The sequence below is a fragment of the Labrus bergylta genome, chromosome 3, assembly GCF_963930695.1.
Source record: "Labrus bergylta chromosome 3, fLabBer1.1, whole genome shotgun sequence".
Lineage (NCBI taxonomy): Eukaryota > Metazoa > Chordata > Actinopteri > Labriformes > Labridae > Labrus > Labrus bergylta.
The window spans coordinates 20,545,384-20,602,785 of record NC_089197.1 but is presented as its reverse complement, the minus strand read 5'-3'; the positions used below and the strand labels follow the sequence as shown (position 1 = coordinate 20,602,785).

Genomic DNA, 57,402 nt, shown 5'->3' with positions numbered 1-57,402 from the left:
TGTGCAGAGCAATGCATATAAAACTGAAATAAATGGCTACAGATGCATGAACTTGCCCTGAAAGAGGTTTGCTTACTCTGTGATCTCATTCTTAAATGAAACCAATTTGCCTAGAAATTGGTTCTAAGGCCTAATGCTGAACTCTGTACATCAGCTCCACCACACACACACACACACACACACACACACACACACACACACACACACACACACACACACACACAGCTTTTCACAAACGCACTTTCACAGTCACACTGCTTCCACCCCTTCCCTCACTGCAAATCATGTTTGACTTTGAAGTGCTAATTTTGGAAGTTTAGCCAATTTTTATTTGCTGCTTTGAAATGTATCCCCTAAGCTGCTGCACCAGCAATGAAATATACAGACCTTTACAATGAGGGATAAGTGACCAAAATGAGAAGCGCCTGGTTTTCTTACTAACATTATATAACTGTGAATAATCTCCACATAGCATTTTCTCCTGTGCCATCACTGCCTCAATTTATATTCAAAAATATTATGCAGACTTTTTACTTTTTTTTGCTTAGTCCTCAATCCCTGCCTCAAGTTGGAGCTAATTGAAGACATCTGAAATACAATGCAGCAGACAAAAACCCAATACATTTTCACATTATTACTGTTTAAGTGTTTATGAATAAAAATAATAAAATAAGAAGAGAATAACAGTATTTAAAAATATTATATTCTCTTGGCTATTTATTTGAACCTATTTGGAATTAGTCACTGTAGTTATTCACTTAAATAATGGAAAAGCCTCCCGTACATTTCAGGGCTCACATGATCTCCCTGTTGTATGAAGAACAAATAGGCAAAACATGGAAAAAAATAACTTGGTAGTTTATGAAGCAGTGTTTACCACTTTGATGGATGCAAGGATGACCTCAATCACAATCCCTTTCCAACTACTTTCGGCGGGAGCCGGGGCATTATAGTAAAATAAGTTGATCAGATTGACTGCTCACCAAGCAGCCCAGCTAATAACAAGGAAAGCAAAGAGCTTGAGGGAGAGAAGATTTGGAATGTGGACCCCTCCACTTTCCAGTGCTGCTCTGCTTTAACACAGTCCTGGACTTGGCAATAAATTGCTTTGGTAATCAGCTTTTTGAAAAGCTTATTTACTGCTTGTTTTGTGTTTATTGTAGTTCTCAGAATGAAATACAAAATTGGATTTTATTACATGTGCAATATTCTACTCTCGTGAAGAATAGAGTGAGAGAGAGAGAGAGAGTGAGAGAGAGAGAGAGAGAGAGAGAGAGAGAGAGAGAGCATTGCCTTGTTGAGTATAGATGATCCAGAGAGGATGTATACTGTATATTATTTTTGATTATCTCTCTGTTTTGCTGCAGCCTCTTTTTGCTCCAAAGGATACACTATTGGATTGGAAGGAAAATTCAAGGTCCAAAAATAAGCTGATAGATCAAAATGTATACAATATTGTGCAAGCATATCTGCATGTATGGGCTTGTAAATAAGTGACAGAGTGAGAGAGGATAAGGAAAGTATATCGGAATGTATCAGGCAAATGAACCAAGTATTTACTCGCATGTAATCATGTTATAATAGCCGTTTTATTTTATATACAAATGCAAAAAACACATTTCAAAGACTCAGAAATCATTTTTAGCACAAACATTTTGGAGACTACAGTACATTGAGACAATTTGCTCTGGTGGTCCTGAATCATACATTCTAATGAAGGTTTATACAGTATAGATCTGCCTTTACTCCAATGCTCAGTCCATGTTGTCAGCAAGCAGAATCCTTTTTGTGTTGAAGTTGTCTCAATTTATTTGGTGTAATCATTTCACTACATTCTGTGGCATATAACAGTCATCTTAAACTTAATAAACCTGTGTATTATTCACATGCCAACAAAGTTTTTCAATTCTTATAAAATTGGCATGACTTCGGCTTATAAAATACGTCTCCTGCAAAGCCTCTAGTCTAGACTCTTCATCACAGTATATAGGTAAATCTTACCTTTAAAAAAAAAAAAGCACATTTATCCACTTAGATTAGGAATCACTTTATTCCTTAACTGCAACTAAGTGAACTGTAGTTTGGGCTTTCCTTTAGCCATTATTCCCCAACATCTTTCCAACATTTACATGACTGCGCTTTGTTAGGTTACTTTAAATCTCTTTAGGGGTATCACTCTCATGCTTTCAACCAGCCTATAGAATCATGTATGTCTTGTATTGTGTCTTTTCTTATTATTAGCTGGTTTCTTGTTGATTATGTTTTTTCTTTCGCCAATCAGTGGGAAGTAATATTTTATTGATGTATTTTTCAGGTAACACAGAGGCTGGGCTTCAATTAGCAGTCAACATTGTTCATATTCACCACAGCAATGGCAATGTTGCAACTATGATGAGAGCTGCATACATGTATCCAGTAAGATAACTAGCTTATTAGCTTTATAAAAAAATAAACATCTTGCACTTATAAAAATCAAAGTAGCATCGCAGAAAAAGGAGAATTGGCTTCCTGATATTCCTGTCAATAACAATAATCTGACCTTTATCTTGCTACAATAAGGCAGAAGCACACTTTACACAAAGGCAGAGCAGTGGCTCATATTCAATATATAATTTCAGCATAACTTCTAAAGCTAGTCCTATTCAAATTCAGCAATTACTTTGGTGGCACAAAGAAACAATGAAATCCAAATGAGATCTCTGTAGCACTGACATACTTTCTGCTAGCAGGTACAGGATGCCTCATATATGATTAATTAATTGCGGCAGCCTGCCATCTGTGTTTTAACTGATTAAATAGCTCACAAAGTGGGATGCACCTTTTGATGTGAACCTTTGGGGAACTGGTTCTGTCTTTGTATTTCTACCTTGATTAAGCACAATACTCCACTACTTCCTCCAGCCCTCTATTTCAAAGTCTCTTTAATTTGGGAGGAAAGGACACAGAGGCATTTGGGGTGCTTTAAAATCTTGCCCATTTCCAGCAATCGGGGGGCCGTGTCTCTCTTTCCCTCTTTTGGTTTTTTTACAAAGTGAATGTTTTATACAGGGCTGGGCCGGTGAGCAAGCATCGAGCTTCAGATAAAAATTGATTCCAGTAAATTCTCACCTGAGATCCATCACGGTAAAAGGCTTTAAAAGGTCACACATGTAATAAGTTCCTATGGTCTCAGTCCCTCCAATAATAGGCCTTTAGTCTGCCATGGAAGCTGGTATATAGAAATAATTGAGTAATCTGTGGACCATTCAATTCAATCGTGGGACTCAGTGACAGTGCAAGGCCTGCTGGGCTGTGAAGAGGTTGTTCTGAAGAGTCTTTCTCCCGGCAGGGAAATGGTTTGTCCCCAAAAGCCATGCACCTCCATCTTTGCAACGGCACAGTGGATCACTGACATTTCAGAGGCTCTTCCAGGCCTATATTGTATAGGATCGTGTCAGCATTTCATGGTGCAATGAGAAAAGATTATGACATGATATAAATGTATTGCTCAAAGCACTCATTAAATTAGAAGAATTAGAATATCCTTCTTCAATCCACATATAGCCTATCATATACTAATGTCCAACTGATGTTAACGAACACTATTGAAACTGCTGGAGGTTTTATGTACGGACTGTAAATAATAGTAGACAAAGCCTGAGTGATGTCACCCATTGGTTTCTAAAAGGCTGTTTTGGAAGCCAAACTATGGCGGTCGCCATATTGTAAATCCTTACTCTATCAAATCTATGGTCAACCGAACAACAAGCAAAGAGTTGGAGCTGATGCGGGCCTTAAGCCTCCTGACAAACCGCTAAGACACAGCCCCTAGCAGTCAAATCTGTCACACCCCTTAATCATGCGTTACTGATATCATTCATAAAATCAAACTTTGTACCAGGCTGTAAAAATGTGTATTTCTGCTGGTGTGTATGTGACTTCAGGGTCTTTTGGAGCCAGCCTCAAGTGGACGCTTGAGAAACTGCATCGTTGTGCACTTCTGCATTAGGCTTCATTTTTCAACACCGCTTGGTATTTTGTTCATGGCTAAAGGCTCATATTGGCCTTTAAGAAAATTAAAGAAAATACAATAAAATACTTTACAATAAAATTTTTAAAAGGCCTATTGTGCAGTTTCAGGCAGTCTTGCATTATTGAAACACTTGGTTTGACAGCCTTTGCTAATGCTAGAGTGCGATAGATATGGGGACGTTTTGGGAACTGGGATTATGCATTAGCAAATGTTTGCAGTATGACAACAACTGGGTGGTTTAAGGGTCCAGCTATATAATATACCTGCTTTCTCTTTCGCTATTACACAACATCAAAAAATATGTTCTTTAAATGTTCTTCAAGTGGTCTAGTGGTCAGTTTACAGAAAAAGGCAGATACCGGGATTAGTGTTGAAAAAGAACAGAGACGATTCTGAAATTGTAGACGCTCCAGCAGTTTTTTAAATCTGATATGTGAAAGCATTTGAGAAATGAGAAAGGAGAAGATGACGGACAAACAAAAAACAATGTGCAGACAGTGCTAGATGGTGGTGGCCTACACGTCGGGGAAAACGAGTAATATGAGAAGCCACTTGACAAATCGTTACCCAGAAAAGAATTGAGAAGATGCACAGAAAAAAATCCAGGAAGCATTTGCCTTTGATTGACACCTACAGCTGCCTCCACAGTAGAATCAATAAATAAGAGCAACAAATATCAATTCACAAGAACAGGAAGCGCATACCAATGAAAACCACAAATTTAAATCCCACTGTATCCATATTGCACAGGATTAGCACAAACATACATTACAAAACAAGAGAATATGAAAATATAAGAATTACCATAATGCTACTGAACCACCAATACAGCCTTAAGAAACATTATTCAAAATTTGGATGAGGTTAGAACAAAAAAGTCAGTTCAGTTTTGGCAGATTGTATTGTGTGCCAAATGGTATTATAAGTTCATACTCTCCAACACAGTCTCGTTATGTGACTCCTAACCTCTAATAGGCAAATGCAATATGTTTTGTTAAACCTTGGAAGTAAGCGTTGGTCAGCATACTCCAGTTTTTATGCTATTAGCTGTTCAATCAATTCCCCCACTAGCTGTATACTGGCATTTAGAAAGACTAACAATAGTCACCACATTTTGTCACTTGTTCAATAATGAGTATTGTCTTTATTACGACCTTACGTTAATCCATTATATATATGCAAAGCTTAAAGAAGTTATATTATGCCCTTTTTGGGGTTCATATATTTAATCTATGTACCTACTAAAGTATGTTCACAATAGCTAAAGTTCGAAAAAAGTGTCTGTTTTCATGTACTGCCGCTCCATGCACCAGCTCGCTTCTGACCCACTCTCTAACGCTATGAAGTGCCCACGTTCCAGGGTCCCCATGTGTGCCAAGTCTGATCTGACCGGTCGGCAGGTCGGCTCTGCCGTAATTGGTCAGTCACTCAGCACGGTTCTCGGAAAATGTCACGCCCCTTTTACTATATTGGGAATGCAGCTACTTTGGCTCCGAGGGGAGCAAAAACACAAACAGCAATGGCCGGTTTTCAACTTCACCTACCTGACAACGGAGAGGAGGAACAAACACAACAACCTTTGCCACGAAGGCATGAGCACAACGTTTCAGTGTTGTAGGTATTTATTTTGCAGCCTTTTCAGATGTAATATGTGTGTAATATATGCTCATTGGTTAGCTTTATTGCATTATTTAGGTGTAGGCTAAGTGTGGAAACTGCAGCTAAATGCTGACCGAAGCAGACACCTTGTGCTACAGAATACCATGATAACTTACAATAAGAACATAACAACAGTAACACACACCTTGTGTTTGTATCAAGTCTTTTTATCAGAATAACACTCACTGTTACTGTGTTGAAAAATATGTTAGCCTCTTCCAATTTCACTGACTGGAGCCACCAGCATATTTCCCTAATCCAAAAATATATATCTTACTCGTGGCTTCACAAAGTTTGGCTTGATTACAATATGATTATTGGCCACAAATGTGTTCTCTACATTTTTTATTACATTAGTACTGTACATTGTTTATTGCAGCAACTCACCTTGTTCTGCATTGTATATCACCTCCTTAATGTGATTAATGATTAAACGAGCAATTGTAAGAATCAATGACATCACAGACTGTTATAGTTACTTTGACTACAAAAGCCCAGGTAATAATCATGTGTCTTTTTGAATCAATATCTCATGCAATAATATTTCCTCCTCTGTCATTATTTTCCTTTTATTGAACACTATTTCATTTTAATCAGTATCTTCTTCTTTCATCAGGAGAATTAATCCGCTGCCTGTTCCTTGTACCCAAAACATCCAGGACTGTTTAAACCCATATACACTTCAAAACATTCACAACATCTTCAGAGGAGAACATCACGGAGAACTGCAGAAGAGAATGTTCATTATAAATAATGATTTACATCTTCAATCAAATTCCTTCTAATCAAACAGTTTCATTATTTCAGAGGAATAAAAGTAAACAAGTGAGAAAATAATTTGTTGAAAGTTGAAGGGTTGGTCTGGTGTAAACCTCCTTGTGACATGATATGTTGTCAATGTTCCACATTTTAAAGAGGGATTGTTTTACCTGTATACATTTTTAGTTAGAGAATACGGTATTTTATAAATTCCTGCCTGTTTATATATGTTTCTAAATAAATACATATACACATACATGCACTTACTCACAAACATATACCCACCCTCACACATACATGAATACACATACTCAAAGTGCACACATACACATGTGCCGACCATATGTACATACATTATTATTATCATATTCCCCACTTTTCTATTTTTCTTTTTATTTATTTTTTTATTTTTCCCATTTATGACTCAAGAACAGTTGTTCAATCGCAGATCAGAGTCAGTAACGAGTCATATAAAAGAGAGAAAAGGGCCCCAGATTATGTCATATTTGTACAGAGCTTCTATGTTGCTGTATATGACTTTTTCCAGTTTTGCTATTTTTCCAAGTGCATTATACCAGTCTAGGGTGGTGGGAGCTGTTGTGTTGCATTGTGTGCTACCAAAAAAGCTAACAGTTGTCTAGTTAAGATGTTCAAAGGCCTCTAACATAACAGTTAAACATCATCACTGAAATCTCTGTTTGATCTGATTCTGTCAGTTGAATAATCTTTTCATATTGCAATTCAATGAACTGCTTAACACTATGGCCTATGAGTGAACTACATCACACATTAGTGCCTCTCTTTCTTTGTCTGCATACTTACAAAGTAACCTTACTCATCTAAATGCTTCTGAATCTGAAAGAAAAGATAGATGTCCATTTGTTCTTGCAAATTCCAATAAATGGAATGGCTAACTTACTACGTATGGGTATATTTTGGAGTACACGTAGTTGTCAATAAAACCAAATGATAATGCATTTGACGCCAGGCAGTGTAGGATCTTCTGTCTTGAAATGTCTGCAAACTACAACAGCATTTCCAGTCACAATAGTCTTTAAACATAATTTTATTTTCAGCAAGAAAAAATGTTCCAACCCATCAAAGAAGCGTTCTCCACACATACACAGAACATGACAGATTTGGAAATATGACTTAAACCAGAACAGATGGCCCTTAAAAGTAAAACACAGTAATTCAATCTGGCTAATGGGAGGAAAGCCACAAACTGCCTCCATTCTCATTTCTTTGACTAAGAAACTCGGCTGAATTGCTTCTCCAGCTTTGATGCTCAACCCCTCTCTCATAGTGTGTTTCTGTGTTCCCCATGCATATTATAAGACATTTAAAAGGAAAACAGTGTATATTTACAAGACATGCCTCACCATGTGCACAGACAGGAGCTATTAGTGCCTCGACAGAGAGGGAAATGCATTGTAATTGATTGTTACAAAAGATTACCCTCTTCAAGAAGCATCAAGCTATTTCAGAACTGCATTTGAAGCATTCAGGGCCGTGCAAAGAAAGCTCTGACAGTAACACATTCACGCTGATATGCAGGTTTTGCAGTTTGTATAACAATCACTATGTACTGTTGTTTGATCTTTGTCCCCACTTTGGTTCTTTGTAAGTGTGAGTTCAAACTCAGTTGCCAGACACAAGGGCAATCATGGCTTCATTCAACAGATGTCCATCGTAGGCAAATGAAATGCATTTTTCCATTACCATAAACTACAATAATCAGTTACATCACCGACTAAACTTAAGTACTGTAGTTGCCATGATAAAAAATTTGTGGCTGCGTATGTTCTTGGAGCTATTATTTAAATCCCATCATGACTTTTCACTAAGTATGTGAATAACTGTGCATTAAATGCTGAAGGGATTCCAAAACAGAAAGGAGGTTTAGTGTGGAAATAAACACAAAAAATGGAAATACAGAATCCAACTGCAGAAAATAAGTTGCTAACGTCTTAGCCTGATGAAGGGCAAAGAATGATGTGATTTAATTGTACTCACTCTCAGTATGTTTATGAAAACATCTCCAGGCAGTTACTGAGCAGCTGTATTCCCTCATGGGCTTTAACTGACCAGTGAATGTGACTGTACAATTCGTACAAAGTCGACTGGGGTGCCGGTGTCCTAGTGGTTTGGCATGTATCCCATGACCAGAGTTGGCAAGGGTTCAAGTCTGACCTGTGGCTCCTTTCTAAGATGTCATAACCCACTCTCTCCTTCCCCGATTTCCGACTATCCACTGTCCGGTGTATCTGTACAATTAAACTTATAAAACACATCAGCAGGGGCTCTGGTAGCCTAATGGTTTCACATGTAACCCATGTACAGAGGTGGCAAGCATGAGACATTGCACATAAAAAGCCCCAAATTAAATCTAAAAAAAAAACATCAACTCTTTCGTCTGTTGAGAAGCGATGACTAAATAGCAAACTTTAAAGAGACACGCCTACTTAGATTTAGAACAAAGAGTCTGTCCAAATGAGGGAATGGATATTGAATCTGGAATTCCCAACTAGCAGAAAACATGGTCTCTGAATATAAACAATATAGCCTGGAAACTTGGAGTCAGTATTTGGAGGAAATATATTAACCTACTGGGCCATGGGCACAAACTTTCCAACCTTATTGTTGACAGGTTTTATGAGCCTAATGCACTTTGTGATGTATAGCATAATAACACAGTCCATGACTGTAGGGCCTTTCTCTTAATATTGGCTGCCGAGCAGATCAGGCAAAATTATTGTAATGAGACAAAATTTCCATACAACAGCAAAATGAGTTCATTACTCTAAGTTATATTGGTGGAGTCACCAAAAGAAATTGATGGTTTTATTAAGCTGGAATTCAATTTCAGCCATAAACAGGATTACACAAACAAGAAGACAGCAAAATGTAATAATAATCACATTAGTGTTATCAAAAAGGTTATCACAAAGGCTCCACTGCTTCTTATTTACAGCTTTCAGAGATAGTTTTCACCTCTAGGATAGCTCATGGGCTTAGTAGACTGATTTTTGAACAGTTGCCTGTCAAAACTGATCATTATTCTGTACACATTAGTAGAAATGTAACACTAGCAGCTGGTCAAATACAGTCTTTTGTCTACATGAGACCAAACAGTATGTGGATCAAGGTAGCAAGAACTTGAGTTTCTTTTTGTTCACAGCCTGCTCCCAGTGTACCTTGGGAATTTATGAAGCAACTCATGGATTGCTGGGAGATGTAGTCCCTCCAACACATCCTACATCTGTTCTGTTTTCCCTCCTAACTTTATAATTTCCTAACACAGCCAAAAACAAATCTAACAGGCATTTACTCCTGTCAGGTTTGGGCTTATTTTATATTCAAAACGAGTGTGGAAATGGTGTTTAGAAAATTAAACAAAACTGACCTTGGATGGGATGCCTTTTAAATTTAACATGTTAACAAAATTTTAATTACAAACCCACGTTTTCTCCAGGTGGATTCTGGAAATGAAGTCAGCACCTAAAGTATCCATTAAACAAAGTATCAGTAGTCATTTCACCCAAGGTTAGCATCTCTGTCAGTACCTGGAGGTACTCTCCAGCTGTCCACTGAGGACTGCTTCAGTGCATCCCTTACATCAGCTGATTATGCTATCTATCAAGCCCAGCTGTCACTGCCCATTTAAACCTTTGTCAAGCCCTCGATGTCATGCAGCCCGCAGTAAAGCAAATAATTGCACTTTTGTAATCCAACACCTGAACATCAATTGCCCGGTATATTTCAAAAACAGATCCTCAAGATGGTGCGTTTAAGGAGAAATATTTTGGGACTTGTTTTGCATTGACGGAGGCACTGGAAGTAGTCTTAATGACAAAAACACTGGTATGGAAACTAACAGTTTTTCTTGTTTTTGTTGTTTTAGCAGCAAGCTAATAGAAGGAAAAACAGATGCGGGATCCTTTTTTCTTGTTGCCAAGGCACAAACAGGATGCTGGCAGCTACAAAGATTCAATTATAAAAAGTACAGAAAATAATTAGAAAAAATAATAGCACTTGAAAAAAAATGCCCCTCCAGAAATTGCGCATAACAATAAATCCGTTAATTAGCTCATTAATATTCAATTGGGGTCAGTGGACTTAATGGAACCTTTTTCATGGGCCAAGGAAATGTTTAACACTCACTTTTCCTCTGCCTGTTCTCATTATCAACTATGCACAGGCGGGCCTTATCAGCGCTCCAGATGGCGAGGAACAATGCAGCACCATTATCGTCTTACAGCAGCGTGTGTGCCTTGTAACCGGTGTGTGCCTGGGACAGTGAAGTATAGATACTGAGGCATTTAGTGTAATTGATATGTGGTATATATCGTATTGTTTAGGCCTGTTTGTTTGCTCTGCTGGTATTCAAGGCGAGAGGAGAGGCAAAGATTGATTTTCACCGAAGCCATTCCCGCTCTCACCGCAGGTCACAGATAACTTGTCAATGCAGGTTTTTTGGGCTGGTGTAAAATGCATCAAGGCTAAATTCTCTCGGGCATAGTGGAGGATAGAGAGTTTCATCTCTGCAAACACAAGCCCCCTCATTGCCGTTACCTTGTGCATGAGACAGATGTTTTATTCAACAAGTACATGGGATGGAGAGATGTCACAGCAAAAGCCTTTCTGTATCTCTGCCCTGTACGGTTTCCATTCTGAATCATTTTTCTGCTCAGCAATTACAAACAAATGTCTACTGAAGTATCAGCTGATAAACATTATATTTTCAACTGTAAAAATGTGAACATATTACAGCTGTTTCAAAACAAAACCAAGGTATAGTTATCTCAAATGTCTGAACTACTGTCTGATACAATTTAAGATGATTTTCACTTGAATGCATTACTGATGGTGTCATTAACCTCATGAAGACAGTCTAAAAGTTCACATCATGCAAAAAAAAAAAAGTCAATGCTTTGTCGCCTCGTTTCAAAAATACATAAAAGCCTTTCCTCATTTAAAGCAGTCTCTGTCAGTTATTTTGTCATTGCATCTTTTAGCATGTCAATCTGATATTTCTAACATCATTAAAACACCCTGTCCGGTGGCACCGAGGCTCTGTAAACTTCCTGCTCGGCGCTCTCTCTTTTTATAAGCTTCTCAAAGATTCAGATTACTTCAAGCTATTTTCCCCCCAACATACAGCATCAGCCTATCATCGGAAAGCAGACCAAGACAGAAGCGCTCATGCATACACAATTTGCCAGGCAATGACTGTGTCAAAGTCTAACGTAAAGCCAAGTTTAATTAATGTAGGTATGATGAAAGCTAAGTTGTCACTATGGGGCATTTTACACCAGTGACATTTACAATGCCTTTGTTGGGGGATCACTTCCCCAAATCAAGAACACCAAGTAATATGCTAGCAAGGATTTTACACTTGTGTGATTTTCTGAGCAGAGTAAATAATGCAATCTGCCAAGAAATCTTCATTCACTGACAGTCAAAAGGGAAATTGATGCCACTTGTTACAAATTTTCACTGCATTTATTTTTTTTATCAGTATTTTCCATAACACAGAGGATTAATGTGCCTCAGTTCGGAAGATGAACCGTGACATTGTCATTTTCCATTAACGTGCTCCATCTCTTGTATCCATCATTATATCTACAATAGTTAAATGTCATCCATTTTCAGTTTCATCCAAGGTTATCCACCTTTAAAAAGTATGGAAAAACATTAAAGCAAGGGGTTTGTTGTCATCTGTTAACAGCAAAGGCTGGATTTTATAGCGATAAAGGCTGCTGCTCTTGTTCTTAACATGTCAGTTTATCGACACCATTCTCACAGCATAGGGAGATTTTTAGAAATGATGGATAATCGCTTGATAAAACAACACTTTTTGTATCAATTCAGTGGTGCAGAAAAATATAGGGTTTCACCGAATGACTTAAAGGAGATTTTCCAACATCTTCTTGTCAACTTGGTGAAACTGAAGACTAAAGATGCTACAAAGTCAAATTGAATTCACCTAGCTGAAACAATGTAGGTGGGAGGATTTAACAAAGAAAGCATTTCTAAACAAATAGATGTCTTTGAGCTGTGAGAGCAAACAGCGCAGAATGGCTTGGATTGAATGTGCTGAATGTGCTGAATGTGCTGAATCTGCGACGGCCATCGCACAAAAAGAGATGATCCTAAATCATGTGCTTAAAGGTTGCAGCTTGAGAGCCCAGGTGTCATGGATAATTCTTACTCAGATATCTATAGCCCCTCACTATCTCACCCCTTTCTCTCTCTCTTAGCTTAACTCCACCTTTGTCATTCTGTCAAACAGGCAAGCTGCCATCCTATTGATCCCCCCTCACAACCTCTAGTCACCCACCCCCAATCCTCAGGCACAGGCGTAAGGCCAGTCACTAAACCTGTGGGAAAAGAGAGAGGACACTCCCCACTGAGTGCAATTGGGATTTGAGAAACTTAAACACTTCTCAAGCACAAAATTTCAGCCTGGGCAGCAGAGAGAGGATTCTGTCCTCAGGCCCCCTCACGCTCACCTGATCAGAAGGTCAGTCCCATCACCATCGTCCTTCTTGCCCATCTTGCACTCTCGACGCCTCTTAGTAGCTCTAGAAGGGGCTCAGCTTTCTCATTTACTTCAAACACTGCTGTCAACAGTTTTTCCCACTGTCCTTGACTCGAAAATGATACCGGATTCATATTTTTGAGGATGACACACCGCAGGGATGAAGGCCGAAAGTTCAAGAGGGATGAAGTGGGATAGCAGGTGGGGTTTTAAAGTTAAACAAGGGACTGTGATGGAAATGGCAGAATCAAACAATTCACAAAGACCATGAAGCACTGAAAAGGAGGACAAAGATGGCACAAACAGCCCATTAAACGTTAAATGTTAAGTTAGACTCAAATTCCAGTGTTTTGTTTTTTGACTGTGCTGTATGTCAGTTGTGTTCTTGTAAATGGTCAGGCAAAGATCAATAACAGTCCACATTAAGTTTGTACATTAATTCCCAGCTTGTAAATCTAATCAAATGTACAGGACCAGCCAAAATATAGATGTGCAGAGGCTGTAGTCCTCCAAGTGGGCGGCCCCGGTTCAAATCCGACCTGTGGCTACTTCCCACATATCATTTCTCTCTCTCTCTCTCTCTCTCTCTCTCTCTCTCTCTCTCTCTCCACTCTTCCTGACTCTGTCAAACGTCTTACTGTATCACTAAAGTAAAGGCATAACACGCTCAAAAAGTAACCTTTAAAAAATAAATACTGTAATACCACAAAAGAAAAAAATCTAGTGACATGAAACTCAGGCCATATCGCCTAGCGCTGCTTACAGGTTACACCATACTGTAGACTGTACTCATGGATGAAGCCTGAGTGATGTCACCCATCTGTTAATGCAGGTGGCTTCTAAGTCCCATCAACAGCAGTCGCCTAGCTGGGAATGCTTTCTCAACCTAACTTTCAGTCAGCCTAATGACAAGCTAAGAGCTGGAGCAAAGGAGGGTTTCAAGCCTCTTGACAAACCGATAGATCGTGCTCAGATAACAATCAGGTCAGCTACGAGCCTAATTGCGAATAACGCTTATCCTTCTTAAATGTCAAAACGGATCAGTGATAAAAAAAAATGAATGCACTGTATGTATGGTGTGTGTGCTGATCGAGACATTTTATTATTTTTTTATTTTTTTTATTTAACCTTTACCAGTTTGGTCCCATTGAGATTAAGAAACACTTTTCCAAGGGAGACCTGACCAGGACAGGCAGCAGCAAAAACACGAAGTTATAGACAAGGACACAAAGGGAGACAAAGTACAATTTATAAAACACTTAATTTTGCATAGAAAGAGAACCATCGACAGTATGAGTCACATCTGGGAGTCAGTAGTTCAAGTAGTCAAGCTAAATGCATTGACATCCTTTAGAATCTGCTTCCAAGTCTTTCATTTTTGATTTAAAAAAGATTTAAGGACACTAGCTCCTTGAGTTTTAAGTATTTCTGCAACGCACGCTTGGGACAGAGAGCATAAAGAGGTCCTGAGAATACAAAGAATACTGTCTGGTACTTTTCTGCATAATAAAAAAAAGTAGATAGGGTGGAAGTGCAGACCAAGAATTGCCTTGGGTGTACCTGTGAATGAGCCTACAAGTCGCCGGTGCAGGTCATCCAACCCGAGAGTACAACTCACAATGGTAAGTCAGAGCTTTACAGTTTGTTATGAACCTCAAGGATGCATGGTGGGCTGTATCAACCATATGCAGAGACTGGCCAAAAAAAAAACACGAGTTAATGAGACCAATTACATTTTTTGAACCAGGCTGTAAACATGTTAATTTCTGCTGTAAAAACAGTCTTTTTTTGAATGGGTGTGTATGTGACTTCTGATGCTTCTGCAGTCAGCCTCAAGCCAACACTCAACAAACTGCAGGATTTTGCACTTCTTTTTTCACCATTGGAGGTTGCCACTTGGGTTACACAAACCAGTACATATAACAAGGCAGAGAATAGAGCAGGACTGGAAACACTGGCCAGTGCAAATAATAAGACTTCCATTCTACTGGATGAGACACTAAGTACCCAGGACAAAGTAGAAGACAGGAAACAAATTGGTCTAACTATCTACTGGATAAGCTACTGAAAATGTATCCAAACGTTCCTTTCTCCTTTTCTTGGACCAAGTAGTTGTTGGAAACACATTTGATGAGACCAGAAAGGTAGTGTAACATATTGACAATCTTTGATATTGATATTCTTCAAATAAGTAGCTTTATTTTTAAAGTTAAATACATGAGTGCAAACTTGCCAGAAAGCTTTAAAGCATTTTTCATTTTAATTCTCAAGTGAACTATTACAACTAGACAAATCAATAACCTATACCTACCAATGTGTCATACATCTAGAGGACAGTACTCAATAAGATACCGTGGAGTCAAATTGTGGAACACGCATCTTTATTTACTTAATAATTATTTGTCTTTTTCTAGATACAGATTGAGACTCAGAAATGCGTTGATGTCAGAAAGATTTGTCGTGAATAGTGAATTGTCCTGATTTTGATATATTGTCTACATACTGTATGTCCTGTTTTGCTCTATTTTTACGTTTTCTATGTTTGTATGTAATTTTCAATTGGGTAAATTTTATTTGTGATCGTAAATATTCTTACTTTGTTATTTTTACTGTATTTTAATTTAACTTTGTTTAATCTCTTAAAGTGAGGATTTGAGATAAGCCCTCATGGGTTTCTACCTCACCTGCACGTGTTTTATTTTTCTGTTTGACTCTTCTTTCAAAAAGTAAACTAAACAAAAAATAAATAAATACATGAGACTACAAGAGCTTTATCTGTCCCCACAAATGCCCTCGAACCTACAGCTGAAGGGTTTCCACTAGACTTTGTCCTATTTTTTGTGACCGTTGCACATGTTTTGCACCCGATGCCCTTTATCTATTCAGACCTGTTGGTGTCCTGTAACACAACCTGCAAGTGTGAGCGAGGGATATTTAAGGCTGTACCGCCAATACAAAAAAGAGCCGCATGTTAACAAGAACAAGACAAGCACATTACGTTCAAACAATGCGACACTGCCTCCAATCCTGTGCTCTTTTTCACTCACTACATCCCACCCCCTCGGGGTTAGCAGACCTTCCTTCATGTTCAAAGATTATCTGTTAATCCAAAATGTGCAGGAGCATGAGAAGGCAGGAAAAGGGACCAATACTCTGGGGGGGAGGGAGGGAGGGATGCATGGCTTTATTTGTTTGTTGGCTTTCATATTAATCCATCGGAACAGGGTGCGTTTTCACCCTCTTTTCTGGGCATGTGTAAATGTTTTAGAGCCATTAAATGGAAGATGGAATTTTCAATGGATAGCATGTAAAAGTATTAATTGTAAAGACCATTATTTGGTGTCCATGAGGCTGAATCAGCTTAGCCACTCCATTCCCCCATTTGCATACAAAATGCTTTATTTTGGCAATCAATGAAAGTGCTCCACTGTATGTGTGGCTTATCACATGCTTGCAGGAAATGGATTCCTTAGCCATCTCGTTAAATTCTGTTGATGCAGAACAATTTGAAACATGGCACAGGCAGCAATGACATTTAAAGATGCCTCGGCTTAATTATATTTTGCAAACATTTGGGCTGTTTGTCCTAGGGGATAAAGTACCTCCACTACAAAGTTTACTTGTTAATAATTCAAAATGAATATCTCTTTTTTGTTGAGCACCAATCATTATCTTCTATTAGTGCTGGTTAAGGGCATTCAAGGTGCCTCTAACACAGGGGAGACATGCAGCTATTTAATACTTAAAACAAAGCATGCATGTGAAGCACTACAAACTTTAATCAAATTCTGCAGAAAAATCCACTGAACACATTAAAGTTCACCAGAAATGTTCAAGCTTTAAGAGGGGGATTCTAAAGGGCACCAACACTTGACAAAGAATATGAGTAAATGATTTAAATGTGTACATAAAGTGGTGTATCATACAAAACAAAAAAAAAGGAAACAGAACAATAGATGCTAAAACAGCTTGTCACTATAAGAACTGGGATGTGTTTCAATGAAATATTTGATACAATTTGTCACTGATCTAAATAGTTTATAGCTGTTTCAAATGGCAAAAGCTCAAAGCGATTATCGGAGAGAGGGACAGTAAAAAGGAAGGCATTGTTCCTGTGTTCATAACAATCCATTGTTTCTGTTGATTGAAAGCATTCACATCATGTAAATATAGTTGAAACAGTTATTTGATTAACTCAATAGTAAATGGAGATCAAAAAGAAACTATTTCATAAGTCTTTTCCCTTCACTTTCAATAAATAATAAGCTTTGATAATGTGTTGAAGACATGTTTAATATGGCACATTAGACGTTAGGATATTAGGATACTAATAAATTACGTTTTGAAGACATAATCTTCTTCCATTACTCAAGATGATTGGAGGATGAATCAACATTAAAATGTGTTGTTTCTTAACCTCCTTATTGTGCAGTAATTCTATTGAAAAAAACTTTATAAAGAATAAAAAAAGGTTGACAGCTGGTAATGCTTAACCTTAGACAACTCAAAGATACCAAAAGCCATTTTAACATGTGCTTTTTGCACGATTGATTAGTAGTTAGTTGTTCACACATGCGCCTCACAGCGGGACACTATCACTGACAGACAGAAGGGGGATAGTCCCAGGAGGCAGGGCATGATGTAAAAAGGACGACACCGATATGGTGGACGAAGCAACAGAGTCTTGCGCTATGAAAAATGTCAGCATACTCAAACAGAGGAGAGGAGAAGAACATACGGGCGAACAGAAAACATTATGAAGCAGTTTCATTACTTGCGTGAATATTGTACTGGTTGCGCGTTGTTACATGATAAAAACATCATCAGCCCCGCCAAATCAGTGGTAATTAATTTGTCCGAATATTGCTTGCTGCGTTCTTAAAGGGATACTTCACCCATTTGCATTAAGCTTTGTATCATTAGAAACCTGGTAGTATTTTTGAATGGTCGTGCATCCCGCCCTCATTTTCCCCTGAGATGGGAAATCTTTGTATTTCTGTATTAAGTCTGAAAAGGAGCTTCTGATGACGCAAAAATCGTCAAAAATCATCGAGCTGGCTGCTGCCGACAGGCCGGTCTTGTGTTTGGCTACTGCGGCCGCTGGGGCCACCGCTAGCCGGCGGGGCCATCACGAAACAAAGCCGGCAGCAACCGTCTCGCGGATATATTGCTATATTGCTGGCTGCTGCCGGCCACTGCCAGCTCAGCAGTCGAGACATAAGGCCTGCCTTTCGGCGGCAGTGAGGACAAGGAGCCCGGGCCAGCTGGGGCGGACTGGTAGTGTCGATGCTCTCACTGTTTGCCTATGGACACAGACATAGAGTCTGTTTTCTGCCAGGAATTTACAAGATCAATTCTGGAAGAAATCTCGGAATCAGTTGAGGAAATGGCCTCGTGTTGAAGTAAATATGTCTGTAAATGTTTTTATTACTATATTTCTACTGCTATATTGTATATTTTGGAGAAACTGTAACAATTGAATTTCCCTCTGGGATTAATAAAGTATTTCTAATTCTGATTCTGAAATAGAGGACCTTAGTGGGAGTGGACTGCGGTGCTGTGCATTATGGGATTTGGTGTCTTTTATCTACATGAGCCAAAAAGACACTTTCTGACTTTTCTCGGCCAAGAAGGCACCAACTTCAAAATGTATTTCACATTTCTTCTACATATATGACCCAATGTCAATACAGATTCATGTTTCAACGGGTGAAGCATCCCTTTAAATTTACCTCCCTTTTTCCTAGATAATTTACTAAGGGTCTGGCAGGTAAAATTCCAGGTAAAGTCTGGGTTAAAATTTAGCTTATTGCGTTCACTCATGCAGTTCACCTTGAACATTTTGAGCATATTTGAGGAGTTTGTTTATTTGTGAAAGCACAATAAAAGAATTGTTTGCTGAGCATCAATGTCTTGAAGTTAGATTTCTCAGCTCTGCCTTACAAATACAGAAAAACGTGTTGTTTGCATTCTTGAGTATAGCCGTTTTCACATATGCACTCCGGATAATATCTAGATATTTACAGGAGGACTTCTCCGGAGATTCTCCCGAACTAGCCGTTCACAAATAATCCTCACAGCGGGGGACTTTCCCTGTCAGAGGGGAGGTGCCGCAGGGGATTTCCCAACGTAAGACGTGACATAAATAAACAGCGCAGAAGTAGCGGTCGTAGCAACAGAGTCCGCTACACGACGTTATAATGAAAATATTTGCCTTTATATCAATGATATGTGTAATCCGATGGAATGACAACATCCACAAAAGAGCAGAGAACAACATACTGACAAACAGAAAACATAATGCAGCCGTTTAATTATGTGCACGAATATCGTAGTGGTCGCGGGCAGACACTTTAGCCGGTCACTGTATATAAACGTCATTCTCTTTTCATTGGCTGAAACTAAAATCTCCGGAGTATATTCGGCCACGTTCAGACATCAGCTCACTCGGATATTCTGCAGATAAAATACTAGGGGTCTGACCGGATAAACTCCGGGTAAAGTCCACGCGAAAAATGCGGCTGTCTGCGTTCACACATAGCCTAAAAACCTCCGGGTAGCCAAATCTCCAGAGTTTTTCAGGAGATTTCTGTATATGTGAAAAGGGTTTATGAATAGAGAGTAAAGAAGAGCTCACACTCAAGATATCCACATCAAGAGAAGTGCATGTTATGTTCATGATAGTGCTAGGGATGTGTACGAGTACTCCAGTACTTGCCGTTGACCCCATTATTCGAGTAACATTTCGTTACCTGTGCAAGTGCTGCTTTTGGTTACAAAAGTTGAACTCATACAGCGTTACATGTGTGACCTAGCTTTTTGTATTCGTCTAACTGAATATGCTAGGTAGGAAAATAATTAACGGGATACAAACGTATGACTTCTCCGGCCACGACTTCAGCTTTAGTACACACAGGGCCAAATTTCAGCAAAAACAACTGTTTTACGGCAGCTACGGCAAGTCTCTAGGAACATATTATTACACCAAAAGCAAAAGCACAACAAAAACAGAACCGTCTGCTACACCTGCAACATGTCAGTCAAGAAAAGTGATGTCTGGAAGTACTTGTGCATGAAGTTAATGTGCAGAGCAAGATATGTGGCGTTAAACTTGCATACCATAGGAATACTAGTTTGATGCTTAACCACATCCGCTTAAAGCACAAGGAGAAAACAGCGGAGACAGAAAACAGGCAGTCTCGCGTCACGTCATTTGCTAGCCCTGTTAGCACACGTCGTTGTTAGCGACGTCGTTGAAATTGAAATCGCTTTCTGTTGTTGATTATTTATTTATATTTAAGTTTAAATATTGGATGTTTATGTCATTTTACAGGCATAAAGTGTACAATTCCGGTCCGGACCCTTTCTTTGTTTACGGTTAAAAAAATAATAATAATAATCTGCGGGTACTCGAGTACTCGTTCATCAGGTAATTCGAGTAATCGAGGACAGGGATTACTGTAAATTCCCATCCCTAGATGTGTGCATAAAAGCAATACATATCTGAACTACATCCCCTGGAGACTGTGTCTGTCCTTCTAATAAATTAAAGTGTGCAGACTGGCAACCATACGATCAAAAAGACAGCCAAGGTCTGGCCTGTATTGTAAAGCATGTTTCGACTCCATTAATCCACCTCATTCCCTTTTCACAACTGTCTTTTCTTCTATGAATACACAAGATTCAAATGTGCGACAGTGTGTCCTTCATGACACTCAGAGCCAGGTGCATCCCCATCAATATCAGCAAAAAGAGGAAAAGAATTAAACCTTCTCAAACATACACTGTGTTGTGCATTGATTTAATATACTGCCATAAGCCTTGCTCCTGCACTCGACATGCAATTTGGAAATAAATTGACTGATTTAGATAGAGGCACGAGTCAGGAGTGGGGAAAAAAACCCTGATGTAAACTGGCCCGCTACTATTGAGTAAGGTGACATTGCGCAACAAATCACTTGCATGAATAGAGAAAGAAAACGATTTCTATTTCTAAAAAGTAATTTTGTTTGGGAAAGGTGCGTTGATTGCCATGTATGTGAATCTATTCCTCACTCGACTCGAGGAGCATGAACATTTTATAAAAGTCAATGTTATATTTTGCTGTTAGCATAATAATCAGAGAGGCCAGACTTTCATCCAAAGAATAACAGAATCTCATTTATTCCAAGTACATAATAGAAGGCCAACTGCAACAGCCTAACTCTCCTGTGCTTTGTGTAATTCTGTTCAGGAGCAGAAATAGTTGACTTTCGCAGCAGCAGAGTCCATTGTGTTTTAATTGAGCCCAATGAAGAATAATTAAGTAATTAAAGGCTTGATAAGAGAGGCACAGTAAATAGATAAAAGACAAGCGCTAGCATTAACAATATGAGACAATGCAAAGTGAATAAGACATACCTCCAGTAAGGCATCAATAAGAGAGAGACAAAGCATCAAAGGCAACTCCCCAAATGGGCTAACAGCCTCTATGCCATTTCTTAAAAGAGCTTTTGCCTGAATATACATGTGGTCAGATTCAAAATGTAATACTTACCAGCTGGATTTTAGGAATGGGAGTGCACTGTGATATTTTCAACACTCTGACATTAGCAGGTTTTATTTTATTTTTTTGGAGTAATTGCACAGCTTGATGTGTACTCAGGGGTTTCCATGAGAATGATGAAAGTCTTATTTCAACAATGCTGCAATTATGGGGAAATATGGGAATACATTTTGAGCCAGTTCACAGCTGAGTTGTCTGGAATAATAGGAATAGAAAACAGAAACAGAGAGCAAGGATGGAAATGGCAATTCAAAAGTCAACTGTCTTTAAAATACTAGCCTGTAATGAAAATGATCCATACAAGTAAATTCTCTAACTCCTTCTTTGTGCCAAATGCTGCAGAACTACCACATTACTTTAAAGTATAGTTCATGGTGCCAAAATGTTAACAACAGTGGTATCTGCTTTATTCAACATACAGCAGCCATAATCTCTTTTGGCATCATATGCTGGTTGGCAGTGATAATCTATAATCCATTCATCCAGAGAGGGTACACAAATGCATATTTGTTTCCTAGGATTAAAAGCTTATAGATTGTGTATGGCATGGCCAATATTGTTCACCCATGCCAGCTATGGCAGAATTTCCAGCTATATTGTGGATACAAGGTTTGTTTTTAAGTCACAAGGCAGTTTCCCAAATATTTTAACACAAAGTACAAACACACATGTTATGGGTGTTAAAAGGATGGGGAAATCAAAAGTATGTTTTCTGCCATGACTTTATCTCTTTTAATGATACCTCAATTACTCAGCAGGATTACAGAAGTGTTAAGCGTTTAAAGAGTTTGTTCCAGATTGCCTTTAGGTCAGCAAATGAAGCGGCTTCGTGACGCTACATCTTTTGTAGCAGAAGACAAAAAAGGTCCAAAACTAAGAGTCAGAAAACTGAGAAAAAAAAACTTCTTAATACAAAACATCAAACATATTGTAAGAAAAGAAGAATGCTTCAGCAATTGTACTTGTTGTTTTAACTTTTATCTAAGACATCATTGACGCCTCACAGTTGTGTATCTTAACAAACCAGTCAAGTTTGTGATAACCACTGCCGCTTTTCCTCTATCTCTCTCTTTCTGGGGGAAGAGAAGTCCTGATGAAAATTTCTGATTACAGGGGATATATACGCACACATAAAACAATGTATTCAACTTGACTCTGTTAAACTTTTGGTCTTATTGTTCAGTATGCCTTCAGTATGTCTATTAGTATATGAGTTAATTGAGAGAAACAAAAACAGAGGCACATTCTTTATCTATGTTCACATTGTTGACCAAAAAGCTGATTTGGATTTAACACAAAGCTATAGTCATGAAAGCAGTAATGCTTCAAATGGGGATGTTGCTTCAAAGAAGCTTAAAATGAAAAAAAGTGTGCAATTACCACAATCACCAGTTATCAAGGTGGGCACCAAAGATTAGTATCCAACCAAATTAGAAATATACCGGTACTTACAATCCATCCTTCTTAGTTGACCTTTGACATGTAAAAATAGAAAAAAGATGGAACTTCATAACTTTATCCTAATAGGATTTTTTTGTCCTACTGTACTTAGGATATGAAATCTTGAGTTATCGCCAAATGTTTTTTTTTAGTAAAATAGAAGAAACCTCTGCCCTTTCACCACCAAATTGGAGTGAGTTCATCATTTTGAGTCCAATGAAAAATGGAAACTCTCTTTTAGCAAGTTGTAAAATGTCCTTTACACTGCTCAGTGAGCAAAAGTAACCCCTGCTGTGTAGTATTAGTAGTAAATACACCTGAGTCTTTGAGTACTGTTTAATTTAAGTTTCATTAGTTTGTTCCCTTAGGTTGTGTTTTTTGCCTCACATTTCTAACCAGGTCTGACCATGGCTGATATACTGATGCATGTTGATTAAAAAAAACCTACAAGTAGTCACCCTTCACATCATGTTGAAAAATAATAGGTTGTCCATTCTGGGGTTCTGGGTTTATAACATCCCTATATGTGCATAGTTGGATTTCTTTCTTTCAGGTCCTTGGAGTTGATTAACTTTCAGACATTATTAGAATCAAAGCGGAGCAGATACAGTTGAAGTACAGTTGACTAGGTCAGGCATTCCTGTGAAGGGCTGACAAGAATACATGTGAATTGTGTTGCCTGTTTTAATAATCAAGTTTGACTCTTACCACTCTGTACAAAAAAGTCGGTTTGTAATAGTTTAATAGCACTTGAAGGCTCCATTTCAGGAAATAAAATGGTATGTTGCACCCATCACCCAATCAAATGGTAACTTGTCCAATAAAAAAAGCTTTACTGAACATGTGAACATGTATTTGAAGAGTAGGAGGCCAGTTGTATGCCATCAGAGGGCTAAATCTTTACTCACAGTTACAGCACAGCTACAAGTATTTTATATGGAGAAAGATCTCGTTCCTTATTTTCCATTGGGGTTAAACAATGGCCAAAGGCTGTTAGGAAAGTATACTCAAAACAGAGCCTGAAAATGCAACCATTATTCTAGCCTCACTTTTATTAAGCCAATTAGCCAATTATTTGTGTAGCACTAATGAACAGGGCCTATAACAACAAACAACATACAGTATTTAAGATGAATTAGACACAAGTAACCGTCCTTCCTTCCTTCCTAACCTTCTCTTTTCATGTCATAAATTGTCATCATTGCGACCTCACAACTCTCTACCTTATATCTAGTAAAAAAACATACCTGGAGGTCATAATTGTTAGTGATGATTGCACAAAAAGGGAGGGATATTCAAACAGGTTATCCAAAGGTGCAAATTCCGCAGACGTACCAAGTAATAGCCAGTAGGCCTAAAGTACCACTTGATAACCATTTAATTAGCAGATGGGTCTTCAATGTGAAGCATTTTTAGCCTTTGTGGCCGGCTGCATTTTGCTGCCAAAAACAAATCTAACATGTGGAAACCAAATCTTTCTAAAGCACTTCCTCAGGAGGTGTGCTTTTCATGTGGACTCTATAGTGCACTAAGAGCTTAAAATCAATTTGGCTAATGAAGGGATGCATCTTAGTGTTCATTTTTTACCATATAATTCCAAGCTAACACGTCAAAATAAGAATTAAGCAATGATTTGTTTTGCAAATGTCAGAATATTTAGCTAAGAAGAATGTAAATACATAGTTAGATAGTTAGCAAAGCTCTTTGAGTTTAAATCAATCTGCATCTCTTTAACATGCTTTTCTATAACTTCTAACATTAAGACAGACATGAACTCTATGGAGTACACAGAAATGTAAGGTGTGAGTGTTCTTCCATTTTCACTATAAATAACTATTAGTTTGGTTTTATTTGAGTCTTGCTAAAATATTGAGCCATTAACTATGAATGTCTCAGAGATAATGATATGATGACTCTATTATGATCACAGTGAATTCCCTGTGGGTTTTGATGCATGGCATCTGCATTATAGAGAACACTGATTGTGTGTCATTGTTTGCCTAAAGACATATGCATGACATAGGTCCACATATGCATACGGTGTAGTAATGGGCCTAGATATGACCCCTGAGGAACTCCAAAAATTATCCTATTTTCAACATGAAATTAGACATGGAAATTAAAAAACTATAATGCACAGGGGAAGCTGCATGGATGATCTCATAACTGAAATTAAATTTATGAAGCACATTGCAACAGAATTTCTGCACACATGACAAGAAAACGTAGATTGGTCTATGGGCACTTCAAGAGGCTTTTTCAAGTGATATTCATTATTGGCATGTTATCTTCCTTCTCCATTTTGTATGTAATACTTATCTTTACAATGCACCTTAATCTCTGTACAAGTAAATGGAAGGGCACAAACTATTTTAAATAAGCCTGCTGACATTAATCAGCCATACAATAAATAATAATGGTCAGAGTAGTAAAGTAGTAAGTCTGACTGAACAACAAATACACGCACAAATTTAAATTTCACTATATTATGACTCAGTCATTACAGAGGAGGACCCAGACTATGGTTGCCAGTGGAGGTGAGAAAAGTACTACAAAGAAAACAAGTATTCAAACATCCAAAGCAAAAAATTGTTCATCATTGACAACAATTCAAACTGAGAAAGTCAGCAATTTGTTAATGTTAAAGTTTACGTAAAACACCCAAAGGAGGTATCAACAAAGCATTTAAATATGTCAAGATTTTTGAATTTTAAACAGGATCTATCAGCCTTATCTAATTACTCGGACATCAAAGGATATTCTGACAGGACAGTGAAAATATTCTGGCAGATTGTAGGTGATTGGTTAACTGCCCGGCTCTAAGAATCCATCTACTGTAAGTTGCTCCACTTCTCTTCAGCCTTCAACACTCTCTAAAATGTCCGATGTACAACAGCACTTCAACATTTTTTGGGTGCCTGAATGCACCATAGCACCCCTTGACTTTATGCTTATTTCTGAAGGTTTCACACGTTGTTAAAAGAGTCAAAGAACCAAGAGACACTTGAAAGATACAGAAAGTAATTATCATCTCTGCCATGGTATATGTCCCTCTGGTCTCACCTACTTGAACACTGAATGTTGGTTTGAGCTTAGTCCTAAAACTTTGTTCTAAAAAGGTCATAGAATAACAGAGAAGAAAAGAAAACAGATTAAACGTAGTATTAAAAAGGTGATATAAGAATTTCATTGAAATAGAAAAATAATCATTACTATGCTCCTTATATTGAGGCCAAGTGTATTCAGCAAGTGATTCCTCATCATGAAAGCTTTCATTCAAGAGCATATTGTATTGGGGAAACACATAAGCTGTGCCTACTCCTTACCCATCTGCCTATCTTGAGAAGAAGAAAATCAAAGATCGTGCTTAAACTCTTGACAATAAAACTGTAAGAAAAATGTATAAAACACCACACTTCACACAATAATTTATTTACTTCTGGAGTAGCTAATCTTTGTCTTTCATAGGCCATAACTCTGTATCTGAGCCTGCACTGCCATCTGCTGCTGTTTAATATGAAACACACATCAGAGGGTCTACAGAGTGGGTGGGTTGATAGGTCATGTGTTGCATTCAAGTGCACACTGTAAATACCTAGATTGTGAATGAAAATGTATTTGAGTCCTTTACTTGTGAATATTTGAGGAATTTATTTAATAACTTATCTGTTTTAGGAATCAAATAGCACAGTCATGGTTAAAGAAAGACACAGAAGGGTTGTAGTGTCTTATTATCTTTTTGTTTCACTAAAACTAGATTTTTTAAAAGATGAGTTCCCTCAAAATGTTTGAAGGGGCTGCTACAGTAGAAAACATTAGATTGGCATAGCCATGGGAAAAGAAACACATACATAAGAGTCAATACAGTGTATGATGGCTCATATTTGGTATTCTCAACAATCTTGTTTTCTTTCCCTTAGAAAAACAAGGAGATTGCTCATCACTTTTACGCAACTCCTTTACAGCAAAGCACAACATGACAACAAACCAGTCCCCTCAGTAGCAAGGAATATTAATTCACACCCAGAGAATTTACCAGTTTCAAATTAGACCGACACACCTGTGAATCACTTCCAACCTCCCGTCTGCTTGTTATTTCTTCTTTGACAAATCATCCATCCAAAGCCATCAGTCTGCCCCTTTCATCAAACCAGAATTACAACTACGGCTGGCCAGGAGCTGCCATGAAGTCTCACAGTGGAATCAAACACTGAATCACATGTCAGTCAGCAAAGCATTGACCTGCCTGACAAACAGGTCTCATTAAACCATCCATAACACACAGTAACAATGAGCAGCCTTACCTTAGACCCAGGTATTTCCTCCTCAACAGTATCTCATTATTCAGTGTAGTCTTGTTGCTGCAGTTTCCCTAGAAATATGGCAAACATATTTTTTTTTAAAATGCAGTAAATGTACATAAAACCTTAAGGTTCTTCAGGGCAAGGTTGTACATTGGTAAACTGCTGGTTTCTCCAGCTCTGTATAATTAAACATGTACACCAAAATTGACAACAATAACGTTGTTGTTGTTTTGTTTTTTTGGTTTTTTTTTGGGGGGGAGGGGGGTTTGTTGAGGCAAGCCAACCATATCTATCTGCTACTGTGTCCATAGTTGTTTTACTTTCAGGAATCCAGATAATTCAAAGGCATATTTACAACAATGCCTGCACTACGTTGATTCACTCTTTTGCTCTCTGGGGATTTGTAGTCATAATTTCCAACAGCCCTTGAAGGCAGCTGGTATAATCTGGTATAATCTGTGCAGCAACGTCACCAGATGAGAGATGACATCTGTCGATACTAGCTTTGCCTTTTCAAGTATAATAAACAAACGGCTCTCACTTTCTGAGACAAAATGTCTATAACAACTTGCCAGAAGGTGACTCTGATATCATGCTCTGTTCTCTGTGTTTCTCTCTTCCTGCCCAGAATGCTTTTACCCAAAGGGAGAAAGGAGACGGGGCAGCCTGAGGGTAAGACGGCTTATCAGATCATCATCCATCCATCCATCTCCATCCTGCTATGATGTCTTTTTTGTTGCTGCTGGTGTTGTTGTTGTTGCTGCCAGCTGTTACACTGAGTATCTAGAGTACGTGAGGCCTAGGCCCCATTGTGGCGACCACATGTTCATCATAATGTTACAGATACGAATAATATACAATTCAGGTATACTAGAAGTTTTTTGTATGGTAAATTTTATTCAATTTAAATATTAATTGTATACAAAATTGTGTATACAAAAATTTTGAAATATTTTTAACCCAAATATGTATTAAAATACCTCAATATATTTCTCCATTTAATTCAAGTAGCCACTATACAAAACGGAAATGTAAAACAACTTTTTATTATTCATTTGTATTTTACGCCTCAGGTAAAACAAAGCTGCATTTGTTGATAGGTGAATTCTAAAGATTAAGATGGACAATTTGTTATACAGAATTTACAGGGCTTTGACTGGGGTTTAAAAATTATAGTTCTTAGTTCAACATGTTTCTCACATGGTGAGGGTTCAATTCAGAACTCATTTGGAAATGAATAACCATAATCCTTGTCCAATAGGCCAACCAACAAAAAAAAGTAGATTATCAACACTAAACAACCAAAACAGACCAAGAATTACTGAACATGAGAAATAATCAGCAACCACACATTGTATTTTGATAAATAGCCTTAATAATAAAGCCAAACAAAATGTCAATGCCAAACACTGACATAAATAACAGGCTTGGTGATCGATGTTCTCTGACTGTGTTGTATTCTGTGCTTTGTCTCTGTTAGGCTCTGTTGTTTGTTTTTATTAATAACAAAACAGATAAGCCAGAGGGGAAAACAATAACAATGTATTCGTGGACTTGTGTTACCTTTTACCTTTCCTCTTCAGTCCACATCTTGCTGGTTCCTTAACCAATCCAACACTGCAGGGGTTAACTTTCATCCATTATTGTTGTTATGGGCAACATGCCAACATCCTCAACATGTTATGGCAGCTGACAGACGGCGCGCTTAGACCTTCGAATTTGTATTGAAGTTATGATTCTTTGGGTTATAACTATTTTTACTCTTTGTTTATGGACAATGTTAAACTTTTAACGACCATGTTTAACTTTTTATACGGCGGGAAACTAGCCAAACAAACAACTAAACGCGACAGGAAACGCTGGGTTGTCAGCCTACTTCATTTGTCTGCTCGTTTAGAGGCTCGCGGTTAATGAGAGCTCAATTGTAATTGGTGGAACAGACTGTCTATCAAATCCAACAGAAAATGACCAATGACAAAGAGGTAGAAAAGGGATAATATGGGCGGGGGAAAGGCACTTAAATGACCTATGATTATACCTGATCCAACCTACTTGGAAAATACTCTCAAAGATAGTTGTTGTGTTTGTTCTCATAGAGTTGTTTTTCAAAGCGAAAAAAATAAAAATAATAATTAATTGCAATTACTTTTACAAATGACATCCCAACAAGTTATCAAACACTATTCCCTAGTATCCTGATTTCCCTCACTCACTTTATTGGATCATGTTGAAAAGAAATAATTTCATGGAACTAGCAGTGCTGGCAACAGTGATTATTTTATGTCTAATCAATTTAGGATCTAAATGATAGCCTACTTCTGCTATCTGTATAACACATTACTGAAAGTTGTAATAATTATTTAATTATTTTTACTTACTTATTCTTTGACTGATTTTGTCTCCTCCAGTTGGACCAGGGTTCTACCCCTCTGTGATGCGTCAGCTTTCAGTGCCAGAGGACCCAGAACAGTGGGATGTGGACCCTTTACTCTCCATGGCACACAATGCTGAAGCTATGGGCAAAGTGAAATTCATCGGACGAGGCAAAAGATACGACATGATGTCTCAAGTCATACCCATATATGGCTTTGGGATCCTTCTTTACATCTTATATATAATATACAAGGTAATTACTTTGACTGCCTTCTATACGGGCAGATTGAATAAATTGTATTCATCTAAATATATGCTCTGTTATCATCTTTGCCATGCACCATAACATTCTGCACTACACCGTATGTCTTGTACATACAGCATATCATGAGAAAAGCCATGTTGATTTCTGCTGACAGGTCATTTAATGTATTTGCAACTTTTTTTAAGTATCCTGATCATGGCTATAATCTGCTTCTCTAATTGTAATCTTTGCAGCTGACATGTAAGGGTAAGACTTCTAAATCAGGGACCTACACCACAGTAACCAAGGCGAACCAGACCAAGGCGAATGTGGAGAACAAGATTAGTAAGTACCTTTAGCAACTGAAAGTATAAAGAAGTGTAATTGTTAGAACTATTAGTTTTCTTCAGACAGATAAAGGCCTTTCTACAGCTATAAATATACTTGTCCAGGGATAATAGTTTTTGAACATTTGATGAGTAATTATGAACTATTTGTGTGTACTTTACTGTACATTCTTCAATTAAATAATAGTCAAATTCAAAAATACAAAGTTTCTGGTTGTTGTGTTGAATTTGGTGAGTAATTAGCCCTTTTTTAAAAATAAATAGAAATATAAATTAACCCTCTCCTAACATATGCCTGGGTGTCAGTGTACATAAAAATGCTTCCTTGTGTTATTCTTGAAGGTGATTACCAACTTGCCAAGCTTCAAAGGAGACTACTGCAAACAGAAAGGATGATGGAGAAGATTGTCTCTGAAAAGGGTCAAAGCTCTTCATGGTAAGACTTATTTTTCTTTAATCATCCATAGCACAGAAGAACCAACAGAAAAAAGGAAGAATTAATCATTATTGACCTGGCATGGAAATGAAAGGGCCTACAATTAAAAGGTGCATTATTTAAATGGGGAATTAGCAAACGTACTTTCAGTGAATAGCAGCCTTTTATTACTTTTTTCTGTAGTACATATTTGTATAAAATGTTTTGGAAGTGAAAGGATAAATCTGAAAAGAATAGAAAATACCCTGTTTTATTTTCTGCGTTCAGTTGACCAGAAAAAAAAGGGACTTTTGGTTATATACATATGTTGATGTCATCTATTTAACTAACACAAAAAAACTCAGAAAGATATTAAGGTTTTTTTTGTCACAATTCAGCAGATAACATGTTTGAGGGGTTTGAGGGCTGTAGTTGCTCAGTGTAGTCTTTGAGAAATAATTCAAATAAAGACTGAAGTATGCATTGTTGTTTTATATGACAGGTAAATGTAATGGAAAAGTGATGTACACTCTTGTCATATTGCCTGACTGTTCCTCCATATCTGTGCTGCCTTCTAGTGGCAGAAGGAGGAAGAGTAAAACTACGACCTCAAAGAAGGAGGAGAAATTACTAAAGCAGCTCAGAGAGATCACACAGCTGATGCAGGAGGGTCGCTTTGAGGGAGCCTCCCCAGAGATGGAGGCTGAGGAGGTGCCCTACTGTGCAGACTGGGAAGGTACATGCCTAAATCTGTTTCTCTTCTGAGGATATGTGGCAGTGTTGTGCAACTGAAATAAAATTAATTCCAATGTTTATTTGCGGGAGAGTTTCGTAAAAAATAATTGCAAAAGCATCAATATGATAATGCTGTAATGTTTCTATTTTTGTATACTTATGCAGGTTACCCAGAGGAGACTTACCCAGAGTTTGATGAAGCCTATAAAAGATGTGTATTTGAAGGTTTTATGCTGGAAGAACCCTCCTTCCAACCCACAGCTGAAGCCCTGGCAGAGAGGATGGAACAAGAGGAGGAGGAGGTTATGGCAAGGAAGCTATCTATAGTAAAAGAGGAGGATGAAGAGGAGGGTGGAGAAGAACAGGGAAAGGAGGAGGAGGAAGAAAAAGAAGAAGATGTGGAGGAATTAGAGGAAGACATTGAGAAGGAAGAGGATGTGGGGGAAGAGGAAGCAGAAAAAAGGCAGCTTCTTTGTTTTCCTTCACCTCAGCGTAATGTGAAGACGAAGCAGCAGAGAATTGGTTTGGAGGTGAGCAAAGAGTTACAGTGTCACAACGGAGGTAAAAAACAAATAAGCTTTAGTGACCACAGAGATGTGTTCCGCTACCCTAAAGAGGATGCCTTTGATGGGGAGGAAGAGGAGGTGGAGGAAGAGGAGGTGGAGGAAGAAGATGATGAGGGCCCAGAAGTGGAGGAAGAGGATGAGGGCCCAGAGGTGGAAGAGGAGGAGGAAGCTGATGAAGATGATCCAGTGATGGAGGCAGAGAGCCTGCTGTTCAGTTGTGAGGGATGTCCCAACCCTGAGGAAGAGGCAGAGGAGGATGAAGAAGTGTATTCGTTAACATCAGGGTCTGTGGAGGAAGAGAGCAGTACCCATGCAAACATGCCTAAAGAAGTCAGCGGGCTGAGAATGCGGAACAGGAGAGAGACATGAAAGACTTCAACAAAGACCAAAAATATGTTTTTACATAGAGAGGGCTCCTCGAGGTGTACTTTTTTTTTTTTACATCCTTTATATGTTAAGAAATAGTGAAATAGGGACATGCAATGTTGTACTGAATTATATGTTATATAAACCAGCAAATAGTCAACATTGTTTAGTAGTTAAAGTTGTATTTTTGTGTTCTTTCAAAGGCATTTATTTTTGTAATACACCTGATTTAGAAGATAATTTCTTATTCTACATCTTGCATCAGGACATGCTCGGTGGTGATTCTAGAGTCTGGGGCCCTGGGCATAAATCCATTGGAGAAAATCCATAAATCCACAATCATGTCTGCCAGTGTCCCGACGATTTCTTCTCTTCCTCTTTTTTCCTGTTTCTTTTTTCTCCCCTTTTGACGGATAATTCTTCCTCTGTTTTATTTGTTGACTTTCATTTAAAAACGTTGGTTTTCACAGCAATAATGCATGCAACACTTTGCAGGGCAACACGACTGAGTGCCGTCAGATGGGGGTCCCTTAGGGAGGTTTCCTACTGTCATTGCAAAATTAGCACATTTTGGGTCACTACTTTGGTTTAAGTTTGTGAGCCCTCAGGGGCCGCCTACTGGTCTGGGGCCCCAAGCAGTTGCCTGCCCTGCCTGTTGACAAGCAGCACCTCTGGACATGGAGCCCTTTGAAGGCCATTGTCCAACCACACAGATATTTTTATCATTCTTTTTATATATTCTTATTTTTCCTATTAGACCTACTTTTTAGGCCTTTGAAATAATCTGCATAGACATAGACCCACATCTCACCCTTTTCTTTTACCACAGTAGGTGCACAAGGTAATGCAGGATAACTCACATTCTGTTTCTAATTGGTTTAAAGATTTTTTGTCATTCCTGTCATAGCACTGCCAAGGTTCAACCTGAGCAGCAGCTCAGCCATACTAGTTATTGAAAAAACATCTGTGTGGGTTTATTGGAGTCCTTTAAACAATTATTAAAAAAAAATGTAAATGATTAAGTTCTAGTGATGGACTGCTATTCTTTCCTACTCATTACTGTCTAAAGAATTGATTTTATCGACCTAGAAATGTTTGCAGTCTTCCCAGTAGACTTACATATGATTGTATTGTAATTACTTTTTCATTAAAATGTGCAACGTGGTTAACGGAGGTCAAATAAGTGGTCACAGCAGGGAGAGAGAATTGATTGTGCAGAGCTTGACACAGTCACTGTTACACAATGTTTGGCACCACCTAATGGTTAAATATGGATCTACTTCAGTTTTTCTTTCCTGTTTGGTAATAAACTGTTCAGAAAATACAGCAACATGATAAATGACAACCTGGAAGCTTTTGTGATTTGTTGTTTAGTCTTTTTGCTGTAGTTAATAGTAGCAGAGCATACATTAATGCTCTTGTTTAATGTGAGAATATAAATGTTAGTAATGCAGATCAGTGCAAGAAGATAAAAAGGATGTAGATATCTCCTGCAACATCAGGGAAAGTTTCACGTCAGGTGTCCTGCAAACAGTAAGTCATTAGCTGCTTATTGGATCACAGTGTCATGGGGGCTGCTACTTTTCGTTTAAGTTATATTTTATTTAACGCTGTAGGGAAATCAGTCTTCTTTCAGTTGGCTTACAAGAAAGGCAAAAGTCAGATCTCAAAATCCAGTTATCAGGCAATTGGGTGCAAAGGTCAAATCAATGGTCTCTCAATGTTACATACAATCATAATCATAATTATGTGAGACAAAAAATTTAACTTTATAGATAGAACATAGTCCCAATCTTCCAATAGAATATGAAGGTGTGACAAATAATTGCTACAATAAAGGTTGAGCAACTGCATTTCAGTTTAATATAACTCTTTAGAAGACAGTTTATGGCAAAGGGTTAAATATGTGTGTCTCAGTTCACTAAGACAGCTAATCATTTGATTTAACTGTAAGCCTTTCTTGCAAGTTTGATCCTGTACACACAGGTTGAACTAATTACAGTAATAAAGGCTGCAATCAATCAAGCTATTCCAGTACCAGAGCCCTGTTATTGTTCTATTTTACTCACTGCTTTAATAATCAAACAGGCTTTGTTTAATATTTGCTTTACCTGTGCTTGTTCTGGTGTGACAAGCTAGAAGAGAAGCAGTGTCAAAGAATACCTCCTTTACACAAGTCACAGCATGATCTGTCTGCATCCAATGTCCTGTTTGAAACCTCTCTAAAAGTTTGACCTGTTAACTGATGAGAATGCCAATATTGCATACAGCAGCCCTGAAGGATCTAAAGTTTCTGAAAAGCATATTATTTGATCAACTATTTTGTTGAACACTGTTGTAAATACAGTTCCAAAAAAATTGGAATTGTTCACAAAATGATCTCAGGTGCACAGATCCATGAAATTTGACAAAACTAGGCGATACATTTTGCCATTACATTTCAGCATTACTAAAAATGATACACGTAAAAATCCATTAATCAGATAACTGATGTTAGTATATTGATGATGTTGTAATTGACTTTTTCAATCATTTTGAAAGAGAGAAAAGAGCTAATAGTTTGACTTTCTCAAGATTTATTGAATTTTTCATGATCAAAGGACTGTGTCCATACCACCACAGTAAACTGTACACCATTTACTGTACATAACAATGAGAGCACTAAAACAGAAAGTGAAAGAACCTTTGGTTCCTGGACGCTTGTATGAAAAGCAGACTTTACAGCAAGAGTATCAACAGTTTTATAAATTCAGAATAGTTAGAACATAAGTGAGTATAAGAATAGCACATTTCATAAAGATTTCCTCATAGCCCACAGTAACAGTAGCGGTATCAGAGATTGTTCTTTGCCTTCAGTCAGCTTTTTTCAAGGTCATTAAATACAAAATACTGTATTATATTTGAGAAAGGATTCTGCCCCATTAGGAGCAAGTGGAATAATACTTTCAGTAAAAATTTGAACAGCAATAAACCCTGTGATATAGAAACAGCCGGTCAGATGAGGAATTTACTAAACTCCATCTGAGTAGAGCAGAAAATTAATCAAAGATGTAAAGAGAGTTGAAATATGCAGTTGTTGAAGCTGTGGCAGATTCACACTGTTCATGTGTGCTGGTTGGCAGTTAGTCAATTTGTGATTTTGATTTCTTTTCCTGGTATGATAGTCTTTGATATGAGGACGAGCTCACGCCTCAGTGCCATGGATATTGCAGCTGCAGTACTGATTTACATTACAGTGCTAATGATTATTCCCCTCTTTAATGTGATCTCTTAGAGGCCCGTTGAGCAAACGTTGTGGAAATTTTATCCAATGATTTTTAAATTGTATTTTATCTTTTGGAGGTTCTGCAATTCCGACTATTAGAATTTTGTATTAGAAGTAGCTACAGAGAAATATATCCGATGCATATGAGGACAGACTAAGACCAATTCAAGCTCAGGTCTTTTTATGCAAAACACTGGAATTAGTCTTCAAAGGCACAATTAAGTATGTACAGCTATATCTGATCCACATCAGGCTTCAAAGTAAAGTGCACCATCATCCTTTACATTCACATACATGACATTGTGACACTAAATTGTATATGGTACACGGCACGGTGTAGCATGCCATTACCCTCCTCACGTCCGAATGGCCAGTCGATTTGGTGTGGATACGAGAGATATTCTTGCAATGTTTGTTGATGTGCTTGCAGGTGCGTGGAGCCGTTACAGCAGACGTAACAGAAAACAAAATGAACATGTAATAAATACATAAATAAGAAAATAAATATATACTGTGACATGCATGTTATTTTTAATTCGGTAAGTATATAACCAGTAGTCATGCTGGATGAAGAGTGTGACCTGTTTGTTGTTGTTGTTTTTTATGTGTGCTGCAGACACATGAAATCCAGTCTGCTTTTAGAAAATAACAGATGTGTATTTGTTAGTTATAATTTACAGATAAAGAAACGTTACATTTCTCTAACTACTACGTAAAGGAACAGTGTTGTTTGTATCATTTCATTACAGTACAAAATGACTATAGTTATCAAAACAAATGAGTTGGATTTTGAAAGTGGATTACTCTTTGTGCTTGTTTTCTTCCACTCACCAAGCACCTCCTTTCGCCGCCCACACCCTCCCCCACAACACACGCACACATACACACAAAAGTTCAGGCCCATAAAGCATTTTGGGATATGAAGTACTTCCAAGGTACTGGGTGATTTTGGAGACTTCAAACCGGCCGCAGTGAAACGTTAACAGCCCTTAATGAGACGACAGAAGGAGCTATTTCTCCACTGAACGTCAGGCCGGGATCTATTCACAGGCTAACTTGCTGTCAAAGCTGGAAAGGGCGATGGCAAAGGCCTGCAGGGCACACATCGGGTAGTTATAGTCCATGGTGAAGACATCTTCTGCCACGCGGCCAAATTGCATCACAATGTAGTCAGCTGTAGCGAAATAGAAAAAAACGGCAAATATGTTTAAACAAGAATATTAGACTAAATTTCTAAATGTGTACAAAACAAACACTTTAATGGTTTACAACCCTTCATTCTCTTTCCCGAAAGTAGTAAAATAGTTCTGACATTGGGTTACAGCAACTTTGCGCAAGTTCTCCCCTAAGTAAGAGTATAAAGTCAACGCTTGAGGCTGAATAACAACAAGATCGTCACTCCACAACATCAGTCAACAGAATGGGTTGCACCAAAATTACTTGGAGCATATTCAGACTAGTTTCAGTTGTACATCAAATTAAGGCAAAAGGTCAAACCATATGTCAGGATAGAGCTGTGATGTAAAAGTGTTCATTAGCTCTCTGGCAGTCTTGAGCAGCAGATGTTAAGAAAAGTATCATATTAATAGATAAGGTCTCTACAGGACTTCTGTGTTCCAAATCGGCATGAAAGTTGTTTGACTATTCAACATGATACCATTCTGTGACATTTTATGATTTAAACCTTCCCTTAGTGCAAATGGTACTTTTTAGTCGAGGTGTATTAGAAATCTTTGAAATACAACTGCTTTTATTTGAGTTGTAAATAATAATAAGCTTACTCTAAATTAGCATACAGCTGAAGCACCATCTTTTTGCATCCACCTTTCTATCGTTTTTATATTAGGGCACAGTGTCATTTATTAGCAAAATATGTATTTATTTATATTTATTCATGCTTTTGTCAATATTTAGACTTTTGCATTTCTATTCCACCTGATGATGTGGATAGGAAAGGTAAAAAAAGAGAAAACTTTCCGGGGCTGTTGCTATCACAGACTTCTCTTCCTGTCCCTCCTTTCCAGCCACTTGATGAATTTTTAGGCTCCTTGCTATTCTTCCCCAGTCCACCAGATGCCCTCAGACTTTACTCCCAACTCAGATCTGTCCACTCCACACTTACTTCGTCTGTGAATTCACCTCATACCTTTCACTTCAGCTTTTCAACCCTATCACCACCTGCAACTTACTACCTTAAAAGCCACTTCACACACACGATGGGGCTGCAGTAGCTCAGTCTGTAGGGACTTGGGTTGGGAATGGCACGGAACAAGTCCGGAAATTGGCCTGGTAGCTGCAGAGGTGCCAGTCCACTTCCTGAGCACTGCCGAGGTGCCCTTGAGCATGGCACCAAACCCCAAAACTGCTCTGGAGCCCCCTCACGTTGAGACCTCTCCATTAATGCATGTCCATAGGATCCTGTTTGTGGATGTGTGTATTTTGGCCTATGTTTGTGTAGCATGTTAATGCAACAGAGTTTACAACTAAATTTTGGGATAAATTAAGCATAAATTATTAATTATTATTATGAATATTCATCCAGATCCTTTGTTCATCTGTAGAGTTTTGCTAAGCTTGAGTCTAATTTACTGTGGCTTCCTGCCTATTGCCTTTTTATGGACCTTTATCCTCCATGTCTACCTACATGCATGACTCAGCCTGTGAGAATTTACACAATCTCTGTTGAATACAAGATCTGCATTTGGGTACTATTCATGCTGTCCCTTCCCTGGGATTTAACAGATGATTTACTAAAACAAACCTCTAGTTGGGTGGGTTATGCATAACATATTACAATCACATGGCAAATGTACAAAAACCATATTGTTCATTGATTTGGATATTAATCTCAAACAGTTAGGAGCCAAACTCACGGTCATTGTCATGGATGATTTGGAAATTCTTGACGGAGGCCTGAGTGACTCTGCCATGGAAGTTGAGCACGTAGGATTGTGTATCGTCGTTCCACACAGGCGTCTTGTTGTGAAGTTCAATCACACTTTCTGTGTTTTTGTTCTGCCACCTGGCCAGCAGTGACTCGTGGTCCTGTAATGAAGAGCAACAGAGACGCTTCAGTCGTGGTCATCGTCTGAAGAGCGTTAGAAGATGCCAAGCTGCTCAAGACCGCCACAGAACTGAATTGGTCAGCCAGACGCTGCTACAATGAAATCAATCAAACTTACGTTTCGTGGGCGAATAGAGACTCTCTCATGGTCCATGTTCATTCCGGGAATGATGACACTCATCTTTCGTGGTCCTTTGAATCCTAAGACATTGGTTTCCTAGAATGACACATTTTTACTGTGAACATGTTCACCTAGCGAACTTTAACAGCACATGGCAGATTTTTATATTGACTATTAATTGCCATGTTTATTATCGTTTATTATTTTTTAAAGAACATGTTCTGCATTGTGCTAATGAAGCAGATGTTACCTTACTTTGGGCTTCATGAATATTCAAATGGTCATATACGTGCATAAATGATTTCAACCTGATACTGGCTTTTTCCTGACTCTTCAATGTGTAGCAGAGATAAATCAAGTCTCTCAAGGAATGTATTCATTTCAAACATTTTTGGATCCATTAACCGGCATAGTTTATTTTCAAATTAAATTACATAAACTGTCGATTTACTGTTGGTTCCACAACGACAAATATTTGATAATTTCATATCAATTGGGTTAGGTTTGTCACGGGTGTGGGAAAACAAGGAGGTGGACCCAAGTGGAGAATAAACTAATAAAACTACTTATTTAAACAAAAAGGCAAAAACTAAATCAATCAAAATGTCCAAACAGAAAATCCAAAAACTGATAAAAACTGATACGCACTGAGAAACACTAGGAAACACTGACACTCCAACATACGCCAAACAACACCAGCAACTTACAACAACAATCTGACAACACCAGGGAAGGAACACAGAGACTAAATAGACACAGGGGTAATGAAACACAGGTGAGACTAATAACACAGGTGAAGACAATGAGGGCAATCAACACGGAGGGAAACACACAGAGGCAGGAAATACAATACAAGAAACACTTGAGACAACTAGAAACTAAATCATGAAACACTAAAGACACACAGAACTCAAGAATGTAACAAAGAAACACAAGGATAAGAAACTACAAAATAAAATAGGAAACATTAAAGACTAAACTATGAAACATTAAGACAAAAACACACAAGGGGAACAAGCAACACTTGGATGGACAGGAGAAATTAAAACATGGAAACCTAAATGCTGAAATACAAAACTACATAAGACCAAATCATGACAAGGTTAAAGAATACATAACCTTAACCTAGGCTTATTCAATTAGCTTGAGATGTAATATATCTTAATGTAAGAAATACTTTTTTATTTCTTAACATCTTTTTTAATTATATTTATTTTTTCTTTAATAAAGAAATGGCTGGATTGAGGTCAGCAAAAGGCTAAAACATTGTCCGACGGGCCTCCAATGAAGTGTTCTTTATGTCACCTCTGTGAGTCTGTAAGCATCATCTCAATGACTTATCACACATTTTTGCCAATGCATGGTTCAATATTTGTCTTTTGACTAATAAAAAAAGTACAGTTTGAGGAGCAGTTTGACCAACTCACATAGCAAATCGCTGCTAGCTCTTGACGCAAGTTGCTAGCTTCGAGACTTGTGGTGCTCTTCATCGGGTTAAGACCGCTGTCATATACGGTGAACTTTGTACCCATGAGGTTAGACCTGAAAAGGAAATACAGCACATTGAAACCTTCTGTAGGTTGATGTGTGTGGGTGTGTTCTTATGCTACCTGCATGGTCGAGAGAAACATCACGGCATCACCAATACGTATCCAGGTTTGACTAAATAAAGTAATGGATGGTACAACATAATGATGTGAGTATAATTGTGAACTTTCACATTGTAAAAAAGTCAAATTAAAATATGAAAACCTTGTTGTAGGATCCTGCAGTGTACTACTTCAAAATGGCAGTCTTTCATCAGAGCTTTAAATCAATCAAGTATTACAACTCAGGAAACTGACAAATCTTGCAATTTTAACATTTTGACAATTTCACCTTGATAACCTTTTTTAAGTGCAGCATTTTGCATTGTCTTGTAAAAACTTTTAAATCTGTGTCTAATTTATAAAAGGGCACAAAAGCCATTTTCACCTCAGTTCAGGTCACCATGATTGATTCATGTAGTTGTTATACTCTCCTGTTGCTCAGCAGGGGTTAATGGCCTAACCTCTCAGCAGGAGTTTTTGCAGATTCAGACTCCAACAGTGAGTCACATCGTCACAGGGGGAGGCACGTTGCCAGTGGCTAGTCTCTGCATCTGATTGACTTTTTGTCTGGCTGAAACTGGAAATCGTTTGTTGTTGACCATTTACTGTTTTAACATAAATTATATCGGGGTTTTTTTTAAATAGAAAATGTGTTTCTACTACAAATAAAAGTGTTCTTCTGATCCTGTAAATTATTATCCTGTGTAAAGATGACCAATATCACCTGTGTTCGGGAAAAGCAGTGAAGCTCCACTCTTCCTTCAACAACAGAGGCATTGACAATGTACCTACATGGTTCCTGTATGCACAGATATGTATCACTGTTCTTTTTTCCCCTGTTTCAATAATGATAGAATATGCTTATGTAAAGAAGTAGTATCTGAGTTATATGCTCCCATGCAGTGAAGAGGGGTTTCTTATACACTTTACACTTCCCAATGGCTTCTCTCAGTGCCATGTACTCTTCATGTATTTACTGCTCATTTACAAAATGCACAGCATTTAATTTATATTAAGTATAAGTCTTAACACAAATGTGTTGTTCTCACATTATGACCTTTTGATCACATCATTTCCATATTGCTTAGTATGTTTGTAGGTAAGATGGTTTGCAGGAATATGCAGGAGATTTAACAAAGAAAAGCAGACATTTCGTCTTTCGTGGCTGACAAGATACATATAATATTAACAAACCAACTATGTTTGAAAATTATTTTTTTTACTGTGTTTTGTTCATTTTTGCATTGAGACCTCCACCACTGTCACATCCGTCCTCGGATTTCTTAAGACACAATAATGAAAATTGACAACAGTGCATCCAGTGAGCCAGATATGTATGTATGCTTTGTGGTTTAGTACTGTAGTCTGCACAAATCTTTAAACATTGGACTGTAAACTTCTGATAAGCAATACCCCATCGAGGCCAGCCCCCTCAAGGAGCCTTAAGAAGCACTAGATGAAAGGTCACTGTTCATTTAAATGCAGATCTCCATCAATCAGGTGGGATTGTGATTGCAAAGGTTCAAGCATTGTATCGACCAATGGCCGGGCCAGCTCTGAAGATTAAAGGCTGCACAGCGCTATATTTGATTAAACTCGCCAGGAGTTTCCATGGAGCCACTCACGTAGCCTTGAAGCTGTCACTGAAGATTACGTCGCTCCTCACTTCCTACCAATCTAACTACAGCCTGGTTGGAATTAAATGGCTTTGGGGTCATTTATAGAGTAGGTATCAAAGGAAAAAACATGTTTTAAAATGAGTGGTGAACAGCATATGGTTCATATGATGTTTTTTTCCCCCCAATCATACAGGATCATTAGTAAAGATGAACAAATAAGCGTACAGGGCATGACGTTTTTTTTTACAAAATAGCTCCATATACGTGAAGATATTTAAATAAAGATTCTATTTAAGTAACACTTGTTAACAGATTTGTTTGTGATTATTTGCTCAACTACAGCGTGCACAGTTGTGTGAACAAAACTATTAAATGTTTTCTTGATACAGAGGCTTAAATGATTGTATAAAACAACAAACAAGGAGCACACTCGACAGTAAACACAGGTGCAGGACCGCTACAAGACTAGAAAGAGACAAAAAAAAGTCGGCACACAAATGTCCTTTAGGTTTCCTTTAATCCGGGTAAAACAGCAAAACAACAGCAACGGATGGTTTTGGCACTAGGGCTTCATCAGCGTTCAACGCTAAAGGACATTTGTGTGCCGACTTTTTTGTCTCTTAAATAAATGTATAAACAAAGAAATGAGGATGAGCTCTTTTGTGTATGCAAACAGATTTTAATCTATTACATATTTATAGAAACTGTATTAGCACTAAATTCAGCGACTTGAACAAAGTTTCTATGTTTGTGTCTATGTTTGAGTGTTTGCAGTACTCACACTAAAAAAACACTGAGTGATCTCTGAGTAAATATAAATCCTTGTGTAGGCCGCAGAGCTATTTTTGTAGAAAAGCCACTGAGGACTCACCTCAGTTTACCGATGAAGCTCTCTCCACCTCGAGACAGATCAGTGGGATCGATGGAGATGAGGTAATTTGATGTCTTACTCTTTTTCCTCTTCCTGCCAGCTAACAGGAATACCTGTGACCAGCCAAACCAGAAACTAAATTAACTATAGAAGAGATTCATAAGAACACTCAAAAGCAATCACAATTTGGGAAACACAATTCTCTTTTTGAATTTTATGTTTCAATCACAGTATGAAGCAGAGACAAAAGTATTAGTAGTACCAGTATTCAGCCATTTCAAAATGAATGATCCTTGTGTGTTTGGATGAGAAAAAACGTGTTGTGTTGTTTGTAATGACAATTAGCACAGCTCTAACCTTCTTGCCGTCTTCTCTCTCCAGGTGTAAGTAGTAGGTGGGATACATGCCTCTGTCCATGCCCTTCTTGTCTCTGGTGATTCTGCACTTCACTCTGACACCCTGGGGTGCAGGTCGCAGAGAAAACTCTTCAAGGTCATCCACATCAATGGCAGGATCGTTGACTGGTGGAGTGGGCGCTGACGCTACCTCCTGTGGGGGAAATAAAACGCGAGACCACTGGTGAGGCAGAGGACTGGGGGAAGTGATGTATTCAAGACGACTTTCATTAGAACAGAGTAATGAGACTGAAGATCAAATGTTCCACTGGGACTGAGAATGAGCACGCCGTGTCTAAAATAAGGATGGAAACAGAAGATTGGGTTGACAAAAGGGAGAGATCATGGAATGAGGAGCTAGAAGAAAGCATGGTTATCATAAGAACAATGCAGGACTGACTCAAGATATTCAAGCTCAAACAAGCCTAAAAATGTATGCGGCTTACTGCAGTGAGCTCTTGTTTTGTATATGCTTATAATGCAGCTTGCTTCCTGCAGCGAGCATGCAAGAGCAGCTTGTCTGGATAAATAACACTTTCATCTATTTCCTGTTTGAAGGTTGCAACCAATTTTTTTATCTGTCACAATAAGGTGGAACATTTGTCATGAGCAATGGAAACTGAGCGTAAAAGCACTTAAATTAATTGCTCCAAAATAACCACCAACACAGTTAAAATTTCCCTTTAACTGTATGGCTGTTAGCGTTCGTGTTTTTGAATTTTTGCAATGAGACTAATTTGCAAAGAAAAGGGATGGGGCAACTTTTGCCCAGCGTAGGAATAATAGCTTGTTTAAATAAATGCAAACTGCACTACAGCACCAAGACAAGTTTAGCTTTGCAGCTTAGTTTTGGGTGCATTTAACCAATAGATTGTTTGAAACATGGACTTAGTCCCCGTGACATAACCCATTGGTTACTGAAGGGGAGTTTGAAGCCCATATTGCAGTCGCTGTCTCAACCCTACTTTTAATCATCCTAATAACAGGCAAAGGGGTGGAGCTGATGAGAGCCTTAAGCGTCCGGGCTACAAGCCCCTAACAATGCGTAACACTTATCCTTCAGAAATGAAGACATGACTTCTCAGACCAAAAGTTTTTTTTTAAACCAGTTTGTCAACATGTTTATTTCTGCTATCAAAATGGATGTATATGCGACTTTTGGGGCTTATGCAGCCAGCGCCATGTGGACTCTCAAGGAACTGCTTCTTCTTTGTTTTTGCACTTCCATATTGTCGTTTTTCAACAACAGAGAACGTTGCTTGATTTATCCCTTTGCATGTACTCTGTACTCCTTTGTACAGGATCATCAGTTGTACAGGCATTCAATCGCCTGGTGAATTTGCCCATTATATTTTATTCCACATTTCCTAAAAACAAACAACAACATAAAAATATGCTTTACTATTTGAGTTTTATATTACCTAAGTCACATGGCATTAACGAAACCTAAACCTTAATATTAATTAAGATTAAGATTAAGATTAAGATTAAGATTAAGATTAATGCCATGCTCTTCACCTCTGCAGTGTTTCTTTTAAATAAATAACTAGAGGCAAAATAAAGTGTCTGCATGACATTTATAAAGGACCACCTACAAACAATGTCATGTCCACAATTACATAGAGAGCACAATTACCTTGAGTTGACATCTGTGTTCCCAGAAATAGTCCAGCCCCAAAATTACTCCAATATTGTGTGTAGAAAAAAAAAATTGCCAAAAGGACAACAGCACATTCATCACATTAGGACAGTTTGGTATTTTACTGTACTTTCAGCCCTGAGAGATAAATAGAGTTTTAACTAGAAGGCCACCTGAGCTACAAAACTGGATCTACATCTTTTTTTGAGTGCTGCACAGAAAAGAAAACCTCATGCAGGGGGTATAAATGTTGACTGTGAACTTCATTTTCACCTTGCCTGACTTCTTGCTTGTAGCAGAGCCTGGCCTTGTGTTGCTGTTCAGCTGTGAGGAACTGGAGCTGATTTCATCTTCATCATCTTCCTCTTCATCAAAATTCATACTGCTGGATATACCTGCACAGACGAGAAATGGGAAAGAAAAAGGGTGAACTGACTTTATCCCTGCTTAATTGGTGTGAACTGCTGCAATAAATAGCCTCAAACAGGAATGCATCCCTACCTCATCTCAGTAACATTATTATTGCTAGAGGTTACTTGAATCTTCTATTAAAAAAACAGTTGTCAGAGATTGAGGTTTGAATAAAAGAACTAGGCCACATGTTTCCCAGAGCTGTTTTAGACTATTTTCAGCTGCCATTTATTCGATGCTTTATAGCAGGATTGTCAATCATTGTTTTTAATGTTCTACAGAAATGCATTGAACAGCAGTATTTTACTGCATAAAGTCTGTAGTCATTTAGTATAGTAATACGTTTTTTCATGTATGCCGATGTAATGGCAAAAAGGTGAGGAAATGTAAAATGTGTGTTAGTATTGAAAGTAGCAGGTAGTCCAGTCATCCATCTGAAGGAGGTATAATAATAGTTATTTGCAGCCCAACAACACTGTGACTGAGAGCCAGAACGTTCCTCTTGAGCCAATATGTTTTAACTCCTTGGAAATGTGGAAAGGCAAAAGTGGTGATTACTTGAATTTGCTTATTACAGCTCCTTATTTAAAAAAAAAAAAAAGATTGTTGCAAGGAGTTAATTTATTAAAGACAGCAATGTTGAGACACACACAATTGACAGTTCAGTCATGAAAATACATGTTTCTTTCATTCTAGTTTTTTTTAACTAGTGTGAGTACAACATCTCACTAAACTGCTCACTAGAGTGTAGATGTTTGTGTTATGTAAATGTTGGATGAGTACATATTTCATGTTCAGTTACCCATAATTTGAGAAACAAAAGTTTGAGTGCCAGAAAAATATGTCAGCGTCGTTCATTAAAGCCTCAATTATGTAATTCACACACTGAGTCTTAATATGGATCTTCTATTTGAAGTCCTAACATGACTCAGTGTGTTTCAGCACTGGACCAAAATGTTGTGGGTGTAAAAACAGGCTTGTGCCTGTGCTCTTGCAAAGAGAAAATAATCCTTCCTGATCGTTATCAATACCTTTCTTAAGCATGGTGACACGCAGATCCTGTTTACTCTGTGACTGAGTGCAGCACATAACAGGCTCTGCCTCGCCCTCCTCTGTGGTGCTGTGGCCCACTGTCAGGATCTGGATCTGACCGTCATCCTGCAAGGACGCCAGGCCATCGATTGCTGCAGAGTCAGAACACAACGATTAGAAACTCCATCAGAAAAGAAAGCTGCACTCTTGTTTAGCAGTTTCATGTGAACATACGTTAAATGACCAACAAATTAAGTAAGTAGAAAACATTCACCCTGACAATATGTGAAAGCATTTCCCCTTCTCTTCTATAATGTTTGTGTGGGTGTTTTCTGCTCTGTTCTCATGTCTTACTCTAAATAATTATGTCTATACCATTCAATTTGTCCATACTGTTCAAGACATTCAAGCCCAATTCTCTACTAAAAGCAAATCAACAGACAGGTGTTTTTTTCACGCAAAAACATGTTTTACAGAATAATTGTAAATGCAATGCTTTCAAATCATTAGATTCAATAATTATGCCTTTCATTTGGGGTTTTAAAGCTCACAGAATATCAAAAATACATCTACACAAGTCAAGAGAGAGAGAGGTGGGTTAGGATTGCCGTGCTTTCTGCATTATTACTGGGTGGCAAATTTGAGAGCCCTTGTTTACTGGCAGGAAGGTTATGGGCGAGAAGTTTCAACAAACACCCCGGCTTGGGTTGCCATCGAAAAGAACGATGTTGAAAATAGCTCGCTTCCAGCTCTTCTTTTCTCTTCTTTTGAATAACCGAATAATCCTGAACTGCCTGAAAATATGGCAGCAAATTAGGAGGAGCTGCAAACGGCCGGACACCTCTATTCATACTCCAGTTTATCGTAACCATGCATTCCTTCCATCCATTTCAGATCCTACTTTTGATAATTTTTTGGACATGTCCAAGGCTGTATACCTGTGAGATATTCAACTGGTTTTCTGGAATGTATGGCTGCGTGTTCAAACCGGACCCTGAGATAGCATTATTTGAGTATTCACCATCTTTAAATAATCAAAGTTTCTCTGTGCAGAGCACTATTATGTACGGTATGGTAATTGCTAAGAGGGTGATATTAAATTTCTGGAAGTCTGACACTGTGCCCCAGTTCAAGACCTGGCTAACTGACCTCACCTGTGTACTGCACATGGAGAAAATCTGGTATGGCATGATGGGCAATCTTACCAAATATTTCAGCATCTGGCAGCATTTTTTTGATTATCTTGCCCGACTGGACAGAGTTCCTGGAGAGTAACTGATTTTACTGCTCACCGCTTACCTCTTTTTAAATGTTTGTCTTAAGAAATATTGTGCTAGTGATACAATGTAGCATAATGCCCTGCAATGCAAGCCCTGTTTTGTTTTTTGTTTGTTTTTCTGTCCGACTTCATTCTTTATATTCTGTAAACTTTCTGAAAATCTTAATAAAAATATGGTTTGAAAGTAAAATAAAAAAAGAGATTAACCAGATATGAGTATTAGACAATCTTTTTTATGATGTAGTTTGAATGATTCCTGGGTAAATTCAACAACCAACACTCGTCTATTGACCCAACTGATGCTTTTAGTGAATGCATGGTGCCTGAGTGTAACAGCTCTCCTTCTCTCGTACTTGAGTGACGAGAGAGGGAGGGAGAAAGGTCGATCATTATCATCATCAGCAGCGGTAAGCTACTGACCTGATTTATTTCTACCTAAGTGGAATCCTGTTACCTTTTTTTATTTGTGGTTTGTTTTTCTGGGACAAAGTCAATCCAAAGACGGACATGTGCTGTATCGTTCTAGATCAGATGGCATTTGTAATGTTTGAGGAAACAATGTGCTCAACAGGCTATGTTTCCTTTTCTATCAGTTCCTTATTGTCCTTTAAATATTATTCTGAGGTCAAATTTCTTGCAAGTATGTTATTAAATCTTGTTTCGCATTATGTTTAGTCTGCCATCACACACTGTGTATGTTTAAAGGGAAAAAGCAAAGGGGAACAATCAAAGCACTGAAGATGGAACACACCACTTCAAGAGTCAGCTTTCGTCCTCCAGCTAATGAGGAATTTGTGTCTCCGCTTGTTGTGTGTCTGCAGCCTGACAGCACTCAGGCTGTCATATATCAATAGAGACAGCCGAGCTCTGACAAGTGTGGCACCACAGCGGTGGCTAAGAGGGCAGCTTCACTGGCTGTGTGTGTTGCCAGATGTGGCTTAAAAAATCAGCAGGAAAACCATTATCTGAGGTTTGCAGAGAGGGCTTGAAGAGACTCTGCCTCTTCTCTTTCATACACACTGTGTAGTGCTTTAGTGTTTAAACATGAACAAGGAAAACCCTCAAAATAATACAATCAAATACTATAACCTAAACTTGGAGCCTGACCTTTGTGCTTCCCCTTCCTCTCCTTTTTGTCGCTGCCCGTCTGTGGAGTAGAGCTGGCTGACGCTCTGCCCTTCTTGGCTGAACGAGGCGGCTGTGTATCCGCTATGACCTTCACCTCCTCCTGTTCAGCTTCTTGCACTAAACACAGGGATGGAGAGGAACAGCATACAGGGTTATGTACAATCCAAAAAAAACCTGATACATAGGTTAAATATTTCTAAATCCCCTTCTTTCAATCAGAATATGAGCCTAGTGAAGAGAAACATTTTGTCAATCTATTTTCTCTTCTCTCTGCAGTAAATGGCGACAGTTCATGGCTTTGAGCCCAGAAACTGGCCCTCAGAACTGCGGATTAGATTGCTGCTCTGGTCTCTGTGTAGATAAAGAGACATCATCAATCCCGACACCAATCCTGCTCTCAAGTGTGCAGATTTACAGCACAGTGTAAGATCCTGCAATAGATCCTCTGGTATGTTGTATTGGTTCTACAAGGGTGCTTATTTAAAGCAATAGTTCTGTAGCTATTTTTTTTTTTTATCATTCAGATATTTAATCTTTGTATGTTTTAGATTTGTGGTACTTTACAGTGCATTGAAAAAAAAATGCAGGAGGAGGAAATCTCTTACAGCCTCAGAACAAAATGCGGCAGTTCTCAGAACAGATTGCTGTCCTGACCTGTCGTAATATCTATGGCTTTTCTTAAATCTTTGTTTTGAGCTCTATGAATCCACATGGACCCGGGAAGTGGCAGCCAGACTCACCATGGTAGATGGTGCTGCTGTTGCTGCTGAGGTAGGACTCCACCAGTGGCGCCTGTTCCTCGCTCTGTTTGGTGCGGCGTGTGCGAGATCTCCCGTCTACATTGGACTGCACCATCAGGGGCTCCTGCCTCTTCTTCTTCTGCTTCTGTTCAAGGAGCGCTCGCTGTTGTGGAGGTTTCGTGTACGTGTGTGGGTGCACAAAGAACATGCCCAGGTAGAGAGAGGCAGTTAATGAAGTGACAACCTCCCACTGTAAATCATTAGAAGCAGAGACAATGGAACAACAATAGTACTGCCACTGAAGCTGTTAATTGTTTAATGTCGCCCTTATGTAAAAAAAAAAAAAAAAAGATAACTCCTCCAGAAAATAGCTCTCTTATAAGACACCAAGGACTTTCTTGTAAGCAGTCTTTCCACTGTATGCACAGGTTTAAGAGCCAGCAGCAATGACACAGTCTCAGGCAAATCTGTTCAGCCAGGAGAAGAATCCGAAGATGTTTAAGGAAGTGCTGCTCATACCACATTGACCTAAGGCTGGATATAGATATTCATCTGGACTACCCGCTATATGCACGTCTTCAAACTAGAGCTCATCAAATATTGAGGGGTTGCTATTAGTGGAGGACTCAGGCTTCAGAGCAGTGGAGCGCTACAGTTTCACTCGTAAAGCTCAAATCTTTGTCAGGGCAGTGATGGCAATGTCAGATCTAGGATGGTATATGCGTGCAGTGCATGTATTTGTAGGTTACAGTGTGGAAGATGCACTTTGCATGAATGAGGAAGCTCGTCAATCTTATACTAATATGTTACTTAAAACCATTTAGAAACATCCTATGTGAGAATTGAAGAATATTTGCAACCAGCTGAGTTAGAAGCACAAGCGTTCAAAGCTATTAGTTAATGATGTCTAACTTGTGATGTTAAAAGCAGATTAAAAGCAGTACACTAGTGACAGACTGCAGCAGTGTGTTTGATGCAACTCTGACAGAACTCAAAAATGTTTTATAACAGTTAACAAACAAAGTTTTCATTCTACTTAGAAAAATGAAAAGGGTTGAATTTCAACATGGGGCTGTTTGTTTTGTCTGGCTACAGTTCTGCTGACAACAAACAACAACAACAACAACAGCAGCAGTATCAATTTGCAGCACACAAAGCTGCCAACTTCAGCTGGATTGAAGGATCCTGTACTCTCTCACTCTTAATATTACATTCATTAAAAATGTGTTATCTAGGCACCGGTAGTGGTTAGTGTGTACGCCCCATGTACAGAGGCTGTAGTTCTCCAAGCAGTCGACCCGGGTTTCCAATCAGACCTGTGGATCATTTTTTGCATGTCATTCCCCTCTCTATCTCTCTCCCTGATTTCTGACTCTGTCCTATCTCTACAATAAAGGAATGAAAAAGACCCAAAATGTTGTTTTCACACTGTCTAAAAAATGTTGAATGCAGATTGCTTTTTAAAGTGTTGATTAAGCAATGTTATCTGTTTATTATCAAACACTCATCTGGCTTAAAGATCACACAACACGTACCGAAAAAGTAAAAAACTATTAAGATCCATCATAATATTTGTTCACAAAATAATGACCTCCTTGCTCTTTGCTATTAATGTCATGGTAAAATGTCCTGTTTTAATTTATGTGTTTTCAGTGCAAAAAGAAAAGACTTGCCTGTCTGTCCAGTTTCTGCTGTCGCAGGTTGGTGCCCTCATCGTCTAAAGTGCTGCAAAGAGAAGAGCAAAGGCAGACGGGAGATTTTAAAACATGAGCTGTTAAACATAATTAAATCTCACTTGTTATTCTGAAATTGCAACAAATGGTTGAATGCTATCATCACTTTGTTTTACCGTTACTGTCTACATTATAACAGAGACGAAGGAAGATTATTGTGGACATGAGAAAACAATTGAACTGTGTCAGCTGCAGAAAAGTTGTTTTCTTGTTGATACCTAAATTGTCCTTTACACATTCAAAATGCCTCGAGTCATTAATCCCTGGAAAAAGAATCAAACAAAACCTAATAGGTCATGGAAAACAAAGAACACATTAGTAGATATCTGGCAAATTACTTGTTGAAACTGTGTTCAAGTAGCTTTATGCTTTTAAACCCAATTCAGGAATGTAAAATAAACATTTTTTTAATTAATGAAAAACATGACAGACAAACTTACAACTTACTTATAGTGTTCCATACATTACACCAGAGCTTTAGATAGACAAAATGACAACAGGCAATTGCCTCAAAAGAGGCAATTGTGGAATCAGTTCATATTTACACAACTTAATAAAACACTTTTATTTACTGCAATTGAGCCATTGCAGGGTGGTTAGGAAGTGTTCACAGTGCATTGTCTGGGGCTCGTAACACTATGTAGTCTGTTTGTGATCAGGTTGATGCAACAATGGCGTTTTGGTTAAGGATGTCTTACTGCTGAATTTATCTGTATTAAAGAAACCTTTAAAGGGAAACTTCACATCCCGCCCTCATTTTTCCCTGAGATGGGAAATCTTTGTGCCTGAAAAGTCTGAAAAGGAGCTTTCAGTGACTGGAAGCTATTGCGGTTAGCGGGGTGAAACTACAACGCTAGTTCCTCATATTTTCGACCACTGAAGCTACAGACCAATCACAGATCAGTGGGTGGGAACTCACTCCCAGAATCGAAACTTAATGTCCACTATATTGCTTGGAAGCTATGCTAACAGGCTCTATGGAGAAAGCTGATAATGGCGGAAAAATATAAATATAGCGGCGAGATGGCTGCGGCCGACAGGCCGGTCTTGTGTTTTGGCTGCTGCGGCTGCCGAAGTCGCTGGCCGCCGGGAGCCTCCGGGGCCGCCGCGACACAAGACCGGCCTGTCGGCAGCAACCGTCTCGCGGCTATATTGCTGGCCGCCAAGACATAAGGCCTGTCTGTCGGCGGCGGTGAGGACGAGGAGCCCGGGCCGGCTCGAGCTGGGGTGGACCGGTCGTGTCGGTGCTCTCACTGTTTGCCTATGACCCAATGTCAATACAGATTCATGTTTCAACGGGTGAAGTATCCCTTTAAACATGTTGACAAATGCGGTCATCACTGAAGTGCATTTAAGGATGCCTTTTTGTAGACTTACAAATCTACATTGAACATGAAAGCTCCTTCACTGTTAGTGAACATTATTTAGAATATTCAGCATCAACAGTTTTATTATGATATGCCATGTAGTTTAAGAAATAGCATTTTTTTTGCATTAGTGCAAAGCCTGATTAGCAGGCTCTTTGTATATCTAAAATATTGCTTTTGTAAATGAGTTATATAGAAACTTAATTTCCATGATACAGGACTGATCACAACTGTAGTCCATTAAAAAACTCTTCTAAACTAATATGGGCAAGGAGGGCTCCTGCTTAACTGCCATTAGCTTATTTTCATTGAGAAAACAGAAATATAAACAAAGACAACAAAATAATTGTGTTGGTGATGTCGTGATGTTTAGGAGGATACTATACAGCTGATCTGGATCATTGAAATGAAGAGGAACAGTTTGAGGAAATCTTTCTTTCATCGCTGAGTTAATGCTGAGACGTGCGTTGAGGTTTTGAGATCATGTTGGACTGTCTCTTGCACTCTCAAACACTGTGTCAACTCAGCCAACAGAGACGTAGTTGCTGTGAAACAAATCTTCATTGCTTTTCTTTGTATTAAATTTTAGGAAACTGTATCAGTGAACATATGGAGAGCAGCGTCAGACAGAAGGTAGGCAGAGACTGAGATAGTCTGAGGCTCATCCATGATTTTGTAGCACATAAACAAAACTGATCTCACTTGAACTTTGTTTATCCACTGATGCTGGAAATCTGTTATTCAATAGATAAGCAGTGATCACAGGTATTTTATTATATATATATATATATATATAAATATTTTTAATCCAAAGACACTTCTGTTTCTGCTGAACAAATCCACTTTTCTGTCATCCACATGCTGATTGTTTACAACTAATATAAATCTTTCCATTTTCAAACTTCATTATAATATTTACTACTGTTAGTGATTTCAATATAACATTCATATCCTAAAGTTACTCATTCAAAGTGTTTTTCTCCAGTTTAACCTGTTAAGAAGGACGGACATGGAGAATGTGACACGTTCCGCATGTGGACTGATTATTTTTTCTTTAAGAAGCTTTTCTGTGTTCTCCGCAGAATGTCTCATTGTTCCCTCAGCTCGTGTATCGGGGCCTTTCAGAGACCCCCAGAGAAACCTCAATCGTTTCTAATTAGAGAGCAGTGGATGTTTTCTGCAGCAAGCTGCAGAGAATGAGCTCCAGCAGAGGAGAAAAAGATGGAAAGGGGAGAGGGGTATGCTGAGTTGTGATAAGTGAGAATATAATGTGGTTTTTCCAGCACTCTTAACAATAACAGAAACTGTTTCATAATCATTATGTTTCTACATGCAGATTAGCAAATAGAGTGTATTCTGTTACTCTCATTCTGCCTAATTTTACTAATTAAAAAAAGACCCCCCAAATGATTTCTCTGTATATTCCTAAAAAAAAAAAGGCACAAGTTTGTTATTTTATAAAATGCCACCTGAGTAGCATGTGTGAGTTTCAAAGCAACATTTTACTCTCAACTTTACATGTGAATCTTAAATGACACATACATATTTATGTGTAACTGCATGATGAATCTTGTTGATCATTTACTGGTGACTTATTGCAGGGCTTTTGGATACAACATCGCTAAAAGTTGAATGCATTTCAAATATTGCATTTCAGTTATAATGATCCATTTTTTACTGTGTAATTTGTAAACTCTCAACTTGACAAATGACAACTGCAGCTAATCTGTTTTCACATTCAAGTCTCATTGACACATAAAGCTAACAGGTGGTGAGTTACCATGGTTAGAGAGCCTTTTATTCTGTTAAATATAAAAGATAGGTCAATAAATATCCAATCTACTTGTATCCATGCACTAAGCTGAATGTATTCTGATGACAAAGGCCGACACCGATACATTAAAAATGTCTTTACCTCCCACTCTGTGTCAGGCATACAGACAAACAAAACACTGCATGTCTGCAATCAGAGTAATGAAGTGTGTGAATAGGTTTCAGACTGGATGATAATCACACAAACAGAGCTGTTCCAGTGGAGGTCAAACAGCTCACTATATTGGAGAGAGTCTCTGGTCACTCCCGGTCTTGCAACAAACCGTTTTTAAGGTGAACAGGAAGTCTTAGAATCTTTTTTTTTTTTTTTTATTGTACAGCAGAGGCAATTGTTTCAAAGAATGGTCACTGTCAGGTTGACTACTGTTGCTTACAAGTTTTAAAACTTCTGAATGAAAACCTGCTTGAGAAAAAGAAGTGAAAGTGAATGTTGAAATTTGGATATTTTAAAGTCAAAATGTATTCGTAGACTGCTATTTTCAACACTATGAATGTCGACAATGTATGTAGCTAGAATTTCAACCGAGCAGTCATATCTGGACTATATCAACTTTAATGTATACATCAAGGTGTTGACAACCTGTTTACAAACTGATGCTATTAAACTCAGACTTGAGATAATAATTGAAATAATTCTGAAGCTTTTCAAATTAGTCAAACTAGTAATACAAGTGGATAATCAAGACTACTTAAAAGCATGTTTAATTTTCATTGGCGTACTGCAATGCATGATATTTAAATATCTGATGAGTTCTGAACATACCCGCTCTGAGCCTGTAGATAAATATAACAGCTAATAATGACACAATATCACATGATGGGAGAACTTTTAAGAATTAAGTACCTTTCAGAAGTTTTCAGTGAAAGTATTTCAGATAAGATTATCTTAAAATGCAACGTAAAAATGTTGGTGAACTTCAAACTTTTTTACAATATCTTGAAAAACAACATTGATGTGTATCTCTGCAGGGTTTTCTTGACATATAAAAAGAGCAGGAAGAGATCAACATTATTCCTCCACTGCTGAGATGCTAATCGGATGAATCCGCTCCCGACAGAGAAAACTGCACAATTGCTGTTTCTTTGAGGTTTTGTGTGTATGCTTGATAAGAAGCCTTCGTTTTGTCAAACTTCTCTAAATGCATGCTCAGTGTATCTAACGATATGAGTGAGCCTCACAGTGCAGCTGTCTCCTTCAGCTCTGCACAGAGGCCCATGCATTTTTCATGGCGGTTCCACTGGATGAGAAAAACTGCTCATTGAGAAACTACCAATCTTCCCGACTGCCCCCCCCATGCCTCTCTGACACTCACATGGCATACCTAAAGAGGTACATTTGGATGCCTGGAGTAAATTCAATTTGTCCACCCTACCTCTGAAAAATGTAGTTTGTTTCAGGCGAAATCTTAAGATATCCTGAAATGTTTTCACACATCTTTACCTGCAGATCAGTACAGCCTTTTCCATGTGTTTGATATAAATTCCACATTGATGACTTTCTGCTGTTGTCCTGTTGCAGTCTCATTCTGAAATTCATAGATCGCCTCAGTAACTTATAGCAACCGTGAGCCAATGGCATCAAAGTAAGCAGGGAACCATGGCAATGGGTATTCAATCAGCAGAGCAAGCCAGCAGCATTTGTACTGCACTTGATATGATGAGAGCAGAGATGGGTTTTACAGCAAGCGACTCCAAGCTCAAACATGCTCAGATCTCTATCATTTACTAAAACATACTTTGCAAGAAATGATGTATGCCCAGTATCATGCAACAGTTATTTTCAGAGACATGCAGACATGAACATAAAACACACACAGTCACATGAAAACTTACTACTACTAACCTACTTGTTTTTAAAGTGAAAATATTAAATCTAGATCCACATTCTACATTCATAGTGACATTACAATAAAACAATTACTTTTGATCCAATAAAATCTAACTGAAACTGGATCCAATAAAGTTGTTTGAACACACTTACAATATAATATAGTGTAACGTAATATTTATCTAGGTCAAACTGAGACCTCAGTAGTTGAATCTGGGATTCACTTTTTTCATTATTTGCGTTATACTCCTTTAAAAAGAGCCTTAGTCTAATTAATAATTACATGTATGTGAAACATGCTCTCATCTGCACGAGCTACAATATTAAGCATATATCAAATTTCAGTAAATATCACATATAAGTAAATATTTATATTTTATCAGTTGAGTCTGCTTTTATTGTGTCAATTATCAATCTGATCTCTTTGTCGGACACATGGCTGAACACCCTGCTTAGATGCTAAAACATGTACACACTGCTGGAAAAGATGAACACTGTGATCTTTCCTGCGTTCTCAGGAATGTGCTACAGTACCTGTAGGGAATCCAGTCGGAGGAGTGCTTGGAGCTCATTCTGTATCAATCACCCTGACTGCTGCTGCTGCTGCTGCCTGACTGCAAGGCTAACGGCCTATGACAGCACCAGTGCACAAGTGGCTATGGGGTCTGAGAAGGACAGCGATCACAGCCAGAGAGCCCACATTGCATGTTCATCCTCTGCACACAGCTCTATATATCCCCAGCCTGTCTGTTTTCCCTTCTTGGTATGTCCTTCAGCAAATGACTAAGAATCCAGACGGACAGCAAAGCTCTTCAGTCATGCATGCTGAGCGCATGAAATAGCCGTTTTCTTTTCTCCCATGTGTATGCATCAAGTCAGTGCCTCTCCTCTTCTCTTCCCTCATCCGCCGCCTCTGCTCCTGCTTCTCTCGCTCTCACTCTGTATCTAAATCTCCCTCCGTTTCTTGCCCTTTAAATCCCCCCTCCCCCTTCCTTCCTCTCTGACCAAATCTCGCCCTGTGCCTCTCTGCCCAATCTTTCCCTCGTTATCTCCCGTGCAGCATCACCTACACCGGCATCAAGTATGAATCTTTTAGCAAAAAAAAAGGTGATGGAGAATCCCCTTTGTCTTGCCTCTTTAATGTTCGTTGTTTGCTATTTCTCTACCATGCTACCCACT

The 57,402-nt window shown here is 38.4% G+C and overlaps 2 protein-coding genes across 2 annotated transcripts; one reads left to right on the top strand and one right to left on the bottom strand.

Moving 5' to 3' along the window:
* The first annotated feature begins 27,730 nt into the window (after window positions 1-27,730).
* ric3a (RIC3 acetylcholine receptor chaperone a) lies at window positions 27,731-33,654 on the top strand. The gene is made up of 6 exons (XM_065952925.1): window positions 27,731-27,935; window positions 29,672-29,889; window positions 30,135-30,225; window positions 30,570-30,663; window positions 31,221-31,378; window positions 31,543-33,654. Exons 1-6 carry the CDS (start codon window positions 27,818-27,820, stop codon window positions 32,310-32,312), a joined length of 1,449 nt encoding a protein of 482 aa, XP_065808997.1. The 5' UTR covers window positions 27,731-27,817; the 3' UTR covers window positions 32,313-33,654.
* Window positions 33,655-34,868: 1,214 nt separating this feature from the next.
* On the bottom strand, window positions 34,869-57,166 carry tub (TUB bipartite transcription factor). Its single transcript, XM_020632543.3, has 12 exons — window positions 56,758-57,166; window positions 51,136-51,187; window positions 49,463-49,625; window positions 48,702-48,839; window positions 46,315-46,467; window positions 45,146-45,267; window positions 43,196-43,387; window positions 42,839-42,951; window positions 40,187-40,301; window positions 38,757-38,855; window positions 38,448-38,619; window positions 34,869-36,748 (listed from the first exon to the last, which is right to left on the bottom strand). Exons 1-12 carry the CDS (start codon window positions 56,793-56,795, stop codon window positions 36,615-36,617), a joined length of 1,491 nt encoding a protein of 496 aa, XP_020488199.1. The 5' UTR covers window positions 56,796-57,166; the 3' UTR covers window positions 34,869-36,614.
* Between the last annotated feature and the right edge of the window lie 236 nt (window positions 57,167-57,402).

Excerpts from the sequence above, each read along its gene's own strand:
- ric3a (XM_065952925.1), top strand. The coding sequence starts at position 27,818 with ATGTCTATAACAACTTGCCAGAAGGTGACTCTGATATCATGCTCTGTT. Across the intron at positions 27,936-29,671 it reads GGAGACGGGGCAGCCTGAGG|TTGGACCAGGGTTCTACCCC; the intron begins GTAAGACGGCTT and ends TGTCTCCTCCAG. Across the intron at positions 29,890-30,134 it reads TCTTATATATAATATACAAG|CTGACATGTAAGGGTAAGAC; the intron begins GTAATTACTTTG and ends TAATCTTTGCAG.
- tub (XM_020632543.3), bottom strand. The coding sequence starts at position 56,795 with ATGAGCTCCAAGCACTCCTCCGACTGGATTCCCTACAG. Across the intron at positions 48,840-49,462 it reads CAGCAGCACCATCTACCATG|TGCAAGAAGCTGAACAGGAG; the intron begins GTGAGTCTGGCT and ends CCCTGTGTTTAG. Across the intron at positions 40,302-42,838 it reads AGCTTCATCGGTAAACTGAG|GTCTAACCTCATGGGTACAA; the intron begins GTGAGTCCTCAG and ends TTTCCTTTTCAG.